This window comes from Chinchilla lanigera, unplaced genomic scaffold, assembly GCF_000276665.1.
Source record: "Chinchilla lanigera isolate Chin_1 unplaced genomic scaffold, ChiLan1.0 scaffold00019, whole genome shotgun sequence".
Taxonomy (NCBI): Eukaryota; Metazoa; Chordata; class Mammalia; order Rodentia; family Chinchillidae; genus Chinchilla; species Chinchilla lanigera.
The window spans coordinates 27479216-27531552 of record NW_004955420.1 but is presented as its reverse complement, the minus strand read 5'-3'; the positions used below and the strand labels follow the sequence as shown (position 1 = coordinate 27531552).

General features: G+C 45.4%; 1 protein-coding gene and 2 long non-coding RNA genes across 3 annotated transcripts; 2 read left to right on the top strand and 1 right to left on the bottom strand.

Annotated features, from left to right (window-relative positions):
• The first annotated feature begins 14684 nt into the window (after window positions 1-14684).
• On the top strand, window positions 14685-21052 carry LOC106148386. The gene is made up of 3 exons (XR_001233799.1): window positions 14685-14961; window positions 16218-16904; window positions 20974-21052. It is a non-coding gene; the product is annotated as an uncharacterized LOC106148386 (long non-coding RNA).
• LOC106148385 lies at window positions 20424-23173 on the bottom strand. Its single transcript, XR_001233798.1, has 3 exons — window positions 22972-23173; window positions 22521-22723; window positions 20424-21081 (listed from the first exon to the last, which is right to left on the bottom strand). It is a non-coding gene; the product is annotated as an uncharacterized LOC106148385 (long non-coding RNA).
• A 19-nt stretch (window positions 23174-23192) lies between these two features.
• Abhd5 (abhydrolase domain containing 5) lies at window positions 23193-47053 on the top strand. Its single transcript, XM_005383485.2, has 7 exons — window positions 23193-23333; window positions 31980-32065; window positions 35462-35834; window positions 41987-42141; window positions 43440-43551; window positions 45050-45236; window positions 45729-47053. The coding sequence occupies exons 1-7, from the start codon at window positions 23197-23199 to the stop codon at window positions 45816-45818; spliced, it is 1140 nt and encodes a 379-aa protein (XP_005383542.1). The 5' UTR covers window positions 23193-23196; the 3' UTR covers window positions 45819-47053.
• Window positions 47054-52337: the final 5284 nt, after the last annotated feature.

Below are 52337 nucleotides of genomic sequence, written 5' to 3'. Positions count from 1 at the left end.
TTTTCTTTTCTTTTCAGCAATTTCAACCTGGGACTTTTACTGCGCAAATTAGTTACCTCATATATAATTATTTTGCATTAATTATTGATATGAGTACAATATAATCTTTTTTCCCCAACAAGCTATCTAAGCAATTGAAATATAGGATCAGAAAACTTAGGGATTTTTTTTTCCTAGGAAATAAGTACGAAGGATTAGTCTGTCCCACCCCAGTACTACACATATGGAAAATTCAATTAAACCATTGCTCTGTAATGAGTTACAAATAATGGAATAACTTACAGGGAGTCCTATTTAGTCATATACTAAAAGAAAAATTAAATGTGGCTTACTTTCTTATACTTGGCTTTGGAATGCAAACCCCTCTCCACAGCCATTGACCGCTCTTGTTCCTTTACAGATTCAAAGTAGAAAAAGGCTTCTGTGCTCAAGTCTAGCTCTTGGAATCCAATGCAGTAGATATCAGGAGGATTCGGATCACAGTTCAGCCAAGGTTCTAACCTGCTATCTGGAGACTGGCCATTCACATTCTGAGTTCCAACAAAAAATTTGTAAGTCTGAATGTTGACATATTCTTTCTCTTGCTTTGCCAGGATATGTTTGATGAGACCCTCTCGCATCCCAGACTGAGTATTTGGCTCAGAGAGCTTCCGCATGGTGTTGGTCACTTTAGGCTGTTCCTTATTAGAAGTTTCTTTTTCACGTGAAAGCATTCTATTCACAGAAGGGGGTGGAGGTGGGAGCTCCCAGTGAATCCCTGTAGACTGATTTTGTGAATTTATTTTCTTGTCCAAATTCATAGATGAAAAATTGTCCTCAAATCCAAGAAATCCTGAAAAAACAGAAGTTTTGTCCTTATTGTCTAATTTCTGATACCAGCTGGATGAGTCTTTCTGCTCTGGAACAAGAAGCTGTGACTGAGCTTCCTGAGCAGCAAGGACTTCTGAGAGGAACTTCAAACAGTGTTCCTCATCAGGAATTTCAAAACGATGCTCTCTGGTCCAGTCCCCCTGAACCTGAATTTTGCAGCCACTATTTGAAGCGATGTCAATCAAAAGAGTTTCTTCTGCTTCTTGTACACATTTGAAGTGGCTATTTGTAGGAATAATATCTTGAATGTGTTCCTTCTCTTGCAACTGGATTATTAACTCATATTGTCCATTCCTCTGGGCTAGGGTTAGGGCACAGGGCTCCCGGCGGGGACCCTTCATCTCCAAACTCTCGACAGTTGCAATGGGCTGAGCGCCAACCGGGAGCAGTGGCTCCATTCGGGTGGCCTCCAGGCTCAGCGGAGCTGCGGACTGCAGGCAAATCTGACTACAGTGGCTCCTGCCTCCTGCCACCCACGTGACCCAGCTGCACGCTGTTTGAGAAACAGCTCCGTGCTAGGTGCTAGGACAAACATTAATGATTTTTATGCTTTGAGTATTTCATACTCTTCTAGTCATCTTAGAATAGATCAGAGTTCTATTTTTTTAAAAAAATATTTATCATATTGTGATACAGAAAACTGGAAGTTGTTATTCTGCTCTAGGTTTTAGTGCCCCTTACTGAACTTATTTCTGCCCCCTCTGGCTCCTCCATTCCCAGCCACTCGTGACCCCTTTCCATCCTGTTCTGCTATGAAGCTGATTTCCGAGCAAGAGCGTGTAGTATTGGTCATTCCTTGTCTGGTTTATTTCACTTGAAACAGTGACTTCCAGTTCCATCTTTGTTCCTGCAAATGACGATTTCATTCCTCTTTATGGTTGCATAATATTTCATTGTATATGTATACCACACTTTATCTACTTACACCCCCCCAATGCGTATTTAGCTATTGTAAATAGTTCTGCAATAAACACGAAAGTCTAAGTATCTTTTTTGGTATGAAGATTTTATTTCCTTTAGATATATAACCAGTACTAGAATTTCTGAATCATATGGTAGTTCTATTTTTAGTTTTTTGAGGAATCTCCATACTGTTTTCCATAATTGCTGTGCTAATTTACATCCCTACCAACAGTGTTTAACAGTGTACAGTATAAACAGTTCCTCTTTGTCTGCATCCTTGCCAGCACATAACAGCTATCTGTCTTTAAAAGTAAAACAAAAGTGGGGTCTCACATTTCCTGATTTTCAAACTTGCTACAAACATACATAATAATTAAGACAGTGTGGAACTGGCATATACACATATTTCTCCATATAAATATGTGGAATGGAATTGAGGATTCAGAAATCTTTAAATTTATGGCCAATTGATTTTCAACAAGAGTGCCAACACAGTTTAACAAGGAGAAATTGTCTTCAATAAATGGTGCTCATACAACCGGATATTCACAAGTAAAAGAAAGACATTGGGCTACTAAAAGCCTGTACAAAAATTAACCCTGAATTAATCTAAGAATCATAAATTTAAATGTAATCATTTTGGGGGAATAATATTCTAGGGCTGGGAGTGTTGTTCAGTGGCAGAGCACTTGCTTAGCATGCACAAAGCCCTGGTTCAGTTCCCAGCACTACATAAACTCCAAAATGCCAACAACACTAGTGGTGATGTTTGCACAGTTCCATGGATCAACTAAAGCGCTAGGTAGTACGCTATCAGAAGATTTCACAGTCGGTGAATTAGAGTTCAATAAACCTTGGAAAGGATTTTTATAACTTTCTATAAGAAAGCATAGTTGAATACTTATATAATCATTCTAGAACTAAAGAAGGCTTTTCTAATCATGTCACCAAGGCAAAAATTATAACAAAAGTGATTTATGTAGTTGATTGTAAATTATATTAATTCATGTATTAAAGTATCACTACTAAAATTTTGCATTGTATACCAAAGACAATGTTAATAATACTGTTTTTAGTTCAACTTTCTTTGCTATAACCAACTACCTGCAGTGGGTAATTTATAAAGGAAAAAGCTTATTTTGGCTTATGGTTCCAGAAATCCAAGAGTGTGGTGCCAGAGTCACTCAGCTTCTTGTGAGGACCTTGGGGCAGAACAGTGGGCATGTGCAGAAGGGGAGGGGACAAGGATCTGATCCACTTCATAACAACCCACTTTTGTGGTAACTAATCCAGTCCTGTAATACCTAACTCATTCCCTTGAGACCTGATCCAGTCTCTGTAGAAAAACATCAATTCCTATCAAGGCTAGTGCCTTCCCTATCCTAATCACCTCCCACCACAGCCCACCTCTTAAATGTCCCACTACCTCTCATCAACAATACAGTAGGGACCAAGCTTCCAGCACATGGGACTTTAGGGGACAAATTGTATCTCAACCATCGCAAATATTGCTGTGTAGAGAATAGTTAAAATCAGTAAGAAAATTATCAACACCTAACCTGGCATCAAAACAAATGGAGGACATAAATAAACAATTCACAAACTAAGAAATAAAACTGGTCAAAAACATAAAATTGTCAGATTCATTGATAGTCAAGTAAATTCCAACAAAAGAACAATGAAATAACTATTTTTAACTGTTGGATTTGTGAATATTCAAGAGGAGTACAATACCTATGGCTGGTGACTATGGAGAAAAATAGGATCTTATCTACTTCTGGTAGGACTCTGTGACAGAGTAGCTGTGCTGAGGGCAATCTGACAACAAAAATCTGTGTTTGTCAGCTTTCCACTACTGTAACAAACTACTCCAAATAACCAAAATATAAAGAGGAAAGGTTCATCTGGGCTCATGGCTTTGGAAGTTTCAGTCCACAGTCAGTTGACTGCATCGCTTTGGAACTGTTAAAGAAGTACATTATGGTGGTAGGTGAATGGTAGAGTAAAGCCATGGCTAGTAAAGAGAGAGAGAAAGATACAGAGAGACAGACAGACAGATGGAGAAGCAAAGAGAGACAGAGAGAGGCAGAGACACACAGAGAAAGACAGACAGAGAGAGAATGAGTCAAGTGTCCTATGATTTCCTTTAAAGGCATGTCCTCTATGATCTAATACCCCCATGAGGCCAACCTGGAGAAGGTTCTATCACCTTCCAGTAGCACCAAACTGAGCACCAGCCTTTAACACATGGGCCATGGGAGCCATTCCAGATCCAGACTCCAGCAAAATCAAATGCTTAAAACTGTGTAACTGCTCCAAGAAAATTCCTTTCAAGAACTACATCCAAGAAGTAATGTGAGAGATATTCAATGGGATATGGAAATTATACATTATTATGCATTTCAGTGAAAAATTAGATACAACCTACATGCCTAAAATTAGATCAGATGAATAAATGCAAAACCAAACACCATCTTGCCATGAAAATTGTTCAGAGGGTCTGAGAGTGGAACCGCTGCTTGCTTGCTGAGCATCTGTTCACTCTTTCTTCATTTGTAGAACCCTGTGAAGTCTCAGCCCCAGGAGAAGCCAACCCCCAGCCCCTCAGGGTGGCCTGGATATGTGAGTGGCTCACGGAGAAGACACGGTGTGATACAGGTCAACAGGATGGACAACAGTGTGCCGGTGGGGTGGGTGCAGCTCCTGGAAGTAGTCTGCTCTCTCTGGCCTTTGTCACACCTGGACATAAGGCTCAGACATTCACGTCTATCTCCAAATGTGTCTGAATATGAAGGTAACATCAGGAAAAGAAGAGGAGATGCAGCAAGAGCTGCCAGAATTAGCCAGACCTAAGCCCTCCAGATTTAATGCTCCAAACATACATTTCATTATCATTTGAGCTGAACTGAAAGAGATTTTCTGGAGTTTTCCACCACAGCCCATATATAGCTTTACTCTATCCTACCTTCTGCAAAGAAGAAAAAAGATTTTTTTTAAAAAAGGGAAGAAAAGCAAAAGAAATGCCAATAGGCTAAAAATAGGAAATGGCTTTAATTTTCTACCTCTGTCTTTAAAATACTCCATTGTGTTCCCTTTTCCCTGCCCTGGACATCCCAAACAGACACTGTTAGGTTTTTGGGTGGGGATTTCTGTCTGGATATCCCCCAAAGCCTCATGTGGTCATGGGGGGCAGGCTTTTAGGAGGTGGTTGAATCTAGAGTTTGTCATTGCTTCAGGGTCCAACACTGGGATTAAGGGTATAAGTGCTACACCTGCCCTAGGTCAAGTAGCCTGATTTTAATATAAGGGACAGAAACAGGTTTCTTTCTCTCTCGTGGCTTTTGCTGTCTTCTGCTGCCGTGAACTGTTGCCCCTCTGCAACACCCCTCTGTACCACCCTGCCTTGGAGCCAGCCAATTATGGACTGAAACCTCCACAAACTGTCAGCTAAATAAACCTTTCCTCCGTTAACCTTGGGTGTTGGGTGTTTTGTCTCAGCAATGAGCAAAGTAACCAAGAGAGTGTATGTGAGCTCAAGTGAGAAAAATAATTACATCTTTATTTTCACTGACCTCTGACAAAACTGAAATCACATAAGGAAATGGTACCATGGAGGTCCCTGGACTGAGGGCTTCAGTGAACTACAAATGCTTCTTAGGAAAGAGCCACGATTGGACACTTGCCATCACAGAAGACACCACAGCCAGCCAAAGTCATCAGGAGAGGACCAGCCACACAAATGACACCAGCCAGTGGAAAATGCTTTGCTCTTTCCTCTCTGCTTTTCCCTCCACCCAACCCGGACTGTGACAGAGCTGGAAGACAGGTGAGGGAGACAGGTGGCCCTGGTCACTGAGACCCCACTCTGAGAAGTGACAGTCAGCACAGGCAGAGACCTGTCACAGTCAGTGGCTGCCGTTGGCAACCAGTGCTCTGCACTGGGGAAAACTTTCCCTGCTTCTCACTCGCTCCAGGGGCCACGGCCCTCAGATTCCCTTCGTATGTCTATGTCATGAATACCAGTTTTGTGTCTTTTTCAGGAAGCACAACATAGGTTCCAGATTAACTCCAGCACAGGGGCCACAGACCCTGCAGCGCTCTATTTCAATTAGAAACATGTCTGACAATTTCCCTTGTACGTAGACAGGACGAGAACCGATGGATTTGTTTTCCAAAAGTCACATAATGATTCCAATAAAAGGGCTACCACCCTTTACAAATAAAAGTTAAATCCGAAAGGGCAAAGCCTTCCTTTCCATTCTTATCAGTATTCTTTGTGAGTGAATCCTTAGAGAGAATATGTTTTTCATCCAAAAAATAAATGAATGTTTCAATTCCCAGAAGGATCGGAGGCAACTCACTTTCAGAAGTGTGGCAGAATCACTGGAGTTTTCTTCTGTGTCCTGCTCTTCTCCAAGGGGCTCCATCAGCTCCCTGGTTGGTCTTTGTTTGCTGATTTTTTATGAGGACAGAGATGCGCAGGAATTAAGTCTGGAAGTAGCCACGCTCTCAATAGTCCCCAGCCTGAAGAAGGGAGGGCATTAATGGCATAAGGTGTGCATTTCCCAAACTCAGTAAGCAGGGCTTCAATTTCCACTGGCCCAATCTCGATCCAAAGGGGTGGCATTGCTAAAGAGTGCAGCCAGTGTCAGGAGTCTGTGGCTTCCTTGCATTCATTACCTTTCCTGTCTTTCCCCTCAGTTCCTTCTCAGTTTTTCCTTGAAATCACCACTGTCACATCAGAATGTCACTGGAGTGTTCCTCCTCCCATGACCCTCTCTTACTTACTAAAAAGAAGGCATTTGGTTCAGGTCAAGGCAATCCTTTGCTCCCTCCTTGAAATAGGGATCTTGAGGGACAGAGACCGAGAAGGATTTGATTCCGTGGAACTGGTGGTGCCCACGCATATTCTTCTGGGTGGAAGTTGGAGGTGAGCTAAATAAACTGTCATTCATTCTGTTGCCCCCTGCATCCTCCTGGACATTTCTTCCATTTAAGATGCTCAGAGGAAGTTACTATGCATTGAAGCTGAGACCTGAGCTGATACAGAGACCTTCAGTGCCTCACAGATTCCACCTCTGAAAGCAGCTATGTTGTCATTTATTATGTGAGGAATTTTAAAGATCTCAAAAAAAAAAACCATAGTCCTTAGTGCTTACCTGGCAGATGTGTATTCAACATGGATTTTCTTTCTAGAGTTATAAATAAGCATTTTTATGTACATTAAACTTGAGTTTTCTTCTTTCTTTTTGGCTTGCTAGTCCCTCTTCCATCCAGGTAAAACCCACCATAAGAACACACAACTGCTGTTAAACAGTGCTTGCAAGAAACATAAAATAAGTTTACAAGTTATACTGACAATATTAGCTTACAATTGTCTTCGAGTGCTGCAGTTTTCATCTTAGACATCCCCAGAGGCTACGGTGTTAAAGGCTTGGCCTCCAGCTTGTCACTGCTGGAAGGTGGTGGGTACTCAGGGAGGAAGTGCATGGTCTTCTAGTCCCTGCAGAGGAGGAGTGGGACTCTGTCCCTACCTCTTTCTTGCTTTCATTTCCCACACGAGGACAGCAGCTCTCTGCTCAGCTGTGCATTCCCTGCCATGGTGAGCTCATTATCACAGGTCCAGAAAGCAATGAGGTGCAACCAGCCTGGTCTGAAACCTCCAAAACTGTGAGCAAAAATAAACCTTTCTTGATCACCCCAGGTATTTGTTACAGTCATGGAACACGGACTAACACATAGAAAACTCAACTATCAAAATCAATGTATCCTACATGAGCATATATTTTTCTTCTTTTTTTATGGTGCTGGAGATGGAACCCAGGCAGGGCCTTGTATGTTTAGGCAAGCATTCTACAACTAGCTGCACCCCAACGCCTAAGCGTGTGTTTTTAAAGCTCATGGGAATAGACAGGTCACCACGGCACAAGGAAAGCTATAAGCTAATGTAAAAAATGATTCAAACAGATTGAGGCCACAAAGCAAGTCCTTAGGGAATGAGCAGTAGTGTGGATCAGGACACTGCAGTGTCTTTGGACAATGGGATACTCTATAGCAATGAAGGAGAACATCTACAGAAAGTTGCAATAAAAAGGATTAAAGAAGCCAGACACTAAAGTTTATGTTTTTAATGGATCTGTTCATGTAAAGTTGAGACTAAGCAAAGTAAACTATGGTGCCACAAGTTAAGAGAGCAGTTGCCTTTCAAGTGGAGGGTAGTGACTGATAGGGAGCAGAGGAAGAAAGGAGTCTTCTGGGTGCTTGACTTGGGCAATAGTTATGTGGCTGTTCACCTTGTAACAAAGCACTGTGCGGTGTCCTTTTCTGTGCATAGATTTTAATAAAAAATTTTGAGAGGGAAAAACAATTCATTCATTTGTTCATCCCTCCCTCCTTTTAATAATATCTTGGTCATCAAGCATGGTGATTCTTAAGCAATTTATTACAGAGAATTCAGCAGGCTTTTCTTCATTTACTGTTCTGTGCTTTCCTTATTATTTACCTTCCCCTCTCTTTCAATACCTAAGAATATATTGCTTCTTTTCAAAAATACAGTTTGAACAACTAGCAAAATCCTCAGGATTTACTGGTTGAACACAGCTTCAACTCTGAAAATTCAGTCAATTAGTTTAAAAGTAACTGAATTATACAAATCATTATTTGTGAATAAAGTTTGGTAGTGCTCTCACTGTATGTAACAGGAAGGGCTCACAGTTGTCTAAAATGTTTAGGTTTACATTGCCCACTTTGAAGATGTTGTACAATTATAAAGAAATCATACTGTATGACTTTAATGTTAAACATTAATTAATTAATGTTTGCAATACATTTTGTTTTAATAACTCCAAAGAAGTAGTAACAGGTACAGAGGACAAGAATATTAATATAATTTAAAATCATTTAATGGTAAGGAACACTTAAATTTAAAATGATGCTGTATTTCTGTCATAGGCTCCGGGATTTTATTTCAAATCCTAATTTGTATGCTATTCAGAATACATACAGTGGTTCTGGAATTAAACCTATATTTCAAGCACTAAAGAATAATTCAAAAGGAAATATTTAATGTGTCTTTGTTTTCTTTCTCTCAGGAGAATAGAGAAGGCTTCCACTTGCAGAAAGGCTAAGCTGCAGCGGTGATTCAAACTGGAAAAAAGACTGACACTGCAGCTTACATGGCCTATGAAACATGGCTGGGTTTGGGGAACTGAACTGTTAACCAAACCTGGTAATTGCTCTTCTACAAGTTGTTAAAGTGGTTAAGAATTCGTCTAAGTCACCTAATTATTTCTTTTTCTGAAATTCAGCCAGCAGTCTGTATATTTTTTCTAGAGTGATAATTTCTTCCTTTTCACTTGTTTTCAACCAGTTAGAAATAATTAAGTTATAGTGACAAGATATTCTAAATAAGAAATATAAGACTATCATAGTCCATTCCTGCCGCTATAACAAAATAGACTGGATAATCTGAAAAATACAGAAATGTGTTTCTTACAGTTCTAAAGGGTGGGAAGTCCAAGGTCAAGGGGCCACCAGGTTCTGTGTCTGTTAAGGGAGGCTTCTGTTTCTGCGATGCCGCCTTCCTGTGGAGTCCTCACATGGCAGAAGGGCTGAACACTGTGTCCTCACACAGCAGGAGGGTACAAAGTGACAGCTTCCTTCAAGTGCTTGTACGAGCACAACAGTCCCACGATCTCATTGCTTTTTTTTTGTCTTTTTGAGACAGGATCTCACTATGCAGTTCAGCTCACTTTGTAGCCCAGACTGGTCTTAAACTCGCAACGGTCCTCCTGCTTCGGCTTCCCGAGCACTGGGATTACAGGCATGCGCTACCACATCCGGCTCATTGCATTCCTAAGGCCCTCCCTCTTAATACTACTGCACTAGGGATTACTGTAAATTTCAACATGAATTATGGAGACATTCAAACCACAGCACTGTTGTAGCCTGAACAAATTTTTAGTTTCTTTAATTAACATACTTTTTAAAAACAAAAGCTTATGTGTTTATAGCAAAACTGAGAGGTAAGTACAGTGAGTTCTCATATGCCCTGTCCGTACACATGCACGGCCTCTTCCACTGTTGATGTCCTACTCCAAGCGTTACATTTGCTGCAGCTATGGATTTCGACCATAGCTATGGATTTCACTCTGCACTTTTGCTGCCTTAAAAAGCCTCTGTGCTCTGCCTGTTCCTTCCTAACCTCTGGCAATTGCTTACCTCTTTACTGTCTGGATGATTTGGCATTTTCCCCCCCCAGTTGGAATCATACAGTACATAGCCTTTTCACTGGCTTCCTTCACTTAGTAATATGCGTTGATGTCTCCATGTCTTCTCATGGCTCAACATCTCATTTCTTTTATTGATGAATAATACTGAGTTGCCTGGCTACAACACAGTTTATCCATTTACCTACTAAAGGACATGTTAGCTGCTTCCAAGTTTTGGGACTTATGAACACAGGTGCAGTAACCATTCATTCCTGAAATAAGTTTTAGGTTCATTTGGGTAAATACCAAAGAGCATGCTTGCTGGACATATGGCACGAGCACGTTTAGTTTTGCAGGAACCTGCCGAACTCTCTTCCAAAGTAGCCATGCCATTTTGCATTCTCACTAGCAATAAATGAGAGTTTCTGTTCCTGCACCTCTTCACCAGCGCTGGTGTTTGGATTTTGACCATTCCGACAGGTCTGTAGTGGGATCTTGTTCTACTTTGAAATCCCCTAATGACATGGGATGTTGCACACCTTTTAATGTTCTTAATTGCCATTTGTGTATCTTCTTTAGTGAGGTATCTGTTTATACCTTTGCTGACTTTTAAACTGGGTTATGCATTTTCTTACTACAAGGCTCAAATTTTTTGTATATTTTGGATAAGTCTTTTATCAGACGCGTCTTTTGTAAATATTTGCTCACAGTTTATGGTTTGTGTTCTCACTTTCTTGATACTGTGTTCTGCAAAGCAGAGGTGTTGAATTTTTAAAAAAGTTATAGATATTTCTTTTGATAAAAAAGTGATCAAAATACAATTACATTTGTTCTCTGTTCCAAAGGAGGGGGATCTATATGTATATATGCTCTTCTAGTTCCCCAATTATATTCTGATGGATGCTATACATTTCTCCTGTGATGTTACTGTGGTGGTCACTGTGGGTGCTGCTGCGGAGTGTACTGTGGAAGGGAGCTACACAGCAATGGGAAGCCTGATGCTCAACCCCTAATTCACTCTGTACTATTCATGTGGCTTTGGAATCTAGAGACCTCATTTTCTAGTTCAGTCCTGAACTGCAAAACATGTCTTGTCCATCTCTCAAGCTGTTGGGAGAATACGATTTAGAGAGTCCAGTTCAGTTGCCCAAGGACAACCTATGGAGTGGTAGCCATGTTTGGTGATATTAGCTTTTTTAAAAAAAACTTAAATAAAATCTAATTGACAAATGAAAATCATATGTATTCAAGGTGCATGGTGTGATGATCTGATATACATATACACTGTGTACTGATGAGCATATATATACATATATATAGAAATATATAAATCAATGTATATGCATGTACATTGTACACTGATGACCACAATCAAATTAATTCACATGTCCATCATTACCAATAGTTACCATTATTGTGAGCCAAGGTAGAAGGGGGTGTTTTAGATTTCAATGAAGTTCAGCATATCCATTATTTCTTTCATGGATTGTACCTTGGTGTTGCATTTAAAAGTCTTTGCCATACACATGGCCATGTATATTTTCTTCTACATTATCTTCTGAGAGTTTTATAGTTTTGTGCTTCACATCTGTACCTATGATCTATTTTGAGTCAATTTTTTATGAAAGATATAAGATCTGTCTGTCCCTCCTTCTTTTTCTTCTTTTTGCATGAGGCTATCCAGTTGTAGCTCTGGTTCCTCTGTCAAAGATCAGTTGGTTCTTCTATGTGAACTTATTTCTGAGCCCTCCATTCTGTCTTTTTGATCTATTTGTCTATTATTTTGCCAATAATATGCTGTCTTGAATATCGTACCTCTATAGTAAGTCTTGAAGTCTGATAGAATCTGTGCTGTCCAACTTTGTTTCTTTTACTTCAATATTGAATTGGCTCCTTTGGATCTTTCACCTCTCCATATAAACTTTAGAATTAATATATTGGTATCTACAAAATAATTTTCTGGAATTTTTATTGCAATTGTATTGAATCTATAGATCAAGTTGGGAAAAATAAATTTTGATAATACTGAGTCTTCTTGTCCATGAACATTAAGTTCTTCTTTGACAGTTTTCACAAGAGTTTTGTACTCTGCATCATGTAGACTGCATACATATTTTGTTAGATTTGTTCCTAAGTATCTAATTGCATCTAATTGGGAGTGTGGGTTAAATAAATGGTATTTTAAATGTTGAACTCCACTTGTTCACTGCTGGTATACAGAAAAACAATTACATTTATATATTAACTTTGTGTCTTGCAAACTTGTATAACTGCTTATTCTAGAAATTTTGGGTTCATTCTCTAACTTAACTACATACTATGGTGATCAAAAATATGGTGTATACTTATACTTTTAAAAAGATACAGTGTCATTAATCCCCCTCAAAATACTCAAGATTCTTTCTTTACTTCAAATATACTAATTCTATCATCCCTGGCAATGTGCCTTTTACTATAATAAGGTTATCTAACATTTAAAAATTTACTGTATATAAAATGTAAAGTTTTCTTTCTTTCTTCCTTATCTGTATCCCTATTAGTATTTCCTTTTCTTGTCTTACTGCATAGGCTAGGGCTCCATATAGTACTGAAATGGTGAGAGGGGCCATCTTTGCTTTGTCCATAATCTTAGTGGGAAAACTGAGTTTTTCACCATTAATGATGATGAAAGCTGTTGGATTCCTGTAGATAATCTCTAGTAAGTTGAGGAAGTTTCCCTTGATTTCTAGTGTTCTGAGAGTTTTTATCATGAATGGGCACTGAATTTTGTCAAATGTCTATTCTGCATCTACTGATCATGAGATTTTTCTTCATATCCTGTGGACATGGAAGATTACATTTTTGAATGCTGAGCCAGGCATATATGCCTGGGACAAATACCACTTACTCGTGGTGTGTAGTTCATTTTATACATTGTTGGGTTCAATTAGCTAAATTTTTTGAGAGTTTTTCCATTTATGTTCATGAATGATATCAGTCTGTATTTTTTTTTTTAAATGTCTTTGTTTTTTGTATTATGGCAATGCTGGCTTCATAGAAAGTTGAGAAGTATTTCCTCTGCCACTATCTTCTGGAAGAGACTGTAGAGAACTGGTATCATTTCTCCTGTAAATGTCTGTTAGAATTCACAAGTGAACCATTTGGACCTCGTGATTTCTGCTTTGGGAAGTTATTGACTCAACTTCTTTAATAGATACAGGCCACAAAGACTACATCTTCTGGGGACTGGGGATTTAGCTCAGTGGCAAAAGCGCCTGCCTGGCATGCGCAAGGTCATGAGCTCGGTTCCCGGTACCAGAGAAAAACAAAACAAAAAAAAGACTACGTCTTCTGTTAATTTTGCCAGATCTTTCAAGGAATAGGTCCATTTCATCAAGGTTATCAAACTTGTGGGTTCAGAGCTGTTCATAAGAGTTCCCTTTTTATCCTTTTAAAGGCCATGGAATCCATAATCATGTCCCCTCTTGCATGTCTGATATTAGTACTCTGTGTCTTCTCTTTTTGTTTCTTTGCCTGGCATAAGGCTTGTTGGTGTTATTGACTGTTTCAGACAACCAAGAAATTTTCGGGGCAGCAGTTTGTGCTGTGACCTCACTTCCCTGTGGGAACTGAAAGAGTTACCTTTTCAGTTTGTTCAACTGTTTGCTTGTTAAAACAAAGGGCTGACTTCCAAGCTGTTTACATGTTGGCCTGGAAACCGGAAGTCTTTTTAGTTTATTTTTACAGAAAATTTACTAGCCTAAATCTGGAGATAATTCTTAATTTCCTAACTGGCTGGAAGATTTATGGTTAAGAGCTTTTTTTTTTGAGACAGGGTCTCACTATGTAGTTCAGGCTGGCCTTGAGCTCACTGTGGAGCCCAGACTGGCCTTAAACTTATGGCAATCCTCCTGCCTCAGCCTCCTGAGTGCTGGGATTACAGGCATGCACCACCACACCCAGCTAAGAGCCCTTTTTTAAAAAACTACACTTTGGTGGTATTTTTACATGGTATTTGTATGACTAGGGCCAAGCTGGTTTCCAAGGTTTCCATTAGGGTGAAAAATAATCCTAATTTAATATTTAGGACAAGTGAAATACAGTAAAAAGAATGGATTGGACATTTTTATGTATAATTTGCCCAGGGTATAACTGATTTACAAATTTAGTTGCTAGCTGAAGCCTCAGTTCTAACTTACTGATAATAATATTACTTGGACAGGTAAACTGGCAAAAGAACAAAGCCTCTGGCAGGTGACACTTGCATTATGGCCCAAAAATAGTTCTGTGGCTGGGAGCTGTTACTACTCCCTACTAAGAGGGCTAACTAAACGAGTCTTGTCAGGTTTACAGGGACATTTATAACACTTTTCAACTGAACTGCAAAGGCTGGGAATCACTTACTACTGTTAGATGCACAAATTCCTGGAATGTGCGGTAGCAACGGGGTGGGGCAGGGAGCGGAAATCCTTTATTAAACCACCTCCACCCCACGAGACAGTCACCATCATGACGCTAGGGCACATGACACACAAAGACGTAGGCAGGTATGGCCGTTTAGCTCTTACTGTTGTTCCTCTGAATAATTATTGATAAATCGTAGGACCTTTCTATTCTCTGATTTCCTGTTTAACAGTAAATGGAAATAACTACTAAGAGTGACCAACAGGCTTGATTGGGTAACATTTTGAGTTCCTTAAGCTGTAACATGGTCAACAAAAAGTGTTTATTTGGCCCTCACAGGGTGTGCATTCCAGCACAGTTTCTAGGCATTTACAGGAATCATTAAGTAAGTAGAGGACACACCTTTATTCCCAAGTAATTATTATACTTCATTGTAAGACTAATCCCAGGGAGACTCAGGAAACACACTAACAAACACATAACCAGCTGCAGCCACCGACAGTGACTCTCATGATACCCCAGTGGTCCATGTCCACATGCAGAGGAAGTGAACTGAAGTTCTGGAGGACTCAGGAAGCAAAACTAGGCTTACGTGGTAAGTTCACTACTGAGGGTCTAGTTATTTTCAAAAATTGTGTTAGCATAATTTCATGATACTATGTGATTTTTGCTTTAAAGGTCTTATACTCCAAAATTCACTTTTATAATAAAAATAAGAGGCAATCTAGTATAACTACATGTGTTAATTATCACACACATAATTATCAATTTTTTACATACAGCTTTTCCCCTGAGAAAAAAATGCACTTATGTACATAAATGATGGTTTAATGTATGGTCTTAGAGTAAGGAATAATAAAAAAGTAACAGCAATAAGCATCATCTATGCTACTGAACCTGAGAAAGGTATTTCATAACACCTGCAGAAGAAATTACATTAAATCAGACTATACTAAGAAAAGGGAGGGCCGGCCGTGGTGGCACAGGCCTGTAATCCCAGCACTCAGGAGGCTGAGGCAGGAGGACCCCTGTGAGTATGAGGCCAGCCTGGGCTACAAAGTGAGACCCTGTCTCAAAAAAAAAAAAAGGTTGTAGCAATTTCATCCATACTAAATAACATGTTGTGCAAATCCACTGCTGGGTGCAGTGGTGCATGCCTGTAATCCCAGCGCTCGGGAGGCTGAGGCAGGAGGATCTTTGTGAGTTTGAGATCAGCCTGGGCTACAAAGTGAGCTGAAGGCCAGCCTGAACTGCATAGAGAGACCCTGTCTCAAAAAGATTAAAAAAAAAAAAAAAGAAAAAGAAAAGGGGGAGGTAACTAGATAACCATGTCAAAGTTCAAAGGAGAAAAGCTTTAAAATGAAAGCCCTACATTTATCTATGAAATGTATATTCATCAGCACAGCTAAAAAGTCTTCACAAACTAATTAGAAGCACCTAGTAAGGTAAAAATCCTGAGTTGGGCATACGGTATGGTGATAAGCTTGCAGGTCAGATAAGTGTTCGGGCACACTCAGTTACCTCTTCTCTTGCACACCTGCCTGGGTTGGCCTCTCATTATGTCCAGCAAAAATTCACTCAATAACCTGGATGGTGCTTAGAGAATGGCTTTGTGATAACTATTATTAATTGTGCTGTGTACTTCAATGAAAATAAAAGCCAAGCTTTTTGAGACTCACCAAGTGTTACTATAGTCATGTAGCCTATAATGAGGTTTCCATATTTCCAATGATTAAAAATGCTTATCCACATCTATGCACTTTTAGAGAAAGATATTACACTTTCACCCTCTAATTTTTGGTGTTTTTAGTTTGCTTGTCCTAACCATTTTTTTTTCTTTTCTTTTTCCAGTACTGATATTTAAACCCAGAGCTCACACATTTAAGGCAAATGCTCTACCACTGAATACATTCCCACCCTGGGCTAAATACTTTTGCCTGGGAAAGCTTAAGTTTTTGCCTGCCAGGTATTTGTAATTCTCCTACACTGACGTAGACAATGATGTATTCATAAATCGGCTCCCCTCAAAACAGCATCAATTTGAAATAACTGGTAACTTGTGTGGCATAAACACTTCCAGTTTCAAAGTTCCAAGATTCAACACCTAGCTCCACAAATTACTGAATATTTAACAATAAGATCTCATGCTCAAAGCCAGCTTTAGCCATGTAAATAATACGATCATCACTTTTTGCACAACTTGCAGCAGCATTTTCACTAACTGCTCGCTCACTCAATCCATCATGGGATTCCTCCAGCTGTGGGGCACAGACCATCGTAACATATTTCAGCGCGGAATCGATGATGGGTGAAAATTGTTCTCTCTGTGAATCCCGGCAGAGGTAAAGCTAAATAAGCCATTTGCTGAATTACTTAGAACCAAGTATTTATTGCATCACAAACACATTATTTCCTCCTTGCCAGGAAATGTAATAGAGCCTAGACCCCAATTGCTGTTTGTTCTCTGCCTCCAGTGTAGACTAAATGGGATGGATATTCAATAAGCTGTACTAAGCTGAAGAACACATTTTGGAAATGGTGAGCGGGCACAGAGCCAACATTAATGTCTGGGGGAATTATAGGTGTGAACACTTTCTTCCTACTACTGTATGAAAATGCTCCTGCTATCAATGTTCAGCGGCATAAATAATGACTGCACCTACATGGGTTTTGGTCTTGGATGCTCAAATCCAGAAAGGCAATTGATATTTTCAATGTCAACATTTTGGAGAGTAACATTTTTTCGGATTTGCTAGCATGCTTATTATTTCAGCATGGAACTACCAGGGGAATACGATCAAAAGAAAAACAAAAGTTAAAAGATCTGAACTATGGCAGGAAAAAAATCCTTTTGAATTGATTCTTCTGAAAACAAAACCCCAGGGCTCTTCTATCGTATCAAAGGGAATGGAAGGCAGAGGAAAGGAACACTTAAGATTCTCTCCCAAATCATCATAACTTCAAGTTTCCTGGGGCCAGAGAACACGACAGGAAATTAAACGCTGGCCTCTTCTTTCCTCTCCTCCCGCCAAACCCAAAACGGCACTGGAGCATGAAACTGTACAGTTACTTCTACGCCTTCCTTCTCTGCATCAGTCTGGGTTTTCCTAGGAGTTACGAAAATTACCCAAAGGACATCGGCATTAGAGTGTGTATGAGGTTGGAGATGCTTATGTTTGGGTCTTGACGGCCTCCAAAGGCCCTTACACTAAAGGATTAGCAACCAGCCTGGCGCTCTACTGAAGGTGGGGGAACCTCTAGGAGCAGGGGCCTAGGGGAAGGAAGGCAGGGCAATGGGATGTGCGCTCGAAGCGGACATTGGGACCCCTGGTGCCTCTGCCGGTCTCTCTCTCCTTGCTTCTCAGCTGCTTTGAGGTGAACAAACCTCCTCTGCCACATGCTCCTGCTCCAATATACAGAGGGATAAAGCCATGGGCTGTAACTCCTGAAAGTGAGCCAAAAAATAAATCTCTCCTCCTTATAAAATGATTATCTCAGGTATTCTGTCACACAGAAAGAAAGCTGAGTTATGGGGATTATCTCAAAGGTCATGACATTATTTTAAATCACATTTGGATAAGGCTATTTGGCTCTGCTGTACTAGGATATAAGCCTGTTCACCCACACATCTGCTAATGTTGGAACCACAAACCATGGCAATGGAGGCGGTAGCGGTGTCTTACATCTCTCCCTGGGTCCCTGTGATCCTCCCAACCTGTTGTGCGTGCCTGTGCTAATCTTACTACCCACACCGGCTTCTTCCCTGCATTCCTCCTCTGCAGTGGTGTTAGGAGTGCAGGCGATAGGCTCCTATCCTAGTAGTATAAAGTTCATCAAGTTATGACCTTATCACTGTTCGCACTACTTAAGCCAAATTTCATGCTTAACATTGGGTGAAAACAAAAACGAGTGTCTCTGTTTGGGTCTCCAGGGAACAACCTCCGAGACAGAGGTTAGTGTCCAGGAGTGCCCTGCAGATCCACACCTGGGAAAGAGGGGAGAAAGTGGCACTGGGTAGAGTTTGAGGTGTGACGTAGGCTCAACAGCTTCAGCCACACAGAAGTCAGAGCAGAAATGGCTGAATAGAATAGCGCCACTTCTGACCACAGTGGCTGGTCCTTTATATCCCTAGCACCACCCATCATTAGACGGGAGCCTTTTCTGGAAGGGCATGACCTTGGTGAAAGGGCTCTGTACAGCAGATGTGTTCCCTGGCAGGACTAAAATGTGGAAAGTGATCACTGAAGCACTCCCTGTGGTTAGGGCAGTAAGTCCTTCCTTGAAACGGGACTTGAGTACCACATGCTAGTGTCCACCGCAGCATGTCTCAACCCTGAAAATATGTCATCTTTTACATGCCTTAGATCTTCTGTGATCTAAGTAGTAACACATTAAAAACTATTTCTAAACTATTTTAAAACTGGTACTGGAGCTTAATAACATTAAGCAGGCAAAGTAAGTAAACACCAACACAAACATGTCAACTTACACAAAAATTAACTCACACAGGTCACAGACTTACATGTAACTTAAAAACCCATACAATTTTTAGGAGAAACCTTTAAGACCTCAGGTAAAACAAAGAATTCTTAAGCTTGGGATGGGCAATAGGAAATAGGAAGACAGACCTTTGGTAACTGGGAAGGGAATCTTGAGATGGAGCGAAGCAGGAGGGAAGGGAATAAAAAGAAGATGCATTATGTACACGTGCCTGCACTCTGCAATGAATATAATCATTGTGTACTTCAAATACATACTAATAAAAATAAATATATTTTTAAAAAAGAATTATTGGACTTGATATAAAAAGCATACACCATCATATAGCCAAGAAACTGGGCTTCTTTTTTTTTTTTTTGAGACAAGGTCTCTAGGTAGTGCAGGCTGTCCTAAAAATCATGGCAATCCTCCTGCCTCAGTGTCCCAAGTGCTGGGGTTACATGTAATTATTACCATTCCCGGCAATAATGTGGACTTCACCAAACTAAAAACTTTTGCTCTGCAAAAGCCCAAATGAAAATGATGAAAAGACAAAGTACAGGTGGCAGAAAATATCTGCAAAGCACGTATCTGACAAAAGGCTGATACCTACAGAATATAAAGCATTTTCAAAGCACCAGTTAGAAAATGGACAAAATACCTAAGCAGATATTTCATTGAAAACAATATACAGACGGCAAATACAGAGGCAAGAAAGATGTGCCACATTACCAGCCATCAGCAAATACAAAGTAAAGCCACAGTGGGACAGTGCCAAGCCCTGTCAAGCAGCTACAATAAAAAACCGAGGCCACACCAAAGCTGAGCAAGGGAGTGGGGCATCAGCATCAATCACAGCTTGCTGCTGGCAGCGTAAAATGGCACAGCCTCTCGGGAAGATGGTTTGGTAGTTTCTGCGTGTTTAAAGTCTTCTGTTGTTAGGACGTTTGCAGTACCTAATGTTTACATTCCTGGTGTGGAGTTGGGACATGTATGTAACACGCCCTGATCCTTTTTTCATCCCTTTTCTCCTTTTTCATCCTTTCCCTGTCCCTCTATCTCTTGGTTCCCTTCCTATTTGACAATGATCTATCTCCTGATTATCTGAGGAGGAGGACATTCTCTTGTTAGAGAAAGCATTGAGGACACACGATGATTTGATTATTATTTGTTAGGGTTATGTTTATTGTTTGTTAGGGTTTCTTAAGATAAAGCTTCACTATACAGTCCGGACTGGCCTTGAGTTTATGATCCTTCTGTCTCAGCCTTCCAAGTGCTGGGATTACAGGCGTGTGTTGGACTGCATGTGAAGAAGCATAATTCTTTAATCCTTGCTAAAAAGAAACCACGTTTGGTATCCACCCATTTGTACTAGCTATGCCCTCGGTTCTCGCTCAATAAAAGGTGACTGAGATTGGTATTCAAGGCTGCAGTCCAAGAGGCTGTAAGCCCCCTGATCCCAGAATTATGCCTGTCTTGTTTTTCTTGTTTCTTTTACTTATCTTTTCATCTGCAGGTACCTCATTCTCAGGACCTGTCACCCCTGGACAGAAACAGAATCTACATCTGACAATTATCTATCTTTTATTTTGCTGTTTATTTAATTTTGAGTTCCTCATACAAAAGAAACCATGTATTTGTTAAGGTTGTGTGTCTAGCTTATTTAACATTATGGTCTGAAGGTGCATCACTTTTCCTACAAATGACTGAAATTTATCTTTATAGCAGAGTAGTGCTCCACTGTACGTTAATGCCACATTTGCTTCATCTGTTCATCTGCTGGTGGACATTCAGGCTCTTCCAAAACTGTTCTTTGGGCCACAGCTCCAGGGCAGAGAATGTGCAGCAAGATATGTACTTTCCTGAGAGGTCAAAGTAGCTGACGGTTATCTCCCAATCCAAGCATTGCTTAACTATGTAATTGGTTGGCAGGTCCTTAAAAAGAAGTAGATTTGGAGGCAGAGGATGAGGTTGGCCTCAAACTCTGGGAGATATGCATTTAGGCACCACTAAAATGCAGGAAGGTAGTAATGGAGACGATTGGGTCCAAGCTACGGTTGAAGTTGGTGTTGGTGGCTCCCTCAAGGTACAGATCACAGTGACAGGTACTTTCCCCCTTTTCTTTTAGGACATAGTCCAAGCACTGCAGGATGGAATGGTGATCAGGATGGAGCTGGGTAGATGGCCGATTCCAGCTTGGACTTCTTGGCATGGTTAAGCACAGCTCCTTCATCAGCTGCAAGGTGAAGCACAAGCCAAGGAGGACTATCAAGTCCCACAGCCCTAGGTCCCTGTCAATTTCTGGATAAACTCAGCCCTGATCACCTTTTTATTGTGCAACAGCCACAGGCATTATGAGATCAAGCTCTGGGCCCACAAAGACCTCTGAGGGCATATGCTCGCCAACCCAACTTTTGGTTACTATTGCAGAAATTAGTTGCTGCCATATCCTAGGGATTTGTTACTGGACTTGGTACTACTGGGCTGGAAGTGTTCCAGGCAGCAGAGATCCCAACCACTAGGCTGGTTAAAAAGACGGAGGGACCCCAGCCTCGATGTGCTCTGACAGGTGGAAATTACAAAAGGTCGGTTTCTATAGACACATTCCAAGTCTAACAACACCATGGTTTCCTACCAAAGTGTTTTGTACATGTCTGGGCTTCCCTAACAGATTTTATAAATTAGATCATACACAATAAAGTTATTTCTGTGCTCGAGATCACAAGTGGCTCCCCTGCCTCTGACAGAAGCTATCATCCCTATTTTTTGAGGGATTTCTGGTATAGTTGGAAGGATAATCCAGAATGTTCATTAAAAAGTTGTAACAATTATACAAGGCCAAGAATGTATCTGAGTGGCCAGCGGGTGAAGGAGGCATGTCAGATCCACAGGAGGATCACAGAAGAGGAAAAAAGAAGCTGGGGCAGAGAAGCGAGTCATGGGACAGTGCTGTGGTGTGAAAGTGTGCCCCGAAGTCCAGTGCTGGAAATCTGACCCCAAGGCAGTGGCGTTGGGAAATGGGGCCTAATGGGGGGTGTGCGGGTACCGGGGGGCACTACCTCCATGGATTGATGAATGCCCCATGATCTCAGGAGCAAGGTCCTTACAAAGGAGGCTGTCGGCCCTCTGGTACTCTTTCTTGCTCTCTGCCATGGGATGAGACATTAGTACATGGCCCCCTACCTTATTTCTCACAGCTTCCCTAACTATGAGAAGTGATTTTCTGCCACTATAGTGTAGGTGCCCTGGAGACAGGAGCATCACTTCAACCTGCCCTGACCCAGTGCTGTACACAACTAAGTTAGGCAGAAACTAATATAGTCAGAGAGAGGCTGGGCTCTCAAGGAAGATAACATAAAAAAATAAATAACTGTGGCGGCTGATGCACCTGAAGGCGGCCAAGTCTCAAGATGCATCGGTCAGGCTTAATGCCTCCCTAGGAGAGAAACAGTAATTTGAAATTGTACTGTAATAGGCACGACCTGGCCCAGAAATTCAGAGAGGCCTCAGCTGCCCAGGTAGGTGACCAGGGCATCTACACCCATCCCTTTCCAAAAATGCCTTTGTCTTTTCCATCTATCCTTGCTACATGACCCGTTTCCCTAGAGGATCAGTATTAGCTAAGTGGCTATATTTGTAATCCTACAGGTGGATTTGATCCATGCTTCGACCTACCCCTGACAAAGGGCCTTCTTGGCCACCCACTCGGGACCGCCTCCTGGAAATCCAGGAGCTGTTCTGCTTCTCCTTATGACCAAGGAAACTCTCTTAAATTCCTTAGTTCGCGACTTCACTCCTGGATGTTGCAGCACCTGGGGCGCTGGGCACGTCCGACCGCTAACAAGTCGGGGGTTGTGGTTCCCCCACATCACCAGCACCTAGAACAGGGCAGGCACAAGGAGGTGCACAATAAACGTGCGAGGAGACCCGCGAGGGGGCTGGATCTGCTGGCCGAGGGGTCTGCAAGCAGCTCAAGCACGGCAGGCGCGCCCCTCGGTCCCTCCCGCGCAGGAGGAGCCGGGCTGGGTCTCCCAGCACCTCGCCAACCCGGCCAGGGCGGTGCCCCGCCCACGGGCCTCCGTGCCGGGCCCCTGGCGTGGGCGGACAGCCATCACCTGATACTCACCCGGGCAGGCGGGATGGTGCCCGAGTACACCCACTATTCTAATGAGTGACGACCTGACTGCCGGAGGAACCTCACAAGCTCCCCAAGTTCCACAGCCTCCTCCAGGGCCGGTTCGGCCAGGCGGCCGGCGGGAGCACGCATGCGCAGCGAGGGCGTGCGGGTGAGGGCGGACCAGGCATGCGTAGGACGCGCGGCCCCGCCCCTCGCGCTGGGCGGTAGCGACGCATGCGCGCGGCCGGCCTTAAGGGCGGCGGCGGCCGGGGCGGTTCAGTCGGCCTGTCAGCCGGCTTCGAGACGCGGCTTGCGGCTGTTGCGGCCATGGCGGCGGAGGAGGAGGTGGACTCGGCGGACACCGGTCAAGGGTGAGGACGGCCGCGGTCCCGGACGCGGGGCGAGGAGGGATGGGGGCCGGGGCTCCGCGAACCCTCGATGCCGGGTAACTTCTGGCGCAGATAGCAAGCTCGGAAGCGATCGCTCGCGTCGCTCGGGGCGATCTGCCTCTGCTTCAGACGGTGCCGTCCGTTTTTTGTTGGTGCTTCTGCGGTCAGGGGTCCTGGCTTTCTTGGAGAAGCGTGCACACACACTCACACGCGTGTGCGCGTCCCGGGAGACCACACCGTGTGGGGAACTGCCAAGTAGGAGCGCGGCTGTGTACTGTGGAGCGTCTGGATGAAGAGGCAGGCTGAGTTTATTTTTTCTGTCTGTAACTGACCTTCGCGCACTCCAGAGTAGGGGGCTAGTTAACTGGTGGAAAAAAATTAACGACCATGAGGATCGTTGCTTTACTTTTCAAGACTAGTAATTGATATGGAAAGTAAACTTCTATAGCTCCCCCTCCTGCGTGAAATATTTCGGCAGAAGTTCGATGTCTGGAGAGATTTTGAGAGGAGCTGTAACCAAAGTGGTAGACGATGGGATGTTAGAAACAGGTGCCTGGGAAGATGACGAGGAGAGTTGTGAAATGAGAGAAGCTGCTTCTGAGTTTTGTTTCTGTGATGAGTGGGGCCAGCGTTTTGGCTTGTTGATGAACTTCCTCGTTAGATACGGACGGTGAGATGTGGAATGTGCTGGGGTGACAAACAGGAACCTAACTGGTACTTGTGTGCCCATTGGGTGAGTCATGACGTGTTTGGCTCTGAGACTACTGACAGTGGACTCTTTCGTCTTGTTGTGGAGCTTGGGAGACCAGGGCACAACGATGATTTTATGGCTTAGCGTCGTGGCCGAAGATCATGGAGGACAGCCTCTGAAAATTCACCAGCAGCGGACCAGCCGTGGTCCCTGCACGGGGTGGCCTCCCTGTGTTTTTGGCAGTACAGGTGAGCAGGGCTCAGTGTCCATGGTGCTGTGGCCTTCTGAACTGTATCAGGCAGCCCCGAAGAGAAGGCGAAGCCCAGCTCCTGCTGGGGGTTCCCTGAATGTGGTCATATTCAACTTAAGGCTTAACCCAAGACACCTGTGTGCTAGGTATCAGTGTTCCTGCCACCAGCGTGTAGCAAGGCTGGATCAGACGCCCTGACCCAAGGCATCTCCTCCAGGTTTCTGCTGTTTTCTACTTGGATTTGGACTCATATTTGGCTCTTGTTTTGAGTGAAGTTCCCTAAGCCGTAAGACACTGAGGGTTCAGGTGGAGCCAGGTGCGTCTCCATAGCCAGGTACGAAGAGGGCAAACGATCTGACTGGTGGTTGGAGGCAGGACCTCTAGGAAGTGATCAAGATCGGTAAGATCTTTAGGGTGCAGCCCCAATGATTGAATCCTGGCAGTTTTATAAGGAGACAAAGACAGACCAGACACACTAACATGTGTAACGTCTGTGCTTCCTGACCCCTGCCATGTGACTCCCCATGCCATCCAGGACTTTGTCAGCAAGAAGACCAACCCCGGTGCAACCCCACAGCTGTGAAAGAGAATACTTCAATACCTCTTCCTAATTTGCTCAGTCTGTGGTGTCGTCTTACCGGCAACAGCCACAAACAGACTGATACAGATGGGAAGGGGATGCTAAGGGAGGAAACAAGTGTGATACAGTCGTCTGACAGCTTTTTGCAGCCTCTCACTCTCCTGGCCCTTAGTGAAGCCAGGCACACCAGGGAGCCCTTTGCTTTCCATGTCCCCCCCGGCTGAGTTTCAGTCCAGTTGCGGAAGCCCAGTGTAACAGCAGTGGAGTAGACATCTGTGAATGGCTGTAAGGTTGGTCCCAAGTGAGTTAGGAGGAAAGTCACCACAGAGCTGCTCCCTGGTAGGGTAGACCGTAAAGTGGGTAGTTTGCAGTGCTGTGCTGGACTGGGTCGGTCCTGGGAAGCCAGTGCTAAAGTTTGAGTTTTTCAAACTGCTGCCAGCTTGAAGTTGGGAGTATCAGCATTCTAGCAGTTGTTAGATGCCATCCATAAGGTATTAATAAAGACTTTTCTCTCTTCTGGTTGGCCAGCATCCTACTGAGTTTACTTTAGGATTGGAAGCAGTTTTTCCCTTGGAGATAGAACAGTGGCTTTCTCTATTTTATCCTTTAAAAATCTGTGAAGATATGTGCCTTCCTCCTGTCTGCCATCTCCCTCCTGTAACCCTTACCACAGGACTTCTTAAAAATGAGGAAACTGTACTCTGGGAGGCTGAAGCAGGAAGATCACAAGTTTGAGCCCTTCTTGTGCAACTTAGTGATTTAGCGTGCTCTGTCTCAAAATTGAAAAGAAAAAGGACTGAGGATGTCACTCAATGAGAAAACCCTGAGTTCAGTCCCCAGTCCTTGAAAAAATTAAAATTAGTGCTTTTTATTTTTCTCAGCACCTATCCTTCTTGGGTCCTTTTCAGTGTTTGGTACTGTAATGGTAGGTACTTCTTTCTGGTGCTGTTATTAGACTTTTATAATATTTTGCTTCTTATCTTACCTGAGACCAACTTTTAGCTGCTTTTCTTAGGTTCTCTTGACTGTTTTCTAAAAGTAGTCATTCTCCAAGATTCTATTTTCATTCCTTTTATTTCATATTGAAACAATACTAAAAGCACCATTCTTTCCTTTAATGTCCCTATATTTATTAGGGCAATTTTATGCTCGTGGTCATCCAGAATAATAACTGTGGCATTTCTGACTCTTCTGCACCCCCTTTATTGCCTCTGAGAACCAAATCTGGGACCAAGCCCAGTAGATTCCAAGTGTACATCACCTTTCAGACCCCACTGTAACCCAGGAGCCTCTTGGTTCACACTGTTCTTTCTGCTCTCCGGATTATTACGTGTTTGGTAACCCGCTTTCCTCATTTCATCAGTTACTTTTTATTTCCAAGAGGAACATCCTTGTTTATAGCACAGACACATACACCAAGGCCTTATTCTATGTCCTCACTCACACTGGCTTTAAGTGTGTCCAGAGCCTGACTACAAGCTTTGGGGCTTTATTTCCTTGGTCTACACTGGGCTGTACCTGTTTCTTAGACACACTGCTCGGCCTCCTCCCATTTCCCCATGGTTTGGTTCACATTGTCTCCCCACTTCAAAGCAGATGGTGACCTTCCTTCTGTAAAGGTCCCTGATGTTTTTCAAACTTTCTTTATCGCACTTTAATTCATATTTCCTAGCATAGTTATTTGCATGTTTGTGTTTCCAGTTCAGTTACAACACCTTTTGCCTTACCCAAATGCCTTGTAGAGCCAAAAGGGGCCTTATAAATAGTAAGTATTAGTAAATTTTTATTAGACACTTCAACTGTTAGAAATTTATGCTGACGCAAGCAGTAAGATCAGAAATCTAGTAGATTATGCAGTTTTCGAGTGTGTAAATTCGCTTTCATCTTAAGATATTCAGAAAACTTTGCCTTTGAATAAGACAGTCAGGACCCTGAGCTTTCATGGAGGATGAGAGGAAGATTATGTTTCTTAACCTTGGATGAACCAGCCCGTGCCTCCTTGTTCTTCCTGCCCTCAAATGCCACTCACAAGGCAGCAAATACAGGCCTCGGTCCTGTGACAAAGAACTTATGAAGTCCAGGGCCGTCCACTTAATTAAAAACAACAGGATAGTAGGTTTCAGAATGACGGATGTCTCTGAATGAGTCCTTGAAGGCTGGGCCTGTATTGTATATAATGGCTACTGTGAAACTGCCATTCATTTTAAAGTAGCCTTGACTGATCATTAGGTTTTTAGCTTAGCCTGTATAATTCCCCACTCCTAATTGTGAGTTATAAATAATTATATGGAGAGATGACTTTATTAAGATAATTACTCAGTTTGAGACCCAGGAGTTTTAGTTTTATTTTCTTTCTTCTCAGTGGATAAGTTTATTTTAAAGCTAGCACAAAGGGGGCCAAGGGTATAGCTCAGCGGCATAGCACCTGCCTGGCAAGCTCGAGGGCATGAGTTCGATTCCCAGTACCCAAAAGCAAACAAACAAACAAAAAAACTAGCACAAAGAAAGCTTCCTCTGCTTTGGGAAGCAGTGTCAATCTAAAGCACACAGGTAGCTGCTTCAGGTTTGCTGGAGGAAGAGGTCCTGTGTCTGGTTCCTGAGTAGTTTGTTTACCTTCTGAGAGGAGCCAGGAAGTGATGGAGAAAAATATTAGGACCAGATATTGGAAGACTTGTAATTGGTGTGTTACAATATACTTGAGGGCCTGTGTTGTCATTCGTTTGATGGTCAGTGATAACGTGAATCATTTTAGTATCAGTTATCTAAAATAACATGTGGTTAGTCATTTATAGTTATATGAGACATAGTCTTTTTTTCTCTTTCCCAAGAATAAGATTTTTTGTTTTGTTTTTGGAACTGGAAATTGGACTCAGGATCTTGCACTTGCCAGGCAGGCACTTTGCCACTGGGCTATATTCCCGGCCCCCAAGAATAAGATTTAAGAAGTCAGCTCCCTAAAAAGGAAGGGTTTTAGTTGTGTGACAGCTTTCAGTTTGGAAGTTTTCTTTCTTTCTTTTTCTTTTTCTTTTTTTTTTTTTTTTTTTTTTTTTTACCAAAAAACATAAAAATGGAAGTTTTCAACCACTCACTGGTTGAGGAATTATTTCAGAGGAGTATATATATTCATACCTCTAATTAATTTGGATCTTTACAATAAAATTAGAACTCAATGGCTTGTTTAAAAAATGAGATTGAATACTGTGCTTAGTTTATAGAAAATAGTAATAAACATGACTTTTTTTCCTCTTGACTGTATCAGGGTAGTGATGGAGTCTATTTTAAACAAAATTGTATTATATTGAAATTCTCCTTACTTATAACCTAATTAGAAATGTTATTTTAAGTGGCCAAGAGTATGTAGAAATTGGCCAGATTTCTGTATATTTTCTTCAGAATACTCTGAAACCTCTTTCACTATTTCACAATATTTATAGATTGTGTAATTCAGGTTTAGTAATACTATAGATAATCAAGTGCCTCAGAGAAGAAATCAAGATTACCAGGAAGAGTAAATACTAGTGGCATGGGTTATTAGTGCAGTGTTAGTGATACTGGAAAAAAGAGAGGTGGGGAGAGAAGGGAGTGAGAGAGAGAGAGGGAAAGAGAAGAGAGGGAGGGAGAGAGATTAGATAGACTGTTAAGGGGAAAAAACTATAGTGTCCACCTCTCAGACCTAGGATACTCAAAATCCGATTCAGGGCCACGGCTGTAACTCAGTGGTAGAGTGTTTGCCTGTTACCACAGAAATAATTCATTCATTAACTTAGACCATTTTTAAAAATCAGATTCTTGGATAAATATGCTCTATTAGTATATTGGGCCCTTCTTGGCTTTCTTTGCATTTTGTGCTCCTACTGTGGTCTTTCAAAGCTTTCCTCACTGAAAAGTCTGCTCACTAAAATTTTCTGTTTCCACACCAGTGATTATAGAACAAGAAACCCTTTATTTGTTTTTTTGATTAGATGTTCAGCGCTTGATAATAAGGTCAGTGCCTAGCTGATGGAGCTATGTAGAAAGGCCTTCAGGGTACGTTATTATGCATCCCTAGTTTTACAGATCCTTACTTTGGGAAAATTACAGTCCGTATGGTGAATTTTTTTTTTTTTTTTTGATTGAAATCCTCTGGTCTTTTCTGAAGTCCGGGTCTTAGCAAAGGTAGTAGTCCTTACTGATTATCTGCTTCCATAGAGAGGTTAAGCTGAGTGTGGTGGCGCACGCCTATAATCCCAGCACTTGGGAGGCTGAGGCAAGAGGATTGTTGCGAGTTTGAGACCACCCTGAAATACAAAGTGAGCTCAAGGCCCACCTGAACTGCATGGCGAGACCCTGTCTCAAAAAAAAGAAAAAAAAAAGGTTAGGTTTTGCTTTTCTGTTTATTTTCCAATGCTGTGAGGAGGGAGGCCTCTGTCCAGTCTACTGTCTCCTAATGAGGTCCTGTGAATAGTTACCTCAAATTCTGTGACCTCATGAGTCCCACCAGCCACATCCTAAGCCTGCGGGAGGCCAGACGCCACCCACTGGCATGGAAAGGTCAGTGGTCTCTTCGAAGGTTAACTTACCCCGAAGACAGGGCATAGGGGTGGATGGGGAAGTTTTAGGATTTGAGACAACAGAGGTGGCAAGTTAGGTGTGGAAACTCTTGAACAAAGGGCAGTCAACTAAAGGGTGAGGACAGACCTTGCTTTTCATTCCCTGGAAATGTTCCCTTGAGGCTTTTTCTGGGTGTAGCAATCAGTCCTGCAGGTAGTTCTAAGACAGAAGTAGAAACAGTTTCTGTAAAACATTCTATCCTTATGTTAAAGTAGACCTGGACGGAAACATTGTCAGGGCTTACGGGAAATGAACACATTTGCAGTTCTAGTAAGAATGAAGATATTTTACTGTTTTGTTAAATGTAGAGTTTGTTTTTTCTTTTTAAAGTTAAATATGCTTTAGAAAACCCTGACTTGGAAAAATACTGTCTGCTTTGATGGAGAAACTGCGAGGAAAGTTGGGGCTCCTTGTGTGTGATAGAAGAGCTCTCATTCTCAGTGTCATGCTCTAGATTGCAAACTCTGAGTCAGGCTGGCCCTTAGGGGGCAAAATCCAGGGACAGACTGGCCTGTCCTTTGCAGGTGGTATTGGGTAAGTGGTGTCATGCTGGAGATAGGTACAATTCCTGTATCACGAGCTGGTTGGTAGCTTTTTAAACTCTAGTGCCTTGTACATAGTAGGTATTTAGAGCCTGAATTATCTTTTTAATGAAATTTTTTTGTTTGTTTTGCTACTGGGAATTGAACTTGGGACCTTGTACTTGCCAGGCTGGTGCTGTGCCACTGAGCTGTATCCTTGGCCCCAAAAATGTTTTTCTTAAAAGATTGAAACAGATTGCATTGTGTTTTCTTTGTCCCAACTTGTCTGTGATGTCAGGTGGGGCAACAGTAAATTACAGTTCATTTCACTTCATTGTTTTTTTCGCACTGACCTCTGATTCTCTGGCAAAGAACCCTGCGGTGATTTGAGGGATGTTTGCTTAAGAAAATGGATGAGAGTGAGTTATAGGTAATTTCTTGTTGGTACGAGCTCATATTTTTATTGTCAGTTTGAGGCCTGATGTGTGTCAAGGACAGAAAGCCTCCACTTGGTGACAGTTTACTTTGTAAAAGCTCCAGGGAAACTGAGATTCTTTTATTTTAATCAGCTGTTAACCACTTTTCTTGATGATGAGAAGCTTGCAGAATGAATGGAGATGAATTGCTGCAGCCTGGAGTTCTTTTCCTAGATAATGTGATGTGTAGCAAGGGTGAGAACTTGCCTCGGCTTGCGAGTCAACAGCTGTGTCTCTGGAAGAGTGAGGTGTTCTGGGCAGAGGATGCGGGTGGCAGAGCCGTGGAGACGTGCGACACTGTGGTTGTGAGAAGGCGCAGTGTGCCGGGGCAGGAGGCAAAGGACCTGTGCCCAGCTGAGGAGTGTGCGCTCCGAGCAGTGACGGGCGGCACCCCGTCGGCCGCCTCCGGGGAGCAGCGGGCCCAGAGCCCAATGCCAAGTTTCTGCCTGGCTGTGTACCCTTGGGCCTGATGCGTAACGTTTCTGAACCTCGGCTTTGACATCTGTGAAATGGAGATCTAGAGGGAATCCCCTGGGTTGTACAGTGAATGACTTAATCATTCAGCAAACGTGATCTGTAACCCCAGAGACAAACTACCGGGGAAGGAAGACATGGAGGGTAAGCCTGCGGCACTCAGAAGCCGGGTGCCGCATCAGCCCTGCTGTAACTGAGCAGGTTTCTCTTCTCACAGCTATTCCCATCGCCACGTTTGCTGTCAGTACCGGAGCACCTGGAGTCGCAGGTGTGGGGACCCATATTATTTCACCTTCTTTCTGTCCACCCAGCCTGGTTCACACTGCGGTGTTCCTGGCCCTGTCTTCTTGTCTCTGTTGCTGTTGCCAGTGCCTTGGTTCAAGCCCTGAAGTCTGACCTGGAATCGACAGCCTTCCCGAGCTGTCCCCCGACCCACTGCCCCAGACCTGCGACCTGTCTTCTGTGCTTGGCTGTCTGCGTCCTTCTCTTCACCTGCCCTTTGCTGGAACTGAACGCTGTTGTGTTTTTCTATTAGGAGTTCACCAGCTCGGATTGGACACAGACCAGCTCCTTTTGTTAGAGACGTGCTACTCTTTCTCATCCCGTTTGAAGCTTTTTTATTGAGAGTTTTAGTAAGGTTCTGTTCTCGCGGCCCACCTGGCACAGGTCTTACTCTCTGAGCAGCCGCCATTCAAATGAACCTACTTGGGATCTTGCGCTGTTTTGCACTGACACCCTGGGCAGATGCCGTCCTACCCTGGGGAGTGCCTTCTGCTCTCCTTGTCCTGCTCTTTTTGTAGCCTCTCCTTATGATTTGGACTCTGAAGACGAGGTGAACTTTGACATCCATGTGCAGGCATACAGGCTGACCTGAGGGTCTATGTCCCAGCATGTATCACAAGGCTTTGCATGTGGCAGGTCGCCTTTGTCACCTGTAGCTGACATCATGCGGACAGTAGGTTCCTCTGCGGCTTTCCTTCGGATCCTGATGCGTAAGGGTTGGAAGTTTTGACTCACCTATTTGCATTTTGTCTTTTGTGCTCTAGGTCAGGATGGCTGACCGGTTGGCTTCCCACCTGGTGCCCTACGTCTCCGCTGCTCCTTAAAGAAGCTGAAGAGAAAATGTTAAAATGTAAGGCTTCCCACACGCCTGGACTCTTGGCTGAAGTGGAGCCAGTAGATCACCTTGCGCTGAAGCTGGAGATGAGGCTCTGTGGCTTGTTAGTTGTTGGCAAAAGAACTTTTTCCTCTTCCATGCCATCAATGGGTGGCAAAATGTGGAGGGGGCATTGTGAAACTCTAGTTAGGAAGGCCCCTCAGGAGCTCTGCTGCGGTTACCACGTTACTATTTACACGTTAGAAGTTAAAATTGAATAACTGAAAATATGTTAATGTATTAATTTATTTGAAAATAATAGTAAAAGACCCATGACAGGTTATTTTAACCTAGTACTTATTTTAAATAGAATGTGTGTTTAAAAAAAAAAATATATATATATATATACTCTTTCCAAACAAAAAATACTAAGAGGGGTAATGTTATTTACATGTTTGCAGATCTCTTCAGTGTCTGGCTTAATATAAGTCAGGTGGGTTGTCATACCTGTTTCCCTTTCAGTGTTGGGTAATCACTTACCACGTGAGCTCTGGAAAACTGCACTGTACACTCAACAGAATAGGAGTTGAAAGGAAAATAAAATTTTAGTATTGTTATAAAAATAATTTTGACCTCAGAAGATCTCAAGGGCCCCCCCACACACACACACTGTGTCCTCAAACTACGTGCCCTGAGAACAGATTCTAGGCATCCTGGGGCCTTGCGCAGTAGAAGTTACTGGACTGTAACCGAGTAACCTGGTTTAGGCCCAGATCTGCCACCAGGCCCCAGGGCCTCAGCTTCCTGGGTCTTCCCTGTAATGTAAAGGGGTGGAATAGTCCTGGGGGTTCTTTCTGGCCCCAGCATTTTAGGATTCTTTAATTCTGCACTTATATTGGTGTGGAGACTTTTTAGATGAAATGTCTTTTGGGCACTGAAGTTTATCTAAACTTCTCTCAGGGGCCCTGCAGGGGCTGTGGGTGCAGTTCTAAGCTGTGGTGTTTATTGTCCAGCTCTGTCGCCGCAGTTCAGAGGTGTGGGTCGAGTAGTACAGCCCGTACACATGGTTATTTTGCATGTGCACGTATCTGTTCATACCTGTTTTTATCCTCTTTCCCATGAATGGATTTTCTTGTTTGTACGTGTGATGATTCAGGATGAAGTGACCATAACTGGATATGTACTTAGGAAGGGGTAATTAGCCCTCTTACATCAATTTCTAATATGAAAATGAATTTCTCCTCACCCCTGTACCTCAGTAATGCTGTTCTCCATAAAACTGACAAAGTTGTTAATGTTGTTTACCAAAACAGTAAGAATTCTTGTCAGGAGGTGAGAAAGAGTGTGAGAAGCTCAACTCATGCGTTCAGGCAAGCGCTGATTCTCTACCCCTACATTACAGGGGATGAAAGAGGAGCGAGAACCAGCCCCGCTCCAGTATCACGCAGGAGAGTGAGTAGCTAATGCAGCGGCTGGGACTGCAGTAGATGAGCTCGCTCCTCAGTGTTCAGGTCATTTTTATGGGAATTCCCAGGCACCTGTGTTCAGATGCTGACGTGATTCGGCTTGGAACTGGTGCCCTCTCACTCCCCGTTGCAAACTCGTAGCTTCTTCCCACATAGGCACCCAGGGGTGTTCATATTCTGAATGAAGCCTGGTTTCCTCTTTAATGCCACCGTGTAAATACAAAACCTGAGATCCTTTCTTCTATTAAAAGGCAGAAACAACTGGTTGTCCATGTTTGGCCCCTGCAGGTGAGTATACACAGATAATTAAGGGGCGTACCTAGAGTGTAGTTTTTCACCTGTGTTATGGCTTGTGTTTAGATGACTCCCCAAAGTCTCATGTGGTCAGAGCTGTCTGGATCTAGATAGAGTGTGTGACTGATTCATGGTACAATGCTGGGATTAGGGTGTGTGATTACTGAGTCAGCCCACTGGTTGGTTTAGCACTGCCCTAGTGCCTGTAGCCTAAAGATAAAAGGGGCAGAAAGATACTGTGAAGGTCCCTTTGTTGCTTTTGCTATCTTGTGGGTGCCATGAAGTGTTTTCTGTGATGGCCCTTTGCCAAGACACCCTACCTTGGCGGCAACTGAGATGGACAGAAATCTCTAAACTGTGAGCTAGGGCTGGGGATACAGCTCAGCAGCACAAGCACCTGCCTGGCAAGTGCAAGGTCCTGAGTTCGATTCCTGGTACCAAGAAAAAAAACAGTCAATAAACTGTGAGCTTGTCTTGGTTACTTTTCTCTCGTTGCTGAGACAAAATACCCGACTCCCAAAATGAAGGAAGGAAAGGTTTATTTAGCTCACAGTTTGTGGAGGTTTCAGTCCATACTTGGCTGGCTCTGAGGGAGAAGATAGCAAAGCAACAAGAGCCAAGAGGGGAATGGCAGCCGAACAGCAAACAGCCAGAGCAAAAGGGAGGAATGGCGGCAAGCAGCTTCTTTCTCTGCTTTACTTTGTAAACAGGCTACCCCCACCTAAGGGGCGTGTAGCTCTCACATAATTTTTGCCCTCCTCTTTCATAGGCTCAGGATGTATACAAAGTAAGTATCCTGGCTTCCTGCTGAGTCACTTAGCCAAACCTCTAGACTCCCCAAGTTGACACAATGTTTCAACCATAACAGAGCTAAGTAAACCTTTTGCCCTTTAACTTTAGCTGTCAGGTATTTTGTCTCAGTAACAAGAAAAGTAACTAAGGTTGATACTTTAATGATAAAGAATTTCAAATTTCCTTCCATCTTTAGGTAATCTTGGATACTCTGTATTTAGACAAATGGCATTAAATGCAAGTTAAGAATTTTGATCTACAAGATTGTGATTATGTGCATTTTTCTGGGTGATTGTTGGACTTGAATTTGGGCTGCCTGGTACCTCATGCTGACTAGTTCCTACCTCATCTTGTTACCTTCTTGCTACTAAGCTTTGAAATGACTTATGGTTTCAGGTGTGTTTAATACGCATGCCATCAATCCTTTGCTAAACTCATGACAGTGTTCCCTGATTCTGTTGAGTCTGACTTCAGTCTTCAGTGCTTAGTTCGTCTAGTGTTCTATATTCTTTGTTACTGCCTGCAAAGCTAGAGACATGAAAGGGTGAGTCCAGGGACCACTAAGTCCAGCTCCAGCCACTAATTCCTTTGTTTATAGAATGGGAAGAGGTCAGGCAGTGATGACCTTCCAAACACTTTGGCTACAGGTGTCCGAGGCATGTCTGAGATGGATTTTCCTGCTTAGATAGAAAATGTGCTCATTCAGAATTGCTTGATTCAGTAAAATAATGTACTCTTTTTTGGGAGCTGACATAATAAAGGCTAAAATCATATGACTGGATGCCAGGCGCTTTTAGATGATTACTTTTTGGTTGCTTTGAGAATAATTTCCTCAGAGGTAGTGAAGCTAAGTAGAATTTCTCTTTTGTGTTTTTATTAGGTGTCCCTTGCACTTACCAGAAAGAACCTGTCCTTATATCTAATGGAAATAAAATATGGACACTGAAGTTCTCTCAGAATATTTCAAATAAGACTCCGCTTGTCCTCCTCCATGGTTTCGGAGGAGGCCTTGGACTGTGGGCACTGAATTTTGGAGCTCTTTCTACTGATAGACCGGTCTATGCTTTTGACCTGTTGGGCTTTGGACGGAGCAGTAGACCCAGGTTTGACAGTGACGCAGAGGAAGCAGAGAATCAGTTCGTGGAATCCATTGAAGAGTGGAGATGTGCACTGGGGCTGGACAGGATGATCCTGCTCGGACACAACCTGGGGGGCTTCTTGGCTGCTGCGTACTCTCTGAAGCACCCGCTGAGGTAGGTGGTGGTGGTGGGAGGGCGGGATCTTGGCTGTAGCACCCAGGCTGCTGCCCTGGTTTCCTGTTTGGTGGTCATTAGCAACTGGGCCTTCTAGGGTAATCATTCCCCTGGACCTGTAGACAGATGGCCACACCCGGTGGCCAGTTTCCTAGCTGAAATAATGGTACCAGGTTTTCCTGTTAAACTGCTACGTGTTGCTAAATTTGGTAAAGGACTGTATACTTGTTATTTAGAACTGCATGAAATTTAATCCATAATGTAAAACTATAAATAAAAAATAGTATGGTGTTGTTTATTGTTATTATCTCATTAAACCCGTTTTCTAGCAGGCTTTTCCTACCTTTTCTAAGTAACAGTAAGCTGTCTGGAAACCAGAAGGTTAGAAGTTAGACAATCCAGCCCAGTGGTGGCAAACCTATGGCATGCGTGCCCCAGCAGCTATTTGTGTCACTGAAAGCTCTGCAAGGTTTCACCATCACTGCTCGGGGCACTAGTGTTATCTTTGTAACTTAGAGTAAATTGTGGAACTATCTAAACTTCAGTTCCTTCAGTGTATTGTCTTCCAGGTGTGGTATTGTTTATTTAGTTTTGTTTTGATATTGGAGACTAAATCCACTGTCTCGCACCTGCTAGGCAAAGGCTCTACCACTGAGCTACATCCCCAGGCCCTCTTTTTTTTGAGACAGGATCTTGCTAAGTTGTCCTGGCTGACCTTGATCTTTCGATTTTCCTGCCTCAGCCTCCCAAGCAGCTGGGATTACTGGGATTACTGCATCCCCAGCCCAGCTCTTTTGTGGGTTTTGATTATACTGTTTCCTAACCTTCTCATCAAATGTGGTGGATTAACAACTGGTGGTCAACTTATAACACCCAGCTAAATTGCATAAGAGTGATGCTGGGTATGGGAGGCCCATCTCAGGATTGTTGCCAGCAGCATAAGATACAGAACAGGAGAAAAAGGAAGGAAGGCTGTTAGGAGCTGGTAGAAGCTGTAAGGAGCTGTTGGTTGTTTTGGAGGAGCTCGACATGCTGGCTTTCCTGATGAACTTGGCTGTTTTCATCCTCTGAGGAGCTCAGGACCTGTTGTCACTGAGAATGGCTTCGGATCACTTTGGGGAAGCTCTGGTCTGCACTTTGAGCACCACTTCCTGACTCCAGAGGGGGAGACAGTGCACTGCCAGTCTCCTGGAGAAGTTTGCTGTATTGACTTTCCTGATGGGAACTCAGCTGTCCTGACCATCAGAGGAGCTCGGGACCTCACTGTTGCTGAGGATGGCTATGGTGCCTTTCAGGGGAGCTCTGGTTCTTACTTTGAGGGTTGCTTCCTGGCTCCAGTGCAGATCCCTCAGCCTGCTAGCACAGATCCCTCATCCCACTGGCACAGACTTCCTAGATTCCACCACTGACCTTTGGGCCTTCCCAGCGCAGATCCATGAAACAGGCCTGCGTGAGATGTTGTCATGGGCTCTAGGACTCTAGCTGGACTCATGGGAGACAATGTTATGGGCTCTCCGTCTTCAGCTGGAGTCATGCAGGACATTATCATAGGATCCTGGTGCTCCTCTGGATTCTTTGGTCTTTAGTGTGTGGACAGATTTCCTGTACTCTTTTGTATATGGTTCTTTGGGTGACTATTATAAATAATCTTATAAAATATGTGTCCTGTATAATACTGTTTCTCCTTGCAAAAATATCCCCCTAGGGCCAGGGATATAGCTCAGCGGCACAGCGCCTGCTTAATAAGCGCAAGATCCTGAGTTCCAATTCCTGACCAAAAACAGAAACAACAAAACAAAAATATCCCCCAAACCACGACATCATGAAACTCTTTTTCAGTCATTGAATTAATGTTTGTTTCAAAATCTTGCTAGTGGTACCTTTTTGAAAATACTCTTTTCTGTCACTCACGCTACTGCTTGGAGAGGGGGTTGCAGTTGAGTGTGAGGAAAATAGAAGAAAAACTCTGCTTTGTTTTACTCATGTCTTGGGAAGGAAGTTGAAAAGCAAATGTTGGCATCTTTGTGTTACCAGGGTATTTTGCCACCAGCCTCACTTGAATTGCAGCGCTGCAGTGCTGTTGACACTGAGGGCAAGCGGGCGGCGGGTGCAGTCGTTCTCCGGGTCCCTGGTGGCGCCTCGTCACGGACTCTGGGCTGTGCTCCACACAGCGCTCAGCACGTGGTGCGGCAGCCTGGCTGCCGAAGCTCCTCCCTCTGGCACAGCGCTGTTTCTCCGTGGGGACGTGATCCCAGTTTCAGGACTCTTACCTGATTTTTCTGGAGAGATCGTAGCTCATCATGGGCGAGGCAGCAATTGTCTTGTCCGCTCGCAGGCCTGTGCTTTCAAAGGAAGCTCAAGTGGCCTTCTCTGGGTTGGCATTGTAGGGATTATTCTCATTCATGGTGCCTTGCTTTTAGCGACAGACACCTCGCTGTACGTGTGGAGGAGGAAAGGGAGGTGGATGCGTTCTGATGAAAGAGCTGTTCGCGAGCGCTGCCTCCCTTCACTTGTTTCTCCGAATGGGGTTTATTATGTCTGCCCTGTGAAGCTGGTGTCTGGTGCTTTCTCTGGAGATGTGACATGGGACCCTGTGGGCTGGACCCTGGTGACTAAACCCCGCAGTCTTGGCAACCTGACCCTTCATAGCCATCTGCTGATGGCATCAGGTGGTAAATTGGCTTTTGCAGCTGTGAGGTTCTCTGAAGAGATGGGGAAGCTTCTCGGGTCCGAAGGGACCTGTTTATAGAGAATCACCAAAAGGATCTAAACCAGGGTAGCAATCTTCATTGCACTGACTGCAGTTTAGGAAATGGTTACCTGATGTTCGTGCTAATACCGGAAGTAACTGTAGAGGACTGCATGACAGATGGATAGGAGAATGCTTGGAGTCATTAGTGTGTCTAAGTTCCTTTGGTCGCCGCAAAAACATTGCACTCCACAGAGCCTGTCGGGCACTTACGCCCGTGTTCTTAGCCTGTCTGCATCTCTCCCTGTGGTCTGATGTGAATGGGGGGAGAAAGCAAAGTCCACACGGTTTTATTTGTTGGGACTTGGTTACGTAAAACTGAAATGCTTTTTTTTTCTTGTTTGGCTGTTTGAGACAGGGCCTCATTATGTAGTTCAGGCTAGGTTGAGCTCAATTTGTAGCCTAGGCTGGCCTCACACTCACAACAATCCTCCTGCCTCAGCCGCCCGAGGGCTGGGATTATAAGCGTGTACCACCACACCCAACTAAAACTGAAATTCTTAAACACAAGTTAATTTCAACACAATGGCATGCTCTGGATTTTCCACTGTCCCAGCTGCTGTCACTGCAGATGAGCGTGTTCACGCTGTGGGGACCCGCCCTGGGGGAGGTCTGGCCCTGGGGACCACTTCAGGCCAGCGCCTCCCCGAGGTTGCTGCCACTGGATGCTGCCCAGCCTCTGGGGCACCTCCTCGGCCTTTGAGGCTTCTGGGGTGCACGGCGCTCCTCGGGTGGCCAGCAAGGGGCTGGAGCCAGGGTCAGTGCCTACACCGTCGTGTCCACCGTTCTCTTGACCCGGGCCACGTGTGTATTCCGCTTTCACGAGACTGAAACGGTTCTTACCGTTTTGGAGAGGTGTTCAGGCAGAGCGGGTGTGGGGAGGAGGCCATGCTGGAGGCCTGCTGATAGAAGTGGCGTGGACTTGGCCTCTAGTGGCAGCACCCGGGAAGTGCTGCGTGACTGCTGTCTCAGAGGGCAACCCTGGACTGGGCAGGGGGAGGGAATGTCGGCAGCGTGGCAGGAAACCCACAGGCCCTGTGTTCGGCGGTGCCAGGCCCAAATGGCCGGTGTGGCTGCGGGCAGAGACACTGTGACCTGCTCAGTGGTGACTCAGGGAGGCCACGCCCAATCCTCCTTCCTAGGAGAGGCTCTGCTCATCCCAGTCCCCTGCTCAATGTCCGATCACAGAGATGCCACCTGTAACTTCCGTCGGAGACTAATGTGCTGGGTCAGACAGAGGGCGACTCCCCAGGGAGAGTCCTGGCCCCTTTCTGTAAAGCCGGCTCCCTAAGGCAGAGCACACAGGCAGCAGTGACAGCCAAGGGTGCCGTCAGCTTTCTTCCAGTTCTGTGCTCAGAACTGGTTTTTTTCTCACAAGGTTTTTCCCCTCTGGTCCCTGCTGCTCAGAACCCCATACCAAGGCTATTGGTATTTTATAAGCATTTGCTATAAAGGAGGGAAAAGTAGGTCGTAGAAACTTGGAACTTGGAAGATGTTTAGTGAGAGATGCATCCTGGTTATGGCAGAGTAGGCTGTGTCTGGCTGTAGTCGTACCAGGTTTCCAGTCACTTCAGTTCGAGTGCATTGGAGACCTGGACCTGCCTGGGTCTGTCTTCCAACTCCGCAGGCTGGGGCTCCTGGGGTCAGAGGTGCTGAGGTCGTAGCCCCCGGCCTTCTCTTCCAGTGACGTGGAAACACCCAGGGCTGACTTCACCTTGGGATGCCGCCTTTGGGCCCTGACCAGAGTTCTTCCTGCACTTTTTCCTTGTTCCTTTCCTTGTTCTCAGAGCTCCCTGGTACCTTTCAGTTCTGGGACCGGTTGTTCTTGTGCTGTTTTTAGCTGGGGCAGATGGAATCTCACAAAGGCCAGGTTCACACGCCCGTTCAGCTCCAGCATGCTACCTGTGTCCCTCCCTGCACCTCAGCAGAGGGGATGAGGGGTGGTCCTTGTCACTAAAAGCAATAAAAACCCCTTTTACAGTCTCTTTCCTGTGCTGTCTTAGCAAGTATTTTCATGTGAGACTTCTCAGGCTGCGAAGTGCACTGAGACGCGGCACCCTCTGCATCACCGTCTACACTGGGACTCCTCGGTGCCCTGCCATCCGGGGCCCAGGCTGAGAACCAGCCGAGCGCGGCCTGGGTGAGCCTTAGCATTGTGCTGCGGGATGTGTTCAGGTCAGAAGCCGGCTCCGTGGCTTGCTGGCTTCTGCTCCTTGTTGGAGAGGGAAAACTGGGTTTCGGCCCTGCTTCTGCTTGGCCTTGCATTGTGTCCCGTGGTGCCTCACGGAGTGTCTGAGCTTCCCTCCCTCCTACAAGGAAAGTCCGTGCCGAGTTCTCCAGCGCCAGCAGAGCTCGGTGCCTGGGTGTGGTCTGAAGCTTTCTGTTTGAAACAATGCAAAGTAAAAATATTTCTCATTATTAGCTTACCTTTACATGAGTTGACAAAAATAATACAGGGATGTAATGTAAGCCGTGATACCGCCAGCACGTACTGCCTTTCGTTACCCCTCTCTCAGTCACAACTTAGCAGAAGGACTTTGCGATCACTGGCTAGCGCTGAGTCGTGCTTCATGCTAACGCTGTGTCGTGCTTCGTGTGCAATCATTGCAGCATGCAAAAGCACGATACAGCACGGATAGTTCTGGTTGTTCTTCATCGAGAACAAGATTCATAAGATGGGAAATAGAACTATTAATGGTATGAGACTGTTTCATATGACGTTGGAGTGAGGCCCTTTGCTAGTAGGGAGGAACTCTGGGAAGGACTGGGAGCCGTGTGTCCTGAGCCAGTGGTTGGGGCAGGGAGGATGTCCCATCTCACAGGGCCCATCCGCCCACACGAGTGGGCGTTTTCGGCCTGTGTGTGCAGGTATCATTCTCCTGTTCGTGGAAAGGGCATTTATAGTCCTTCTGGACCCGCGTGAAATCCCGACTTCTCTTAAATGTTTAGAATGATCGATTTAGAGGAGATTATTGCTGGGATCCAAGGCTATGTGATGAGTATGGTGCTTGATCTCCGCTCATTCCTGCAGTGTAGACCCTGAGGTACATGGGGCCCGTGGTTTATCCTGAGTGGTTGCTGATCTGTATCAACCGCAGGAGCACAGCTCAAATAAAAAACAACTTGTCTTAAGAAACAGTTCTGTACCCCACCTTGCACCTCTTTCCTTAGCCACAGCTGGATATTTTAAAACAAAGACCTCTCCACCATACGGTGCTCCGATCCTACCAGGTCTTGAGACATTACCCAGAGCGAGCGTGACGTGCCCTGTCGAGCAGTTGGTCTTCTCTTTAGCATCGACGTTTGGGAAGGTGGTTTGTTCTGCCTTGATTTGATAAGCCAGGCTAGTTTTTATAGTCTGAGGGTGAATTTGCGGTGACCCTGCCTCTGTTCTTCCCCACAGGGTCAGTCACCTCATTTTAGTGGAGCCGTGGGGTTTTCCTGAGCGCCCGGACCTTGCTGATCAGGACAGACCAATTCCGGTTTGGATCCGAGCCTTGGGAGCAGCTCTGACCCCCTTTAACCCCCTGGCTGGCCTCAGGATCGCAGGCCCCTTCGGTGAGTGCCACGTCCCAGGAAAGTGAAGTTAGTGCAGTGTGGGCGTCGGGGAGTGCAGGCTCCCCTTGGTCTCCGACAGGGCTGCAGCCCCCGTAACTTGCTCTATCATAAGTAGGGGATTGTGTGCCTCTGCTGATTGCGCCCCCTTCCGACTTGTATCAGCTAGGAGTGGCCTAGTGGCAGGTCCTGGAGACACAAGTGGTGGCTTCCCATCTGGAGCTCGTGGTTCCAGCGGTGGCTTCAGCAGCCAGCTCTCAGATGCCGGGTCTGAGGGGGAGAGGGGGAGAGACCCTTGACCTCTTCCCTCGTGACTCCTGGCTGTTTGCAATGGTGGTTGCCATACCCCTCACAAAGCAGCATCTGACCTGGGAGAAATGGAAGCAGAGAAATGGTCCTCCCTAACTGCGCAGATCTTAGCGACTGACCACTCAGGGCTCCTGCCAGGCCTGCCGAGGCCAGCTGCTGCCTGCTGATGGTGCAGGGGAGCCGCGGTGTGGGAAAACAGGAGGGCGGAGGCTGGGTGTGGGTGGTGTCACAGCTGTGTGCGGGGCTGGATTCTGTCCATTCCCCGTGCCTGCACCTCCTTGGAGAGCTGCTGAGGAACTTGACCCCACCGTCCACTCCCGAGGCATGAGTGGGTTCTGCTGCTCCCGGGACACAGTCGCAAACAGGGAGCGTGAGGTCGAGAGACAGGGGCAGGCTGGCCCTCAGGCTGGTGGGCACGGGGGTCTGCGGCGCCCGGTCCTCTTGGTGGAGGGGAGATGTCTGCACAGGTTGGGGCGATGCAGCAGCAGGCCTTACTGGAGCGGTGGCACTGGGCCCCGAGTGGACGCTCAACCTTCTTTCCCCCCAGAGCGGGCTGTGGGGCCACAGGGTGACCTTGGGGGTGCTGGTGCCCCAGACAGAAACTCGTGTTATTCTCCTGCAGAAGTGTGATGTACCCTGATTGCTTCCCTTGGAAAGCTGATGTGCTGTAATTTTGGAGAGAAAACAAGCAAGCACATTAATTTTATTGGTAGCCTGCTCCAGCTACTGTTTAAAGGCTTTATTTCTCTAAAATATAGTCTTAGAAAACTGACTGATTTTGTTGAGCTCCTAATGCACATCTGTAAGTCGGTCTACTACATTCTTCAGTTTCTGTTTCCCTGTTCCTTTGGGAACTTGAGAGCGACTTTAGGAGGGGGTTTTCTCCGCCTAAAACATAGATGTGAACGCCTGCGCATGACCCTTAGCTCTCCATAGTGGAGGTCCAGCAGCTAACTGTAGCTTACAACTTCCGTGTGTTTCCTGTTGAATAGGTCTGAGTCTAGTGCAGCGTCTGAGGCCTGATTTCAAGCGGAAGTACTCGTCAATGTTTGAGGATGACACCGTGGCGGAGTACATCTACCACTGCAACGTGCAGACCCCCAGGTGAGCCTTGCTGTGATTTGCTTTAAACTTTCCTTTTCTGAAAATATCTTAGTAGCACAGGTTTTTATCAGTGGTTGAATAAAAAGGGCAAATGTCTAATGCTGCTTTTTTAAAAACTCAATGTCCCATGTATGCTAGACATGCTATATGTCCAGCCCTTCTTAATTTTTATTTTGAGACATGGGCTCACTCATTTGCCTATGGTGGCCTTGAATCTGTGATCCTCTTGCTTCAGCCTCCTTAGTAGCTGGGATTGCAAGTGTGTACCTTATCCAGACTGACTAAATCTTCGTAATTACTCATCTATTCACACAGTAGCAAACACTGTACTGAGTTCTGAGGGGGACTGAGGAGGGGGATGTGCTCTCTTCCCCTAAAGTACTTGTGGGTGAGGTGAGGCAAGGAAGTGTGGGTCTAAGAGGTGTCCTGCATGGGAGACAGAGAGGAATCTCGCGTGAAGCGGTGTCCCAAGACAGTGTGAGTGCTCTGCAGCAGAGGGTGCCCGTGAAGCAAACGGAAGTGGCCTCAGGACCCTCCCTGTCCCGAGGCCGCTGAGCCAGTGAGGGCCTGGGCCGTGCAGCCAGCCGCCCCATGCAGCTCTTCCCATCTGTATGGCGGGCGGCGCGGGAGGCACAGCTGCAGTGGAGAGGCTGCACCTGCGTGTGCCTGGACAGGGCAGAGACCGAGTGGATGGCAAGGGCAAGCGCCAGGTGCCGTTGTTCGCAGCCCTGACCACAGGCGCTGGGTGGCACAGGGCCCATGAGGCGCTCACGGAGTTGGGCAGCCCTGAGTCCCGGGAGGAGCAGCAAGAGGGCAGAGATGAGCCTGGGCCCTGGGCCCTGGGCCCTGGCACTGCAGTGAACGTGGGAGCTGGTGCCAAGCACCGTGTGGACTCCTGCGTTTGGATGCTGGCTGTGACACACACTTCGGGTGATGCAAGTGCAGTGTGGGCCACACCTCACACGCGGAAGCCTGCCTACTCCAAGCCGGACACCTGGGCACAGACGAGCTTGGCCCTTGCCCCTCCTTGCTTTGAGCAGAACATTCGTTCACCTCCTGCTTCGTGCACAGACTGAGGCGTGGCAGTCACTGGAAGAAAAGTGGGGTCTGGACCTTGCTGGCCGCCGGCCCTGGTGGAGGGGTCGATGGTGCCCTTCTCCGCCCTGCAGGGTGCTCAGTCTCAAGCCCTCAGTCTGGGGGCTGGGAATTTAGCTCAGCGGCACAGCACCTGCCTGGCACGTGCAAGGTCATGAGTTCGGTTCCCGATACCGGAAAAAAACCAAACAAACAAAAAAAATCAAGCCCTCAGTCTAGCTCTTGCACTGCGAGGGCTCTCCTAGCACTGTTCCTTCTGCTACATCTCAGGTGATTTTCTATCTGAGCGGAGATTTTCCCTAAACCCTAAAGCAGCTGAGTAGGGGCCTGATTCGGGAGCAAGGAGACAGCAGCACCTCCTCAGCCCGAGTCACACGGTGTGCTTTCCCCGTTCCCTTCAAAGTGGCGAGACCGCCTTCAAGAACATGACCATCCCCTACGGCTGGGCGAAAAGGCCGATGCTCCTGCGCATTGGGAAGCTGCACCCCGACATCCCCGTGACCGTGATCTTCGGGGCCCGCTCCTGCATCGACGGCAACTCTGGCAGCAGCATCCAGTCTCTGCGACCCGAGTCCTACGTGAAGACCATAGTAAGTGTGCGGCGGGGCGTGGTGCGGGTGCGGCCTTAGATAGCACCTGCTGCGTTACCCGGAGGTGAGGTGTCCAGGCACCCTCCACATCGCGCATCCCCCAGCCTCAGCCAGAGCCTGCTGTCGGGGCGGGGTGGGGTCTGAGCCACGCGGGGTCTGTGTCCCAGCAAAGCCCCTGGCCGTGGTGGGGAGAGGCGTCCAAGGCCGCCTGCTGGGCACAGCCGGCTCTGTTCAGCTCTGCCGCCCTGCTCCATAGCGGTTGCTCTAGGCTGGGCGTTGGCATGTTAAAACTGCAGTAAGATTCAGTAGAGTTTCCTGCTTATTCTCAGATGTTTTTGCTAGAAGCCCTTCGCAGTTTCTGTAGATCGGTCTCTCCGCTCTTTCAGCTTGGGGTTTTATTTAAATGTAGCGACTGCACTGTTGGTTTTCAGCAGCTGCGTAACGCGGTACCTCGTTAACGCTGTTACTAACCACGGCCCTGTCCCTGCCCAGGCCATCCTCGGGGCCGGGCATTACGTGTACGCGGATCAGCCCGAGGAGTTCAACCAGAAGGTGAAGGAGATCTGCCGCTCGGTGGACTGAGCGGCGCCCTTGCCCGGCGCCTGGAGGCGGCACGGCTCCTCAGGAGTAACCGGAGCCCGGCACCGCGGGGCCAGCGCCGGAGCGGCCGCCTCGACTGTGCCTTGCGCCAGGTTCCATCGGGGAGGCGCCTGCGCACTCACACCGTCAGTGCCTTCGAGCAGAGTGGGCTCCTCCCTCCTGCACACACACAGTCAAGATACAGGAGAGGCTCCAAATTTAGTAACTTTAAATAAAAGGCTATTTGTCCCTCTGATACACTGAAAAATTGTACTTTTTTAACCAAGATTGTTTTTTCATTTTTACCTAACTCTGCTAGTCAGGTACTTTTCATACTGTGGTATATCTTGCCAATTTAAAGAAATGATTTCTGGGTTTCTTGTGCTACATCTTGTAAGAGTGCACTTTACTTTCTTGGCATGTATTTATCATATCTTGTAACAGATACGGTTAATCCAAATGTCCTTCTATGTGAAAAAGTGTCGTTTAAACCCTTTACTGTTGAATTGAAGTGAAAAGTCAGGCTTTTCTGAAAGGATGGGAGTTGGTCACTAGCAGGAATTGTTCTGGTTTCCCCGTTTTGTACCTAAGGCTGCAAAGCCCATGTCGGTCAGCATTTGCATCGCGCTGTCTCCCGACTTCCCGTCCCACAGCAGCACCACTCCTTGGCACTGTCTATGTGTGCTACAGCCCTGCATCTCTACGAGGTGGGATGTTTGATTCCTTTTTCTTCTCCCACTAAATGTTAATCTTTGCCAGGAGCCAGGGCACAGCAAATGGCCCAGGTTTCCTCCTTCGCGGGGATACAAAGACTGACCTTCAGAGGCTGGGTCGTATGTTTTCCTAAAATTTAACTCTTGTGTATGGGTGCTAAAAAACTGAATTACATTTTTACCACTAAAATATGAAATGAGCTAGCACTGGGTTTGTTTTTTATCGAGTACTGTGTTGATTAAATCATTAACATACTTGAAGTTATATTCCAAAAATTCTACCATGTTGACTGAACTATTTGACAGTAATTTCCATCAAGTGTAGCACTCTTTTTGCAGTTTTGGAATGCGGAGGACTTGGAAACTGTGAAAACTCTCACTGTGGTAAAGGCTGCTGCGGAAACCCTCTGCAGGAGAAAACGGAATAGGACTGTCCCTGGGAAGGCTTCTGCCTTCTGTTTTGTTACCTTTGCTTATCTGGGGAAAAGGCAAATTCTGTAAATAAAAACAGTGAACTGGAACAAATAATGCTTCATGGCTTGGGTTATTGTAGTTTTAAAACCGTTAATTAAGGCATTTGTTGTTTTTCTGGAAGTGAAGTGTAAGACCTTATCGCTATTGATGAACGGCCCGGAAGCCTGGATGTTGTTTTCAACACCCTCTCTCCCAGCAAAGAAAAGGCAAATTGTCCTGAAGCCCAGCACACAGCTTCCTGAGGGGCAGCCCTCTGTCTGCTTAGTGCCCGAGGGCAGTGCTGCTGGGTGAATGGCGATTTCACCTGTACGGGAAGGGTCCTGCACGGGAAGCTGGGTCCCAGGCCCTGCGGGAAGTGTCTGGGTTCCCTCAGTAAGTGGACTCTGGCCACAGGTGTGCCCCGTAATTCAGGAAAAGGCTGTACCTACATACCAAGTGAATACTTTCCTACTGACTTTGCTTTATTTGAAGACTGTTGTCGAACACTTTATAAATTCTACCTTAGGGTGCACTGTATGCACCCTCAATTTTGTAAAGATTGAGCTAGCAGTGAAAGTCACAACCCTAGAATTCTTGAAAATGCAGTGGGTGCTAAATATTCTTCTTTAAAAATCCATGTTAGTATTGCTAACATGTAAAAATCCATGTTAGTATTGCTAACATGGATTGCTAAGTTGTGCACACTGTACTTTGGACTGTTTTCTAGAATACATTTTTGCGAGCGTTTGCAGTGAGACAGCTGTGGACGTGGAGGCTTTGGCGTGGACCAGTCTGCGTGTCATCGTTGGTGCAGGATGCGGGGCCGATGAGCACAGACACTTGTCTGTCCTGAGGACGGCGGTGCCACGGTTTCCAGCACCTCAGCTTCCCCGCTAACTCGAGAGGGAAAGGGCCAGTCCAGAATACCTTGTGTCAGCCAGCAGGCAGGCCGTGAGAAGAGGCGACAGCAGAAGGGCCCGGCAGCCAGCTCACAGGGGATCTCCTTGGCCAGAGTGGGACAGTTGGAGTGACAGAAAGAATGAGGGGTGAAATGAAATATACAGACCCATGAGATTATGATGCTTTTAAACAAAGTGGTCAGCTTTGGCAGTTACTAGGACACCGAGTCAGTAGTTTAAAAATTCCTGATGGGAAAGAGGAGATGCTTATCCTGTCATCTTTGTTAGCATGTTAATCTAATAAGGGGAAGTTCTTCAAGTAGAACTCATTACCGAGAACCAGAGGTATGACAGGATTTCACACCAAATAATGAATCTAGGCTGCTGAAATTACTAGGTAAAAAGTTAATATTTCACGTGATGACTTAGTCTGATAACATCTAAATCTAGATCAATTTTAGCATTATTGAGAAAGGACCAAGTAGACATTACATCCCTCTGATGTGTTACGGTAGCTACAGCTCAGCAGCACACATGATGAATTATTGCCCCAGACAAACAAAATCGAACTGAGTGTGATCAAGTTTTAATGTCTAACAAGTTTACTTTGAAAACACTAGAAATTAGCTGGCCACAGTGATACTTACCTGTAATCCCAACACTGGGAGACTGAGGCAGGAAGATTGCAAGTTTGAGCCCAGCCTGACCTACACAGCATTTTAGCAAGACCAAATCAATCAATCAATCAATCAGTGTAGCTCAGCAGAAAGTCCCTGCATTCAAACCCCAGTACCCCCCAAAACAAACAAAAAATCCACTGGAAATTAATTAAGAAATATATCAAGATGTTAATCCAGAAGGTGGCAAGTTCCAAATAATCATTTTCTTCAGGCAATTGCAGCTGTAAAATAAAAATGATGGAATTAAAGTTTATAAAACCTCCTTGTATGCATCCTCATTTGAACAGAACAAGCCTAAAATAACATGTTGAAACATTTAGAGAAAAGTTTAAGGACCAGGTTTCAGATGATATTAAGGAATTGTTAATCTTGTGTGAAGTAATGGTATAGTGACTTTTTAAAGGCCCTTGTCTGTTAGAAATTCACTACAACTATTTTTGGTTGATATTATGATTGACATATGACTTAGATCAAGCTGAATATAATCCAAAGAAGAAAGAAAACTCAACAAAACTGGGCAGGAAGAAAATTTGATACTGGGTGGCAAACACCTAGGAGTTTAGGTGTCTACATTGTGCAGTTCCATAATACAGGCAGGTGTAGTGGAACATGTCTGTAATCCCAGCACTCAGGAGGCTGAGGCAGAAGGATTACCAGGAGTTTGAGGCCAACCTGGGCTCCATAGTGAGTTCAAGGCCAGCCTGCACTACATAGTGAGACCTTGTCTCAAAAAAAGCAGTAAAACAAAAATTCCCATCATTGGAATTTACAGCATAACAGAACAGGAGGAAAGATTGGAGGGTGCCAGTAAAGACAACATTTTGCAGAGGTGGACAGAAAGCAGAGTGTGGGAAACCGCTGGTGGGGGCCCTGTGGCCATGGGGAAGGAGGGCAGGGAGGTCCGAGGAGTGGGCCGAGCAGTGAGCAGGCTGGCAGCAGGCGAGCTTCTTGCTCTTGGTTGGCCTGGAGTAGCTGTCGCCCCGTGAGAAGCCCCTGAGCAATAGACGGCAAAGCCAGCAAAGTTAAACAGGATGGTGCCAACGCGCAGAGCCGCCCCAGGATGCCCATCCTGCAGCGTCGTAGCGGGGTTAAATCATGGTACTTTCATAAATCGAGCTGTGTGAAGCATTTCCGGGATATCTTTAATTTAAAAAAGAAACCCAGCATGCAGGCTATTTCAGACACTCACCGCCGTCCACACATGCACACATGCGTGCGTGCGGAGCGCTGTCTGAAGTCTCTGAGCACTCAACCGCACACATATGCTCATTTACATGCACAGCATTTGGGGGAAGCTAAACACTGGTGTGAGTTTGTTGACAGTGCTTGGCTTTGGACAGGGACGGTTCCTTCTGTTGTCTGTGCTTTTGTAAACTTTGGAGTCTTGTGCATTCATTGTATTTTAGTAAGCCTATAAAGTATAGAAAAAATCTTTTAGGATGTTATATTAAGTTAGAACTGGCTAGAATTATTGTGCCTGCTTTCTGACTATGGCCTGGCTTTATGCTCACTTAATTAGATTAGCTCTCCAATTTAAAATTTAAACCAGGCATAGTGGCATGCACCTGTGATCCCAGCACTCAGGAGGCTGAGGCAGGAGGATTGCTATAAGTTTGAGGTCAGCCTGGGCTTCATAGTGAGATCAAGGCCAACCTGAAATACATAGCAAGACCCTTCCTCAAAACAAATAAGAATAGTTTTAAATTATTTTGTCAGTTATTTCTGAATGACATAGGTAAGGAATTTTATTCCAGCATGTAGTTTAATCCTTAAAAATGTTTCTATATATCCACTAGAGGCTTTAAAGTTTTCCATGAAGTGCGTGTTAGTTGAGAATTTAATCATGCTGCTGTTGGGAGAAGGGTCCCTCAGCTGGCGGGTGTGAGGGAAGGGTCCCTCAGCTGGCGGGTGTGAGGGAAGGGTCTCCCAGCCGGCTGTCCCACAGTGTGTGGCCTGGACACTTGGCAGGGAGGTGCCTGTTCCTCCTGGGTGCAGTTGAAAAGGAGGAGCTTGAGACACCCAGTGGGAGGGCAGATATACCACACGTTTCCAGTGTATTTGCTGTGCTCACTCAGAGCTGTTTCCCTGCTTTCCTGGTGGGGGTTTTGATCGCTAGATTGTGTATGAGACCAAGACGCCAGACACCAGTGACCAGCATTTCACCCGCCCCTGCCAGTGGGCCGGCTGTGCCCCTGCTGACTCACGAAAGCCCTGGCAGATCTCTGCTGCCTGGAACACGCTGTTTCTGTGGATGCTGGTGCCCACGGTGGACAGGTGGGCAGCAGGTGTTGGGGACAGCACACACGGCCCAGCTGGAGTGGACTGCCTGCCCCAGAAGCCCTCAGGGATGACCTGGCCAAAGGAGTGAAGTACCTCTGAGCCCCGGTGACCCTACAGCTTCATGTGGCCAGCACCACATGCGTGGGCAGTTGATACATCTTCCTTGGCCGTCGAAGTGAGATCACCTCACCCCGGCACAGCCTGGCCCAGCAGTGCACAGTGCCCACCCTCGGCCCCCGACACCGAGACACAAGCAGCCTCAGGCACCTGCTGCTGCGCTTTAAGGAGGGGCCACACTGACTGTCCCAAGCCTCCCGGGAAAATGGGAAAATGGTCTGACTTAGATGTCTGTGTCCTCCACCAGGCCGGGCAGAAACTCACCAGGACTGCAGATGTAGCTTGTCGCCCCAGCACAAGTGAGAATGTGAGGCCCTGTGTTCTGGTGTAGCAAGCGTTTCCTCCTGGACCTGTGCAGTTTCCAGGCCCAGGGGGCTGACACTGATCAGGAAAACACGCTACTCCGAACTCTTTCTCCTTAAAAGAAAAGTTAATCTAGGCAGAATGTAGGGGGAAAAATAAACAGCAAAAAAAATCCAGTAAAATTATTGTCTCTGCTATTCTTTATGAAGCATAAAGTAATGCCTTTTTAGGATACTACTTAAAATGTAGATGTAATAATTTAAAAGTCACTTAAGCCACACATTAAAATTTTGTACATTAAACTTTGGCAATGTCAGTAACTCAAAAGAGATGAGTGCAGAGTTGAAATAAAAAACAGGCTTAATGGGGCATGCTGGTGCATGCCTGTAATCCCAGCACTTACGAGGCTGAGGCAGAAGGATTTTTGCAAGTTTGAGACCAGCCTAGGCTACAAAATGATTTCAAGGCCAGCCTGAACTGCATAGTGAGACACTGCCCCAAAAAGACAAAAAAAAAAAAAAGCTTAATATTACACAATAGATTCAGTGGCAGGGGATGCTTTCTATACTAATTAATTAGAACAAAATGTATTTTTAAAAAATTGATTTTAGGGCCAGACGATAGCTCAGTGGCACAGCGCCTGCCTGGCAATCACAAGGTCCTAAGTTTGATTCCTAGTATCAAAAAAAAAAAAAAAGGAGTGAGTGCTCCAAGAGCTGCTGGTCCCATGGTGTGAGTCCGTGCTTTGCTCACACTGCCACAGCTCCCAGCTGAAACTCACGGAGAGAACCAGGTATTTCCCATCTACTTCCTGAGGGCAGAGCAGGCAACCCAGGACTCTGCCACCATCACAGACTGAGTCTCTGCCCTCCCTGCACCCACGGCAGACAGGAGGTCCTCACTTAGAAGCCCCAGGGACTTCTCTGGCTTCGAGTGGGGGGGCACATGTAGCCCCTCCCTGTGCAGGCCCTGCGCCGAGTGAGCAAGTGCTCCAAGAGCTGCTGGTCCCGAGGTTCAAGTCCATGATCTTCTTTTGCCTGGACCCCCTAGGGGGTCAAAGGCACAGGCAGTCTGTGA

Bases quoted from the DNA above. Each gene is read 5' to 3' on its own strand.
- Abhd5 (XM_005383485.2), top strand. From the start codon at position 23,197: ATGCGCGCGGCCGGCCTTAAGGGCGGCGGCGGCCGGGGCGGTTCAGTC. The intron at 35,835-41,986 runs GTAGGTGGTGGT...TCTTCCCCACAG, and splicing joins TCTCTGAAGCACCCGCTGAG to GGTCAGTCACCTCATTTTAG. The intron at 45,237-45,728 runs GTAAGTGTGCGG...GTCCCTGCCCAG, and splicing joins AGTCCTACGTGAAGACCATA to GCCATCCTCGGGGCCGGGCA.